This window comes from Lupinus angustifolius, chromosome LG11 (assembly GCF_001865875.1).
Source record: "Lupinus angustifolius cultivar Tanjil chromosome LG11, LupAngTanjil_v1.0, whole genome shotgun sequence".
In the NCBI taxonomy this organism is placed as follows: domain Eukaryota; kingdom Viridiplantae; phylum Streptophyta; class Magnoliopsida; order Fabales; family Fabaceae; genus Lupinus; species Lupinus angustifolius.
In genome coordinates, this window is record NC_032019.1 from 21,021,685 (window position 1) to 21,093,773 (window position 72,089).

Here is a 72,089-nt window from a genome sequence, read left to right on the forward strand (position 1 = left end):
TGGTCTCCCCTTCTATCTATAGTGTGATTATATCACCTAAATATACATTATACTCAATTTTTATCATTTGATTGTATAAGGTCTCACCTAATTTTCATTTTTTTGCATGTCTCATAGACGTATACATACAGTTAGATACACATATGAAAATTGTATGTTCTGATTATACCATGGTTTATAACTTCATTTTCTGTACAAGTCCACTCTTTTTATGACTTATGTCATACTAGAAAAGTAGACATGTGCTATACATATCTGTCATTAATAGATGTATGGTGGCATTTTTAGTTTATACGTAGGTTTCATCTTAATTATTATTGTTTACATTTTTACCAGAATGTCATATATTTTATATCTATAGGATCAATGATGCTTCTCAAGACCAATGTAATTGACAAATCACCACCTATAGAATCAATAGTTAGAACCCTATCATGGAATGATTCATGTTCAGAACTAGCAAGTCCATATTCATTCAAACCCTTGATGGTTTCTTCCTTAGACTCCAAGTTTGAGGGACAAGAGTTGCATCTCTTAGTGGAAAAGCTACTATCAACCGCTGGACTCGATGATCAAGTACAATTCAATTCATTTTACCCTATATGGCATTCACTTGAAAGCCCACTTGACCCATCATTAAGGGACAAATATGCCTATAATCTGAATATTAAGGACCCTCCTCATTATCAACCTCTCTATGAGGCCAAGAGAAGGAAAATGAGATCAAATCAGAAACTTGTGTTTGATTGTGTGAATGCTGCACTATTGGAAATGACTAGTAGTCATTATGGATCAGAGAAGTACTTCTTGAAGAGCAGAATGTGTAGTGGGACCCACACAGTCCAAGAGGGTGAATTATGTCCATATTTGATGGACCACATTGTGGCCCAAATGAAGGATTTAATAGGTAGTGAGGTAAGGTTTGTTTGGAGGGATAGTGGGGACAGTAACAGGCTGGTGGTAGAAAATGTTGTAAGGAAAGAGGTTGTGGGGATAAGGTGGGTTGAGCTTATGGAATTGGAGATTGATATTTTGGAGAGGGAAATAGAGAGAAAGTTGATACAAGAGCTCGTGGAGAATGTTGTAGCTGATTTCACTTCTGGCATGGCTTGAATCCCCAGAGACAACATGACATGTTTGATATCTTTTGTGATTAGGTACCTGCTATTGGTTTTACATAAAATAATAAAGACTGTAACTCTATTATTGTTGCACTCCATTATAAACACAAGGCAGTCCATCATATAACATTGTTAGATTATATTAATGAATATGTAATTTATAGGCACTCCATTATGTATTTTCTTGGGGAATTTAAATAGGTCAAGACTAAGTTTGTAATTGGATCCGTGATGGATAGAAAATTGTAGTTGAGTTTTTCATGCACTTTGAGTTCTATTCAAAAGTTCATGATGTTGTTATTTGGGTACTTCAAATTTCTGTAAAGTTTAAATTATTCTATGTATTTTGTTTTTAGAAAATCAAATAAGTCATTATGATTTTAGGAATCCTTGTAAAACGAATTATCAAGTATTATAAAATTCGGCTCCAATCAGTCAGTCTCACCAGTTCAACCGTGAATCGGGCATTTAACCTCCGAACCTCTCATCTAACCGGTTTTGTATCAAATCAGGTTGGCTTGGTCAGTTTAAGCCTAAAACTAGTGACTCAGGTGGTCATACCGGTTGAACCGGCCGAGTTAATACTTTTAAGTTATTTGTAGTTATGTTTGTCATTTGTTAATTTACATTATAACAAAATTTTCATTGTTTAATTAGATTTTAAATTTATTGTATGTTTTTGTTGTAGTTAAAATATAGTTCATATGTTATTTGATGATGTTATCAACTTACTTGTGTCATTTTATAGTAGTAAAATGTTATTTTTGTTGTTGTTTAATTAGACATGATAATGTTTTTTAAATTTTGAGTATACCATTATTAAATATTGTTACGTAATATTATGAATTTTTTAGAATTTTTAATACAAACTGAGTTAACCGGTCCAACCATTAACCTACTGGTTGAACTAGTAACTCGTTGACCCAATACTCTAATCGAGTCATTGACCAATTCTAGTTTAACAAGACTGCCATTTATAACTTTTTTTTTATGCATTCCGGATCTATTGACAGTTTTTATAGTTTAGGGTAGATGGTTGATTTTTCTTATAATGTACATACAAATAACGAGTAATTTAATCTAACTTTTAGTCTTTTATATATAACAATTACCTCTGATAAATGGGGAGAGAGGCCTCCTTAAGGAAAGCTATTCAAATAGAACGCAAATAATTAGAAGCAGAAAGAGACAAAAGACAAAACCATAAAGAATGATAGACTAGGAAAAAAAATAGCATGGAACAACTTGTTGGAAGGGATATACAAGATTAAATGTTATTGTGCAACACATGGTGCTATAATAATATTTAGTAAGAAACATTGTCACAAATCACGATGTGTCTTTGTTGGTACAAATTTAGCCATAACTGTGGTACCACCATCGGTGGAATTGGTTAGTAGAATGCATGATGCACAATCTGTCCTCCTTACAGTATGTTCTTGGCTCTCATTAAATCATGGTTTAATACTTCAATTCATGATGAATGCGTGGATTATTTGGAATCACAATTCACAAACAAAGGGTTCTAGATATAGACTCATCATAAGAAAGTCATATCACCTCGGTTATGTAGATCATTACTCTATTTCATCTTTACAATAATTTTGATATCATACATTAGATAGTACACAATGAATGATATATAAGGAGATTTTTTTCCTCTTCAAAAGCATCTTATTAAATGTTTGGTTTATTATATTTTTTGGGTATAAACATTGATATATTTCATGTAAGGAAGTAATTTATTTTGAGTGTGTTTTTCTCTCCCAATGAGTGTTAGTTCTCGGGAATTGAATGACGTTTGGTCTAATATGACACTTGGGATCCAATTGGTTATTAAATAACTAGACCAATGTTTTATTGATGTTTGATTTATTATATGTGATAAAATAAATGCAAACTTTTCCCTTAAAAAGGTTCAAAAATTATCATTGCATTAATTAATTAATTAAAGTACTTTAGTATTAAAAATAATGGAGGTATCAAAATGGGAAAGTTGTTCTATTTGTCTACACAACTCGTGGAACACACTGAAAGAGAAATAAAGAAAAAGATTCTTGGCACACATGACGCGAACTAAGAGAAGTACTATACTACTAGTCTTGGAAGCTGAGTGGCTTGAAGCAAAAAGGTATCTTACTTTTTTCAATTGGATAAAAAAATATGAGAATATTCTCGAATGGAAGACTGTGTTATTTCCGTTTGGGCTAATGGAGATTCATTTCTGACTAGACTAGAACTGTAATAAAAAATTTGGATCTACAATTTTAGTTTGACTATATTCCACTATTCTACAAGATGTATTTTCCGAATATTTAAGTCCAGTGGCTTCAGTCCATCCTTGAGATAACTCACCAGATAAGATTCGTTGAAGATATGGATCTTTTTAAAGGTTTTGAATATGAGTGTAATATATATGCATTGTCGATATAAAGATTTCTACATAATTATTACATTATTCATTATTTTTTTGTATTATTTTTTGAAGAATCAATAAAAAAAAATATGAATGATAGATAATGTAGTGATTGTTGAAGAATATGGTACCCCATTGCAAAAGTTACTTGAATAGCCTCTTGAAATCTTTATTTTCTATTAAACTTGATTGATTACAAAGGGAAGAAGAAGAAGAAGCTATATATAGAAACAAGGGAAGTTGGCTTAACTAACTTTAACCAACTAAAAAGATAAAAACAGAAAGTTGGGCCTAAAGAATAAAAAAGCTCAAACCGAAAAATAGGGGTGTGAATGTTAATGAGCCTTTTAACTAACTTTCTTCTTCATTAATGAGTCTTTTAACTAACTTCCTTCTTCATCTTCTATGATTGCATCCTCCTTCTTCTTTATCATATTATAAGGATCATTTATTAACTCCAACAGCCCCCTATAAGCGAGAATGTGTATGTTTAACATTCCAAGCTTGGAGCGAAGTTTGTGAAAGAGAGATGGAGATAGTGCCTTGGTGAAAATGTCAACTGTTTGAGAGAGACTTGGAAAGGAAAGTAGGTGAATGAGGCCTGATTGTATCTTCTCCCTTACTGAGTGGCAGTCCACTTCGATGTGCTTGGTTCTTTCATGAAAGATGAGATTTGCAGCTATGTGAATGACAGATTCATTGTCACAAAACAATACTATGGGTTCTGGATGAGCAATCTTCAAATCCTTCATGAGATAGGCAAGCCACTGAGCTTCAGAAGTAGCCAATGCTATGGCCTTGTATTCTGCTTCAGTAGAGGATCTGGTCACAACTTGTTGCTTCTTGCTTTTCCATGATATAAGTGCATTTCCAAGGTAAAAGCAATATCCTGAAACATATTTTCTAGAGTCAGGGCATCCTGCCCAATCTGAATTAGTGCATCCTCTTACCTTGAAGTCACAACCTGCAGAAAAGAAAATTTCAGTACTAATTGAACCCTTGAGGTACCTTAGTACTCTCTTAGCTGCTTCATAATGGAGGTTAGTGGGTTTAGATACAAACTGGCTCAAATGGCCAACACAAACTAATATCAGACCTTGAATGTGTTAAATACAACATTTTACCTATGAGTCTTCTGTATGTAGTTGGATCATCCAAAGGAACTCCACTTTATGTGCTGATTAATTTTCTGGCATATTCCATTGGTGTAGAGCAGGGTTTACAAGCAAGCATACTAGTCTCCTCAAGGAGATCAATGGTGTATTTTCTTTGATATAGAGAAATCCCTTTGTTGGACCTGGCTATCTCCATTCCTAAGAAGAATTTTAATTGTCCAATTTCTTTTATGCTAAACTCTTTATTGACAAGATGTTTGATGTTATCAATTTCAGTGATGCTATTACCGGCTAGAATAAGATCATCGGCATATACTAGTATAGATGTAAAACTAAATTCAGTAGACTTAATGAATAAAGATCGATCAGCAAAAGTCTTCTCATAACCTGTGTTTGTAAGAGAAAACCTATTAACTTGGCATGCCATTGCCTACTGGCTTGCTTGAGCCCATATGAAGACTTCTCAAATTTGCATACAAGGTTGGGATTGCCAACTGTTAAACCTTGAGGAATCTTCATGTAAACCTCCTCCTTTAAGTCATCATGGAGGAATGTTGTGTTGACATCTAACTGATACAGGTGCCATTTGTTGGCTGAGGCTAAAGCAAGGATGACCCTAATGGTGGTCATCTTGACTACAGGACTAAAGGTTTCCATGTAGTCCACTCCCTCGGTTTGGATAAAGCCCTTGGCAACAAGTCTTGTCTTGTGCCTTTCAATAGACCCATCTGCCTTATATTTTAGTTTGAAAACTCATTTGCATCCTATTGCTCTTTTGTTTTTAGGTAAAGTAGTCAATATCCAAGTATTGTTATGATCAAGGGCTCTCAATTCTTGTTGAATTGCATCTTTCCAGCATATATGTTTGACAGTGTCATTATAAGTTCTAGGTTCTATATTGGAAGATATGCTAAGAGAAAAATGTTTGTGAGCTAAAGACAGATGTTCATAAGAGATATTATCGCATAGGGGATGACTTTCCTTTGAATATTTTGATGAGTTTGAAAGAGAAGTGGAAGCAATTAGTCTGCAATGGTAATCTTGCAAGTAATGAGGTTTGGTCCTATTTTTAATAGACTTCCTAGGATTATGAATGTCATTAGAAGTAGTGTTCTCCTCATTGGTGATGATAGTAGGTTGAGTATCATTGTTATGCTCATCCATTGTATTATCACATGTCTCAGTAGGATGAGTATAATTCTGAGAATAGTGTATAGCAGGTTCCTCAATGATGTACTCAAGACATTTTGATTCAGGGTTAAGGTTGTTTCTCAGGGTTAGTTTGGGATCTTGATCTGTCTTAACAGTTTCTTCAAAAGGAAAAATGTGTTCATAAAATGAGACATTTCTAGATATGAAAATCTCATGAGTCTTGGTGTCTAAAATTAAGTGGCATTTTACTCCTTCCTTTATCCCTAAGTAAACACTTATTCTTGATCTAGGGTCTAACTTCTTTCTGTGATAAGTGATGGTAGTAGCATAGCATAGGCATCCAAACACCCTTAGGTTGGAGATGCTAGGTAGTTTCCCATATAAAACACAAAGGGGACTTTTATTTGATAGGTATCTACTTGGTTGCCTATTGATTAGGTAAATAGCATGTGCCATCACATAGTTCTAGAAATAGTGTGGAATTCTAGATTGGAAAATCAGGGACCTTGCAACATCAAGTATGTGTTGATGTTTTCTTTCAACCACCCCATTTTATTGGGGTGTTTCAACACAACTTGTTTGGTGTTCTATTCCCTTACTAGCATAAAAGTCAGGAAGGGAAAACTCCCTTCCATTATCACTTCTCACACACTTTACTAATATATCAAATTGAGTTTGAATGAGACAGACAAAGTTCTTGTTAAGTCCAGGCACCTCAGATTTGAGTTTTAAGAAATGAAGCCATGTGAATCTAGACTTATCATCAACTATTGTTAAGAAATACCTATGGCCAAAAGTGCTTGGAGTGGCAAGAGGCTCCCATATATCCATGGGTAGTAAATCAAAGATGCAAGCAGATTTAGAGATCCTATTGTCATAAGGTAGGTTTCTTTGTTTAGCTAAATGGCAAATGTGACAAGGATCCATAATCTTAGTACAAATAATGGAAGGGAAAATTTTCTTCATTGCTAACATCTTATTATGGGAAAGATGACCTAACCTACTATGTCAAACACTTGTGAGATTGTATTGTTGGATTAGTTCTAACTCTAGTGATTAGCTTCTAAGAACAAAAGAGTTAGTTGGGGTTAGTTAGTTTTTGTTAGAGTAATTAGTTTTTCCATCCTTTATATAAAGGACTCAGTGTAATTTTGTATTTTATCAATTCAAAATTCACATAACTATATTATAATAACATCTCTATGTTGTTTTAATTTACAGTGAAGTGTCTAGTTAGAATGTCGTGTTATTCCATGTTAAACTAATTCAATTAGGACTAAGAATGCAAATCAGGCTTTGCAAGTTCAGTCATTTGTCAAAAACAGTCCCACCCTCATATCATTCATTAAAATAATAATTATGACTTATCATATGAGAAGTCGAGCATTTTGAACTTTCGAGTTACTTCTAGCAAGTGAATGTTGAAATTTGTTACTAGCACATTACACTCAGGGTCATTGTGCTACATTTTAATTTCTCCCCATCCCTCGGGATGTCAAATCATTGTAGTGAATCATTTGTTATACACAACACTAGAGGGCCATAGTACATATTTATTATTCTGCTTAAAGAAATTACAAGTCAATTCAAGGTTATAACTTAAAGTTGTGATAACGACTTTCAAAATCATTATTTTGTGGGCTACAGTAAAATACTTCAGTTGTGGTCGCAATGCGATTTTAGAAATTCTAAAATAATTAATGATGAATGTTGCATCCTCTATTATGTTCGTTGACCTATATTCAAATAGAAAAAACATGACAATATATCAATTAATACACTATCACTATCACTGTTGGAGTTAAGAAATGATCCTCATAATATGATAAAGAAAAAGGAAAATGGAATCATAGAAGATGAAGAAGGAAGTTAGTTAAAAGGCTCATTAATGAAGAAGAAAGTTAATTAAAAGACTCATTAACATTCATACCCATGTTCACCCCTGTTTTTCGGTTTGGACTTTTTTATTCTTTAGGCCCAACTTTCTGTTTTTATCTTTTCAGTTGGTTAAAGTTAGTTAAAAGGCTCATTAATGAAGAAGAAAGTTAATTAAATGGCTCATTAACATTCATACCCCTGTTCACCCTTGTTTTTCGGTTTTGACTTTTTTATTCTTTAGGCCCAACTTTCTATTTTTATCTTTTCAGTTGGTTAAAGTTAGTTAAGCCAACTTCCATCGTTTCTATATATAGCTTCTTCTTCCCTTTGTAATCAATCAAGTTTAATAGAAAATAAAGATTTTAAGAGGCTATTTAAGTAATTCTTGCAATGGGGTACCATGTTCTTCAACATGGTATCAGAGCTTAGGCTCTGATACACCATTCTTTCGCTATCAATATTATCAAAAGATTCATCAAGAATCACATTCTTGATCTTCACTCTCCCATTTCTTCTTCTCTGATCTTTCATCTGCAACAATATGGAGAATAGAGCCATTCAACCGCTAAATCCCCTGCAAGATCCCTGTTCTCCTTACTATATGAGCCCCAATGAGAACCCAGGTGCCGTCCTTGTCTCCAAACCTCTCAAAGGTAAAAATTACCACTCTTGGTCTCGTGCAATGTGGATGTCAATCAAAACGAAGAACAAGCTTCAGTTCATCGACGGATCTCTCTCAAAACCTTCAGTTGAGGATCCAAACTTCAATGCATGGGACAAATGTAACACTTTGGTGGTATCTTAGTTGACTCAATCAATTGATGCGTCCATTGTTCAGAGCATCCTTTGGATGGATACAACTCTGGAAATATGGCAAGATCTATGTGAAAGATATTACCAAGGAGACGTTTTTTCGAATTTCAGAATTACTAAGAGAAATCTATACCTATAAGCAAGATAATTTTAAACTCTCAGCTTGGAATTGATTTGAAGCAATAATAACGCTTAATCACTCATGACAGAAGCTATATCATCAAACGTTTAACCATCCATGACAGAAGTTATATTTTTGCTTAACCACCATAGACAGAAACTAACCATCTCATGCTTAACCATTCATGGTAGAAGTTATATCTAAGCTTAACCACCATGAACAGAGGCAAACCAATCATTAATGAAGAAAGAAAGAAAAATGGATCAGAATCTCGATCCTAATGTGCAGCTCCATTGATATGAAAACATACTATAATGATGTTGCGTGTCTTAGAGGAGTAAGGAATAGAGTATGAAATGTAGATAAAGAAAATATATTGTAAATATAAGAGAGATAAAGAAAATAGAGTAGTAAAGAAATGAGATAATAGGAGGTAATGGATAAAAAAGAATGTATAATTTGTGTGATATATTTGCTCTTGGCATCTTGTACATACACCCTATGGTAGCAACTACATCAAAGCACTTTCCAGCAAAGGCAAGTAATTCCACCTTCAAAAAGTTTATTCACTTCCTGAAAGCTATCAAACTCAAGACATAAGATATTTCCACCAAATGCATCTCAAGGTTTGGATCTTTCTTAGTTGCTTTTCTTCATGTTCTTCCCCTTAGAGTGTAAGGCAAGGTAGACCCTCCAAGGATGGAATCTGAATTTGGCAATTATGGAAGGTTTAATAGTTTCTTGCTACTTGATTCCATATTCAAATCATTGTGCTAACTATTGTGTCAGGCACGTAATGTTGACAACTATTTTGCTGGTTTGTGGTGCAATGACTATTACATGGATAATGATACTATAACATAATCTGGATTTTGGCCTAGCATATCCAAGGGATCTATCTCCCTTGAAGCAAGAAATTGGTGAAAGAAACTCTCTTTAGTGACTGTAATATTGTCTGATTTGACAGAGAACCTTTCTTGCTCAAATCCACTAAACATTCTTTGGCATGTATAAGACTCAAATGCATATTTCTTATGAGCTCTCCTTGCATAAACAACTTCAGCCTCGAATGAGTTGGCAGCAAAATCAAGTAACAAGCTATCAAAGAAGAAGGAGATTGAAAACAAGATCAATCACATAAACTTGGAATGATGGGCAATAAGCGGAAGCTATCGAAAGAATAATTATGCTCTGATATCATATTAAGAATCAGAAATGGAAATAGGATGAGAATTTCATTCATTGAATTGATAAAATACAAAATTGCATTGAGTCATTTATATAAAGAATGAAAAAACTAACTACCCTAACAAAAACTGATTAACCTCAACTAACTCTTTTGCTCTTAGAAGCTAATCACTAGGTTAGAACTAACCCAAACAATACAATCTCACATATTCATATACACTATTATATATATATGATACTATATATTTCAACAGTTTATAAGTGAAAAATACTCCTAAATCATTACCTTAAGATTTTGATTCGAGACATAATATATTACTTGTAGTTCTTCACTATTTTTATGTATTGGTAACTAGTTAAACCTTATATAGAAATGTTCTGCTTTAGTTAATGTGGAATGGAATAGTATTCCATTGTTTGAAAATATTTTCAGCAAAAATCAGAGTGAATTCCATTGCATTCCACCCAAAACCCTAAAGTGGGATGTAATCATTGTAATGAAAACACCTAAATAAGGTGACAAATGGATAAATTTGGATATGGATGTTAATGGATGGATGAAAAGTCATTTATCAATCTATATAAATTCATTTAAACTATATTTAAATTATCTAATCTATGAATATTCAATGAATTGCAATCCATCAAATTCATCCATAACTCCATTTTAATGAATTTGGATGCATAGATATCTAATTCATTTGTTTTTCTTATTGGAACTGAAAACATTAGGGAAGAAAACCATTATTTTAAAAATTACTATCTCAATAAAACAATTTTTAAAATCACTTTTTTAAAAAAAGTACCTTTAAAAATCAATTTTTAATATACTGATTTTTTTAGAAAGTGATTATTTAAAAAATCAAATTTTTTTGAACTTTTAAAACAATCATTTTTTACAATATTTACAATATTCTAAGGCATGTAACGTTTAAGGTTCAACATATAAAAATTAACTAATATTATAGAGTGTAATATATATACATTATGGATGTAAATATTTATATATAATCATTACAACATTTACCACTCATTTGGATTATTTTTTTGAAGAGTCAATTGTGATTGATTAAATATAAATGAGGATGATACAATGACAGTGTATAAAACTCATACACTATCGGTATATATTATATGTTATGTACTTTACAATAAACTTTTAATATGAACTACATACACATGTCTTATAATTGGTAAATATTAAAAATGAGGATGAGAATTATAGATGAATTTGGTTGAATTTAATTTTCTTAAATATTTAATGAAATCGAAAAGCAAAAAACATCATTTTTTAAATTTTTATTTTTTGGATGGAGTGGGTACCCATCCAAATGAATATATCCATTAGATATAATGAATGGATTCAAATTAATCCATTATCCATTGAATTATATCTATTTCAATCCATTATGGATGGTGGATAATTTTATCACCAAATCCAAATATATGGGAAAGTTACTCCTATTCCACTCCATGTCTTCCCTCTCCATTCCATTATACCACATTCCATTATCCCACATTCCATTATCCCACATTCCATTGTCCATCTTCTAAACATGAAAAAGAATTATGATCTACTAAAAACACTGCATGCAAGTAATGATAAAAATGTGTCGTCCAACCCGCAAATCAAAATAGACTACAGACATGCTTGTTTGTGATCTTTGAACAAATTCTTATGTCATTTCTATTTTAAAATGGGCATATTCAATCCACAAGCATTGATAAACAATAAAAAGGATGAAAATTTCATAAAACTAAATAAAATGAAATTAAACATTGAGGTTGAAGAGAGAAAACAAAAAACCATGTTATATGAATATAAATCAATCACATTATATCACAAATTTTTGAGACAATAACGTCACAATTTATTTGAATTTAAATATTAAGATCACATGTTACCCATATTGCCAGATAGGAATGGCTGCAGATTTAATAGACAAATGGGTTGGACAAACAGACTAAAATTATATGTTGTGCCCGCAATCACTACACTCCACGGGTTTCCTAAAATTTATACAGTCTATCTAGTAGCAAAAAGATTATATTTGTTTTGAGAAGGATTAATGCTTAAAATGTGAGAACCTATTTTTATATGTTCGGCTTTAATTACAAGCAAACTGAATTTCAATATCGGAAGAACTATAGCTCTACATCCTTCAAGGAAAGAAACTCCCCAATGAAACCGATTTCATCCAAAGATTCAATTAAATATAATATAATATTGAACCTCTTAGGTTTATCTTTCCAAGTGTGCTCACTATCAATCAATGCAACTAACTAATCTAAATCAGACTAATTACAACTCCCATTCCCATATACACCACCAATGAGTCATATGTTGACCCAATTGGAATTTTGGAGCACATAATTCAATGCCTCTTAGTAACAAAAAAATCATAAACCTTCTAGTATTGTACAGATCTTCACTCAATTCCTTCTTCATCAAAGTTTTAACCTTTTTGCAGCCTCCTTCAAATTGAGTAATTTCACATATGAAAGAACTAAAACATTCAAAGCTCCATAATAAGGCATATTCGCCTAATGACAGAATTCTCTAATGACTTACTTTGCCCTCTAAGGCTTATCTATACAAATGCAAATCAGTTGTCCCCAAACTTTTCCCCAACCATATCTCAATCCAATGAAATTGTGACACCTACTAAAAAATTGAATAGTGGGAAACATACATGTTTATTTTGATTAGGTGTCAAAATTTTATTGAAATGAGATAGGGTTAGGGTTATGCTTTTGGGACAGGTGATCTTCCTTCTATCTATACACTATGCTCACCAACAATATAACTAACTGATCTGAAGTGCAATGACTACCCTTAAGATCATATCAAAACCTACAAGGAGGTGCATTTTTCATGTGTTGACTAATCCTATCTATGCAGCTCTATGTGGAGCCATTGAACACTATACCAATGTCAATGATGGGTCTTCCACCACAGTGAACTATTTCTATCATGGAGACTGCACTGTTCAGTACAGCATTGATGAAAATGCTGGCATTGGGTCCTTTGTTGTTTCTACAAATTTAGTTTAAAATACATACCATAACTGCATAGCACACATCACAATTTTTCAGAAAAATAAATGAAGCAAAACAAAATGTAAAAACATAAGATATACACATATGTACTCAGATGTCAACATAACATTGAATTGCATGATGGCTAGTAGCACTCGTTGCCCGGATTTCATGCTTGGTAGCTGTGTGTATCACCATTGTTCAATCCATACTGCAAAGAAGAAATAATGATACCTACATTACTAATGTGAAATGACACAAATATATCCAGCAGGTAAAATAGTAATTTGTTTACATGTATTGAATATATTAAATATGTATAGCTACATATCACTCATATCAGATAATAAATACATTGAGGACTAAGTTATCCGCTTGGGGGCATAGAAGGAAATAAAAGACACTACAGTCCCTAGACGATTGACAAACAAGCACTCCTAAAAGTCTGAAAAGAAAGCTGGAAAAGCAAATCTATCTGTTAGAATATATGGGAAATGCCTCAATATATATTGATTGTATCTTAAAAAAGGATTATAGAATATTTCTAAGGATTTATTTCTTATCTATATTTCCTTCTGTGTTTCCTTATTTAAGTCTGACTAAGAATCTACCATTAGTATAAATAGGACTCTTATATTTGTCTTTTGTATATCACATCACCTCATTCGTCATATAATTATTATTCTGATTTTACGGTCTTCTTTCCTTTTCTTTGTTCCCTAACCCTATACCTAATTTCTTCAACACTAGAATGTTATTCTTAACCCAAAAGGCTTAAAATGCAGAAGTTCTTCGATCTTACAGACTGTGTGATAATCGCATCGGCTTAAATGTCTAAAAGCACATTCAAAATAACAAGGATAGACACTCAATTGATCTATCTGCGCAAAACATTTGTGTATCCACTGTGCTTTTAATAATACAAAGTGTTACCAAGAATAGTTTAAACATTAAAGCAATAGCACTAGATGACAGTCAACCTGATTTTGAGTGCGCATGTTTGTGCGTGAATTCATGCCAAACAATGACACTTTGGAGTACTCACCAAACTTTTTCATCCAAGTAAAATAGACAATCACAAGTTCATTAAAAAAATTGACAATCACATTTCAATATGCTAACAGTAAAATTAATTAACATGCAAGGATACAATAGGCAATGATGGAAAAAAACAGCTTCGAAGTTTACACTTTTGACAAAATCACAAATTATTTCATTATCGTTTCAAAGATGTACATTCCATCAAAGAAACTACAGTTTAGACTTTAGACTAGCATACCTTCTCTCTCATCCGTGAGCTCCAAATGTCAGAGTGATTGGCTCTGCTATCAACCTTGCTTGACCCAGCTGGTTGGCCAGATTGAGGATTTATTAGGGGCTCCCAACTTCTACCCCTAGCATCATACTCATCTTCGTAATCAAAATCTGATCTCCGAGTAGAAACTGTGGCTCGCAAAATTAACGCCAGTAGTAGAGATAACGCCTGAAGTTGACAGCAATATAAATGAGCAATAACAATGAGGGAGGAAAGCCCATCAAGTATTACAATAATAACAAACCACATAAATTCTCTTCATCAGGGATTACATCAAAGTAATTGACTTCTACATACAAAACAAATTACAATGGATCCCAATAGTTAACAAGTATTTAAGGAAAAACCGTACTTCAAAAAACTATAGATACCATATGCTGCATATCAGTATCTCTGAACTAACATAGATGATATGACTTTTCATTAACTAATTGAAAGGACAAGAAAAAATTGCAAGATACCAAACAGAATTGAACATGCCTGAATCACAAGCACGACAATGCCAACCCATTTACATATATCCATGTTTTCTTCAATGAAAGATCGAAGGCTCTCAAGTTGACCAGTTGGATCGATTGGAATATCCTGCAAAGGAAAAAATTAACATATGATAGGTATTATTAGAAAGAGACATAAAGGTTAATCAATGCAACCATATCTACAGAGGTGGTGGAGAAGAAAGTAAGAACCTCTTGCCAGTGCCGATCAATTGTAATGAATCCCACCAGAGCAGCTTCTACTAGAAGGAGTATCGAGATGAGCAGAGTGTACTAACATTTTTTAAAAGGTCACGGAACACGAAGGAAAAAATAATAATTGAAAATCGAAGGTAAAGAAAGAGTATAGTTATTTCCAAGGATTCAACACAAGTTTTCTATCAGAACAAAAGATAAATATATTTACATCCAAACTAACTAAGACATGAAAAATAATATATCTCCAGTCTAAGTAGGATACAAAACACAAGCAGCAACCATTAATCATTTCAGCTGCAATGCAACCAAAGAAAGTAACGCAGCAAACCACTATCCCCACTCCCATGAAAGCATGAATGAACCTGACAAAAATAACAAAGAACTTAAACATCAAATGAATAATAAACAACCACAAAAATTCAAAACCCTAAAGCATTATCACAATTAAATTGCAACACATAATATTCAGAACCCTAAAGCATTCCAGATTAATTATTATTGACACCATCCCCATCTCACTCGATAAACCCAATTCACCTAAGATTTTGAAAACCTTATTACAATTAAATTGGGACACATAATAATCGGCCAAAAGGGTTGAAGAATAATAGTTTTGTTCTAATTTCAGTATCTTACCAATTGACAAATTAAGTAAGTAATAATTAACAACAATAAAGTTTGCAGCATTTAACTAATTAAACAATTTGCTATTGCATGCAGCATTTTATTCAGTCAATAACAGTACCCAAATACCCAAATCATAACAGAAATACAGAATAACTCCCTTCACTACAATTTGAAGTAAAAAAATGTTTTTTTTATAAAAAGAAAAGAGGAAATGAATTTTATAAATCAAATGAAATTAGTGAAAGAATTAAAATAATTATTACCAAGGAGCGGGTAGGTTAATAGAATCGACATCGAAACCAAATGCATCACGGAGAGAAGGGTGAGAATGAAAGGAAAAGGTGATGGAATTGGGAAGAGGGGGTTTTGGAATGTGATGATTCCATTGATTGAACATCCATGTTGAGTAGAGAATAATTGAAACACCGATGAAGGCTTGAAGAAAATTGAGGAATTTAAGAAGGAACGCAAGCGAATTGTGGCAACAATTGGGGCGCATGTTTAGTTAGGGTTCATGTGAGGGATGGAGATGTATGAGATCTGTGACTATTCAGCAGCAACCTTAATGTCGCATCATCATTTCCTTATTTAAGTAAGATGTAATGATTGTCTTAATTTAAATCTCATGATGTAATGGTTGTCTTAATTTAGATGGTAGATATTGTATTTCTTCTGGTATATTTCTTTTTTTATAATCATTTTTTCTTATTATTTAAGTGAATGAAGAAAATATTTTTGGTACTACCAAGTGTATTATTTATTACCTTTTAGATAAGGATCTCTTTTAGTGTATGTAATTATTCCTCTCATTAAATATTATTATCAAGAATCAAATTATTTATCTTTTAGTCATCCTAAAGATCTAACGAATCTTACAATATTAAAAAATATTAGATTAAGTTCAACTAGACAAATACATCAGAGTAATAAAAATCTACAAAGTAAACAAGGCTAGAAATAATATTAATTATGTTATCGTAAAGTAACACTTATCAAATTGACATGAGTACACCAACCAGTTAGTTCAAGTTTTACATGTATGATTCCTTTTTAAGTAAGTATTGGGTTCGAATCTTGTGGATAAAAAAATACCTACTGAGAGAGTTAGCCTCACATACTTGTAAATATTTTCAGCTTAGATAATATTGTCTCCAGTGCGATTATAAATGTGGAAACCAAAAAAAATTGATAGTACTAATATATTTGTATAATGATTCAACTAATAGTTTTTTACTATGAAGAGTATTCTCTCCCCTTTTTGGTAAAGAAATATTCTTTTTCGGTATTTGTGGTTGTCTCTCTCAATAAGTATTACTTTCAGGAATCGTATCCTCAATTTTGGAGATCCAGTAATGTTTTACACTACTAGATCAACGCCTTCTTGGTATTCAACTAATAGTTTATTAAGAAATATATATTATTTTCCATATTTTAATTTAAACTTTATGATTCAATGGTTCTCTTATTTAGATGGTATTTATTGAATTTTTTTTATTATTTAAGTGAATCAAGAAAATATTAGATAAAGATAAACATAAAAATATTCTTCAACTATTAAAATTAGTGTTGTGATAATTGGACCGGACAGTCCGACTGATTTAACCACAGGCCGGACTTGAAAATGACTCTAGTTTGTAATCTTAATCGAGTGACAGATTGGACCATTTTGAACCGGAGAAATTCCAGCTCAACCATGTTAAATCCGGTTGAATCGCAATAACCCGGGAAGTGAAACAGATGGTTCACTTAAAATTTAAGAAAAAACATACACTACTCTAATATTTTGTTTTACTCTAGTCCAAAAAAAGACAAAAATATATTATTTTAATATAATTATTAATTATATAAAATTTTGTATTTATATATAACTATATATTTATAGTTAAAAATGATATGTGATAAATTATATATGAAATAATCTGGTCCGACCGAGCGGCTTAACCATTTAAACCGGTTAAACTTAATACGAGATTTCTTTCGGTTCGATGTTTGGCTCAGGTTTCACAATATTGATTAAAAGAAACAAACAAATAGGAGTAATAAAAAATCTACATAGTAAAGAAATAAGTAAGGATAGAAGAAACAATATTTAATTATGTTATTGTACGGTAGAAGTTATTAAATCGACAGAGTGCAAATATATTTATATAGTAGCTTAATCGACAGTTTCATACTAGTTAAGTTATAATTTCTATGAAGCACGGATTCGCCAAATACCCTTGCGTGTCGGTGACCGACACGTATCCGACGGATACGCTCAGATTCGCGAATGATATGTGTCCATAGAGTATCCAAAAATAATAAAAAATAAAAAATAAATATCAAGACACGTATCGGATTCGTTTTCAATAAAATATAGGATATATAGATTCGTTTTCAATAAAATATAAGATATATAGATTCATTTTTATGATAAGATAGATTTGTTTTCAATAAACACTCACTTTCACATCATACCAACTTACCATCACACCACATTGACCCTTGAATAGTTGGTATTTTCCGATCCATAACGTCGTCGGCATGTGCTTAGTGTTATTGTCTCTACCGCCATAGGTATGTTGTGAAGAGCAAACAGAAAAAGGGGATACTAAGATGTGGGACATTGCTGGAGATGTGTGGGAAGACTTTGATAGTGCTGGAACTCTTCAAGTGGCCACACTATCTCTAGATGAACCAGAAATAGAAGTTGTCCTCTTTACAGATGATGGTCACGGAGGAGATGAAATTGATACTATTTCTGTTTCTAGGGCTAGACAATAAGCAATTTTATGAATTATTTTACTATATTTTCTAGTTTTGATACTTTGAATTTTGGAGGACAATGATTTTCAATTTCCATTATATTTTTTACTTTGAATATTTTGATTTACACTTATAATTTTATCATATTTTATGTATTTTTTATTAATTTATATACATATCCCTGAACGTATCGTATCCTACATTTTAGAAAAAATGCGTGTCGACGTATCGGATACGTATCGTATCCAATACACGTATCTGTATCTGATTTCATCATGTAGAGTTATATTACAATAAATATAATAAATTTAGAAAATGAATATTATTTGCAATATATATTTCAATTATTATGATGGTTTAGTGACCAATAGAAGGCAAAATAGGTTGTCTTCTCCATTTTGTTCATGCCCATACATACCAATGTACTCATTGTCTTAAACGATAGATAAATAATATAAAAATAAAAAACAATACAGTAAATTAATTAATGTAGTTGAGGAGAAAAATCTTTAAAAAAATGTGATATTTTATACGGAGCTTAACAAATCATATTACATTATAATTTTTTAGTCATTAAATCACATTATATCATAATTTATTTAATTTTTTCATTTTTTTTTCTTATATCATGCCTGCATTGCCCAATATAAATTCTCATGAGCTTGATGCGGGCAAACAGGTAGGGCTAAACAACTAAATGAGCAAAACTTATATGTAGCGTCCGCAAAAAATTGAGGGTTATATGAACGGGTCTATGGGAATTGTCCAATTTGCCATCTATAGGGAGGACACATGTTATAACATAAATACAAGATTAATGTCCGCAAAAAAATGAAATCTTCCTTGCACAAATTAGTATCGACTAGTGTTTAATGCTCATAATGAACCTAATCAACTCGACTTTGTTCGAAATTGGACTCGTTATTTACCTTGTTAAATTTTGGTTCATCAACTAAACTGTGAAATTGAACTAAAAATTGAATTCGTTAAATAAACTAGTAAAACTTGAGTCAAATAGCTCGACTTGTTAGATTCATGAGTTGACTCGATTATAATATATATACATGAGAGTGACTCAAGTGAGAGAAAAATATCATATAAAAATTATGATAACACTTTATTAGTGTCATGTAATCATACATGAATGATTATGATTAAAAGTTAGTTATTAATCATAAGATTGCATAAAAAGTCATGTGCACTTATCTTTTAATTTCAACGGTTTCAATTAAAATCTAATGATATATAATAACTATTCTCATTTTTCACAGTAACAAGTTCTCACTTGAGCCACTTTATATACATATAGATAATCTTTATTACATGAACTTTAATTAACAATTATATTTATTATCAAAATTCACAAATTTTCTCAACAAGTATATGTATAATCCACTAAAACCTTCAAGCCTTTAAATTTATGCTCATTAGAGACAAAAAATTGAACTTGTTAACTTGTTCGGAAGTTTATGAACTTTAATTGAGTTGAGCTTAAGCAAAAATAATAATTTAACATTGAACTCGGTTCAAAACTGGACTCAAGCTAATCCTTACTAATTGAGGTAAACTGAGTCAAGTTTGACTCAACTCATTTACACCCTTACTAGCATTATATTTTACAATTTGACTGTTTTGACTAATATTTTTTTATTTTAACTCATTTAATTACATATTCAATATAATTGTTATATCGTACCATTAAGAGTGAATTTTTTAATTAAACCGGTACTTGCCATACAGTATTGACAATTATAATACTTAACACAATACTATTTCGCAACAATATTGTTTTTATTTTTCTGGTACATTTGGCAAAGAGACCAAAAGAATATCATTTAACATGAACAATAACATTTAACATAAACAATATTATTTATTTAAAGCAAATTATATCATTTCAAATTATTCTTTCTCATTTATTATATGTCTTTGCACTATTACTTTTTAAATTCCTATTACCAAAAAAAATGTAACAACTCATGCGAATCCAGGAGTATCAATTGATGGTTTGGGCTCAATGAAGAAGAGAATATCTTATATTTTTCGTGTTTCTTGTAGTATATAGAATTTATTGCAAGGTTTTAGGTTTTTCTGGGTGATATTAACCTTATTGTTATTAATGTGATACGCTGATATACGTTTGAGCTCATATACTTGAAATATTTGAGCCATAACTAAGGAGACTCTAAATGGTTTCCAAGATTTCCCCAACTTAGATGATAATCTAAACATATCATAAATGTGCTTAGCACTTATAAGAAGACCACATTTGGTTTGGACCACATATAGTAAATGTAGCTTCCATGCAAAGAACAGAAATTACATGATATTAGTTTAAAAAAATTGGATGGTTCATCAGTTTCACTTGGCATATTCTTCATTCACTCAATGGTTGAAATTAAAGCCCTAGGCAAAATCATGGGTCTCGGTGTCAAAGTTAGATAAGTGGGAAAGATATTCATCATTGCGTATCTATAATAAGTTAATAACTTGCAACATAAGTGTCAAATGGATTGGATTGGCTAGATTTTTTAGAATCCCTTCAAGCTTTATATCAAATATTTGCATCATGTCTTTTATTATGTTCAACTCACCAGTCTCACTGATTCATAATGTCTCCGTATATCTTATATGATTAGAAATGACAAACTTGTTGAAGAGTAAACCCAACCTACCTAATTACTTCAAATTTAACAAGAATGTCCCAAATTTTACATAACCCTATATCTGAGAATTTGTTTCCTAGTATTTTCGTATTTCATCACCTCAATCAAGAAGAGAATATCTCGTCCTCACACATGCGTACGCGTACCACCATTACCACTTTCTCTGATGCCGTTGTGAGCTGTCCATCCAGCCGACTCAAATCGGGTTCGGGCTAGGGTCTAACAAATTTTTTAAATGAAATTCTATTTTTTTTGGACGTGTGGTTGACCAAGTCAACACACACTTGACATGCATGTTACTGAGTCAGCACACGGTTGGAGAGTGATGGAAGAGGGAGGAGAATTTGGTCACGTGAAGGAAGATCTAGTCGTGTGATCATGGGACTCCTTCATGGTCGTCAGATCCATTAGTCGCGGGGGTCTCAGGCTATAAATAGAGGTCTCCCTCATTCAGAAAAACTTGTCCCAATTAAGAGTATTTCCTCAACTTTTCTTCTCTACCTCATAATCTTTCCTGAAAAAATTTCGACCAACGTATGCGTCTTTCTTTCTGTGGTACTAGAATTAGCACAAGCAACCAACTTGTAAGAATTTCGAGAATTTTCACAGGTTGCCAGATTGTGGGAGCACGGGTAGTCATACTATGAGTATATCAAAAATTGACATTAGTAACCATATTGTGGGTGTACTCAAGATCGATTCTTACAGTGCACTAAGAATTCGAAAATAGAGAACTGGATTGTTTTATCTTAGGGATTGCGTGGTTGATAGTTTACTTGCACATTTTGGACAGTACCATGAAAGTCTTAAAGAAAGCGACCTAGTCGTGACTCAACCAGCAATATTTATTTGCTACCATTTATAATTGTTGTAAGTTGCATGAATAACAATTTTAAGACGTTTCATCCTGCAATGACATTCGTAGAGAATATAACTTGGTCGAATAGCTTTGACCTTAACAAACCATTTCAGATTGATGGGAAAAATTTCAAACGGTGGCAACATAAGATGGAATTCTTTCTCACCATGAGAAAAGTTGCCCATATTTTGAAAATCGATGTCACAATGATGCCTGGAAAAGGTGAAAAGGGTGAGAAGGATAAACTAACTATTAAGATAGCTCTCTAGAATAAAAATGATTACCGATGTAAGAATTTCATTATGAATGTGTTGTCTGATAATCTCTATGATTACTACAGCACGTACAAGTCTGCCAAATTAATTTGGTATCCACCTGAGGAAAAATATGATATTGAGGAAGCTGAGACTACAAAGTATGTTGTTAGCCGTTACCTCAAGTATCAGATGACTAATGATAAATCAGTAGAGTCTTAATACGATGAGATACAGAAAATTGCTCATAAAATCATCTCTGTTGTACACCCCTGAATGAACAATTTCAAGTGGTTGTCATTATTGACAAACTGCCTTTTGGTTGGAAGGACTTCAAAATCCTTCTCAGACACGAGACCAAATAATTCTCTTTGAAATCTCTATCACTCGTGTGCGCATTGAGGAAGAGGCTCGTAGACAAGATCGAAGAGGTGAAGTGTTGATTGTCTCAATAACAACACTAAGAAAAAATTCTCAGGTGTGGTTCTGAAGCCTTCTGGCAATAATTTCAAGAATAAGAACTGCAATGGGAATAAGATCAAGAACACCAAATGTTACAAGAATTTAAACCCAAAAGGTCCGATATGTTAAAACACTCGCTAAGAATGACTCTAACAATGTATTTATTTGCTTCAAATGTGAGAAAATGGGTCATATGGTATACAAGTGCAGGAATAAACCAATGGGTGGTCTTCCACAAGCCAACATAATCGATGAGCCACATGTGGCGGTGTTATCCGAGGTTAATATGGTGGGAGGATCTGATAGATGATGGGTAGATATTGGTGCATTTCGCCATGTCTACTATGATCGTGCTATGTTCAAAACATACACGGGTGTTTATGATAAGAAAGTGGAGCCTATGAGTAAGGTGTGATTGTCATTCTCAACAAATGTTACTCACATGAATCAAAATATTGACCTTTTAGCATATCTAGGACTCTAGTGAAGTCTTACACCATTAGACTAATTCTTTGTTGATCTCTCTCATTTACATTATCTACAAAATGTTTTAGAGAGAAGAGTATTGGTTTTGACCTTGATGGTTGTTTTGGGTAAAAAACTAGGTGCTTTGGTGTTTTCTGATGTCTTTTCAATGTGTATCCCACCCTTATTTATATGTCAAACATATTATGTCTACCAAAAAAACATTTGATTTTATTTTTAAAAAATCATTAATTTTAGGATGCCATTGCAAAACCATGCCATATTTATTTTTCTTTGTTGTTATTTTGATTTGGTTCCAAATCATACAAAATAATTTTATTTTATTTTAAAACGATATGCTATTAATAAATAACAATGCATCTAATCTTAAATATAATAACTATTTGTATTGTCATATTTCTTCATATAAATTTAATCTTTCTCACAAATCAAAATTAGTAATCAATATGGTTCTCTTTTTAATTAATTTATTTACTTTTGTATATGGTCTAGACAAAATTAGTATAAAATTAAACTTACAATAGAGAATAATTGTGTCAAATTCCAACTCATAATTTTAAAAGTATTATTTGCTTTAGCTTTTATTTGCGTACAGCTGTGGCTTTTTATTTGCTTTATCTTCTCCTGAATCTAGTTAGGCATTCACATCAACTTATGATGCAAAGCATGGAGCCAATATTATTTCAGACTTTTTTTAAGAAAAAATTGGGTTGCAGTGTTTGCCACATGTCAGATATAGATATAGCTAAAGCTAATTGTGTTTTCACCAATCACACTTATTACCATGGAGAATCCTCTAAATTGTTTTTGTTTTTACTTTTAATGATAGAAAATATATTATATTTAAGTTATAGAAATATCACATCAATATATTATATTTAAGTCTTGGAAATGTCATATCATATTATTTTTTTCTTTTGTCTGTAATATACTTCTCTCTCCGGTACTAAAGATTATCCTCACTATGAATTGAGTTTGATCTATGTTGCAAGTTGTAAGAGAAAGATCCATCTCCATTAGTTGAGAGGGAAGTAGGAATCAAGATTACATGTTCTCAACTCTATCCTAATTCTCTGTCTCAGACCAATCAGATTTTAGAAATTAATATAAAAATGTTATTTTAAAAAAATCTTTTTATTTATATGACAGTTTTTAATTAACCAGAACATATAATTGAGACATAATTAGAGACATGTAATCTCTATTCAGAGAAGTAGTTCTTGATAAATGGAGAAACATGAGAATGGAGAAGAATAGTTTGTGAAATATACATTTGTATTGCCTTATTGATAAATAAGAAAGGGAACTACCCTTTATACATAACCAGTTGCTAAAAATAGAAAGCCATAACCGAAAATAACAACCAGAACTAAACTAACTACTACTTTAGGTAACTGGGCCTAACTGATAACAATAACTGGGCCCAAACAGAAATAAAAGAGAAAAGACTAAAACTAAGTACAAGGCAAACTGCAACAGAATAAAAGAAGAATAATTAAAGGCACCAAGACTTCTAACACCCCCCTCAAGTTGGGCGGTGGACATATAAAAGACCCAACTTGGAGAGGAATTTGATGAAAGATGTTGAATGCAGAGGTTTAGTGAATACATCAACAAGTTACTGAGAAGAAGATATAGGCAGTAGGTGAATGAGCCTTTTTTTTTTATTTTCTCATGAACCACATGACAATCTATCTCTATATGTTTGGTTCGTTCATGAAAAATAGGATTGTGAGCCAAGTAGATAGCAGATCGATTATCACAGTAAACTAAACTTGGAGAAAGAATAGAAATCTGCAAATCATCAAATAGGTACTGCGAACACTAAATTTCACAAGCTAAGCTGCCCAAAGCTCTATACTCAGCCTCAGAGGATAAACGACTGACTGTATTTTGCTTCTTTGTCTTCCATGAGATAAGCGAGTCTCCAAGGAAAACACAGAAACCAGTTAGGGATTTTCTGGTATCAAGACAACATGCCCAATCTGAGTCTGCAAAGCTAGTGAGTTTAAGAGAAGACTAAGAGGAGAAGAAAATTCCTTGAGAAGGAGAGGACTTGAGATAATGAAACACTCGTAGAGCAGCTTTGTAGTGAGTGTCCATTTGTTGTGCCATGAAGAGGCTTAACTGTTGGACATCATAAGAAACATATGGCCTTGTGATAGTGAGATATAACAATCTTCCTACAAGTCTTCTATAACAAGAAGGGTCGGAGAAGGGTGATCCTTGATGAAGTTGAAGCTTAACTGAAGGATCAAAAGGAGTATTGGTTGGTTTAGATCCAAGGCAGCCTGATTCTTCCAAGAGAGATATAGTATATTTCCTTTGATTTAGATACAAGCCTTGTTTAGATCTTGCAATTTTGAGGCCTAATAAATACCTCAATATCCCCAAATATTTAATCTGGAAGGATTGATGAAGAACATTCTTAACATATTGTATCTCTTTAATGTTTATGCCTGCTAATACTAAGTCATCTACATATACTAGTATGACAGTGAAGGATTGGAGAGTTCCTTTTGTGAACAATGCCTGATCAGCCACTGAATGTAAGAATCCTATCAGACATAAGCTTAGTAGAAAGGGTAGTGTGCCACTCCCTACTAGCTTGTTTGAGCCCATACAAGGATATGTGTAGCTTGCATACCATGTTGGAGTAAGGCAAGGTCAGTCCAAGAGGAGGAACCATGTAGACTTCCTCATGCAAATCACCATGGAGAAAAGCATTGTTGATATCCAACTGTTCTAAGTACCGAGATTTGGCAGTGGCAATGGCTAAAACCACTCTGACTGTGGTAATTTTGACCAAATGGGAGAAGGTGTCAAAGTAATCAATTCCATCCATTTGTGTATAACTCTTTGCCACAAGTCTGGCCTTATACATCTTCAAGGATCCATCAACATGAAATTTGGTTTTGTACACCCATTTACAACCAATAGTGTGTTTGTCAGGGGGTAGAGGAACTAGGGACCAAGTGTCATTAAAAGCAAGGACTTGAAGCTCTTTGTTCATTGCTTCTTGCCAACAAGGTAACTTAGAGGCTTGTTTTTAAGATGAAGGTTCTTTGTGAGAGGTAATGGAAAGGCAAAAGCTCTTGTAAGAGGCATAGCAATTAGTGTAAGAAAGAAAAGAAGACATAGGATGAGAGATAACTGAAGATGAATTGGTTAGTGTTGGTGAAGATGCAGCAAGGTTTAGATGATAATCTTGAAGGTGAGATGGTAATCTTTTAGGCCTAAGAGATTGTCTAATAGGGATAAGGTTTTGTTCTCCATCAGTGATTATGATAGGGTTGGAATCTGTAGTGTGTGGAATGTGTGTATGTAGGTCATTATCTAGTGTATAGGTGTCTAGAAGAGAGGAATTGTTACCAGCTGAGGGGATAGGTGTAATGGTAGAGGTAATGTGGTCATTTTAGTCAGGAATGGGGAAAATTAGTTTCATAAAATAGGACATCTCTAGAGAGAAAAATGGCATGAGATTTGAGATCATATAGAATATATCATTTGTACCATCTTTGTATACAAGAAAAACACTCTTTTTAGCTCTTGGATTAGACTTAGTTCTATAGGATGTAATGGTATTTGCATAAGCTAGACAACCAAATACTTTAAAGTGTAATATAAGGGGTAATGTAGAGAATATAAATTCAAAGGGGGTTTTATTTTTGAGTAAAGGGGTGGGCAATCTGTTTATGAGAAAACCACAAGGGCAGATTACTTCACACTTACAACCTTTGATAGGTCTGAAATTCTCAATTTCTTCCCATAAAGTCTTTAATTGGGTAAAGAATTAAGATATGCTACAGTTGCCTTGATTAAGATGGTAAAACTCTTCTTGCAATTATGCAATTATGCAATTCTAAACATATATGCTTGTGCGAATCTTTCTTTTAGATCCTTCCATACACTAGCAGCATTATCCATCCATAATATTGACTTGACAATCGATTCATCAATAGAGTGTTGAATCCATGATGTTACATCTTTTCCAAGGGCCATATGTTGGATCTTCAAGAGATGGTCGATGAGTGCTCCCATCGATGAACTGGAGTTTATTCTTCGAGTACAAAGCAAGTGTCATTTCCATCACCCATGAATGGTGAGTCTTTCCATTAAGCAGAGGGGTAACAAGAATTAGAGCAGGATTTTCGCTTGGATGCATAAAGTAAGGGTTGTTGTGCAGATCTGTTTGGTTGTTCTGATTCGTCATGGTTTAGGGAGAGTGGAGAGAATTGTTATTTGTGAGTAAGGGATAAAGATTCAAGGAAGAGGATTTAAAGAAGGAGGAGATTTGAGAAGAGGAGAGACGAATCAGAGCCGAAGCTCCGATACCATCTTGATAAATGGAGAAACACGAGAATGGAGAAGAAGAGTTTATGAAATATACATTTGTATTGCCTTATTGAGAAAGAAGAAAGGGAACTACCCTTTATATATAATCAGTTGCTAAAAACAGAAAGCCATAACCGAAAATAACGACCAGAATCAAACTAACTACTACTTTAGGTAATTGGGCCTAACTGATAACAATAACTGGGCCCAAGAAGAAATAAAAGAGAAAAGACTAAAACTAAGTAGTTATTTGTTGTTCCGATAAAAATGTCATTATATTATATTAAATGATAAAAATATAATACTATATTATTTTTGTCATTTATTTTTTTATGCACTTTTTTCGGAGTGGATAAAATCTCATCCTAGGTTAGACTGATATTATGATTACCTAGACAGGCTAGACTCAGATAATCTACATCTAATTGGGTACGCTTTGTCATGACACGGATGAAGAAAGAAAACAATAAAACTAATAAGATTCATGATTAGGACTGAGGTAACAAATTTTGATGATAATCTACTTTTCATTTGTGATGGTGACAAAACAATGATTGTGTCAATTGTTGGTCAACAATATCACAGGAAAGACTTTTTAATTTTTTTTACTATGAGTCAAATGTTATTTTAAAATATTCTAGTGAATTCAATTCAGACGAAACGTGGAAATAAATTATATTTGATGAGGCTATATCAAAATTCAGCAATAAAAAATATTTTTGAATCTTCATCTTATTTTTATATTTCAATTTCTAATAAAAATGTTCCGATTAAATCTTCTATTTTGTAATGTTTATTAATTGTACCCTTTAGTCATAGTAGTGTTAGATTTTCATAGGAATATACCCACTTATTGTTGGAAATCCCTTCTTACTCCTGTCAATCTTATTGAATTTTTGGTATAAATCTTCATCTCCAATATCCTAATGAAAATCAAACATTATTATGAAAGAAATGTAAAATTAAAAAATAAAGGACTGAATTGATATTTTTTTGTTAGAGGATCAAATTGAAACATAAAATTAAGATAAATGACTAAAAAGTATTTTAGCCAAAATTGATACCATTTAACTAATATAGATAAATTTTTTGAAATGTGAATAGAACCACCCTTATATATGTATGTGTGTGGAGCTATTCATGTAAGGCCATTAATTTATGATAAGAAATGAGATTACTTAATAATTTTTGTGGCATAAAAACTACTGGACATGATTAGTTCTTAATAAAAATGTCACTTAGAGCCAAAACCCTAAATAATCTATGTCTTATGTTATAGTACATAGTCACTTGTACCATTTTTCTCCAGTTAGTTATAATAATTATTCAAATCGATCCAAAAGAATTGGAGACTAATCTAAAAAACAAAAAAAATTATCTAAATTGCAATGGAATACTTTTGTAAAGAATCAATCACATCCAATTAAATTTTATATTCATTTATAGAATGGACCAATCCAAACCTATCTACATAGGTTCACTTTCCATATTTATTGTATACTAAAATTAATTTTTACATTATATTTGTGAGTTTTTTTATATATGATTGATTATTTTTTGCATTTTTTCATCATACATTTTTTCATATGTAAAAGTAAATTTAATACATCAAATACTACTAAAAATTTATTTTGAATATTTTTTTTAATAATAATCAATTTATATTTTAATTCAATCAGATCGCAAGTAATTTTCATACTTGGGTCAGATCAAATTTTATAATAGGTCCATAGTCATGGTAGAAACCACACCCATTTTGTAGATCTCTATAATTTTGTGTCTCCCAAAGCATATAGAACATGTCCACATATCCTCATAAGGCAAGGGTATGGTCATCTTCCTTGCTCACGAGTCATACACAACAATCTTTATTTGTGAATATCAATTGTCTCCACCTATTATGGTTGATTTTGGGTTGCTTTGAAGTCTAGTATCGATGAATGTTTAGAAAGTGAAAGAAATGTGTGAACTTGTCTATGAGAACTGGTTTGGTTAATATATCAATTGAATTTTCTGAAGTGTGAATCTTCTACATTAATATTTATACATAAACTACAAGTTCTCTGATCTTGTGAAATCTAAAATCAATATGTTTTATCCTAACATGATACATGTGATTCTTTGCCAAGTAGATAACATTATGACTATCACAATGTAGTGAAGCTTCACATTGCTAAATTCTTAACTCCTTTACGAGCCCATAAGCCATATAGCTTCGTTTGAAGCCTCAACATATGCCATGTATTCAACTTAAATTATAGATATATCAACAACAAAAAACGCTCCAATGCATGAGACTCTTACTTTGTGGGTCTTAGGAAGGTATATGTATCTATCTTTACCCCTAGTTGAGAGGCTATTTCCAAAATTTAAAACTTTGAGTTCATGGTCACCAAGCAACAACATTATTGTTGTGTCAAACTCACATTCTAGATATATAAATAATAGACTAAATTAACGATCGATCTCCACATAATTGGCATGCCTTCAAGAGTGAAAATTAACCATAGTATATACCTTTTATCACCAAAGCCACATGCATAGCCCAAATCATATAACCCAACAATTAAAGGTTTGTTATATTGGTCATCAAACATGATACCAAAACTTGTAGTCTCTTTTAAATAAATGAAAATCCACTTGGTTGTCTCTGAAATAATCAAAAGTAACACAAGTAGGATAGTTGAATTATGTTTCTCACCTTTTAATTAAACAATAATATCCTTTTGGTAGGGACACCAATTTTAATCATAAATAAAGTTCATATAATTGAATGGTCTATTTTTCAAAAGGTTTTTAGATAATTATCTTGTTTGAGAAGTTCAAAGATAGAAGATTGAAACAATTATCTATATTGGTTTACCCAAAATCATAAGCTACATCTACTTTTTGGTTGCACAGAATCAAAACTACTCAGATTAAAAAACAATTACATAAGCTTAAATAAAAGGAGTTCAAAGATAGAAGATTGAAACAAGTGTTTATATTAGTTCACCCAAAATCGTAGGCTACGTCTACTTTCTTGGAAGAACCAAAGCTTTACTATAATCCTACATTGATTACAACAATATATATTCTTTGCTCACATAGTCTCTTCAAACTTAACATCTCGAGTATTAATTGTGCACCCTGCCTCTCCATCCTCAACATCATAAATGGTTTGTGTTAAGAGTTTTACAAACTTTGCAAGTCTTTCATCTACACTCAAAGAGTGAAATAAATATGAAGGAGAAAGATTGTGTATTTAATTGTCAATGATTAAACACAAATATTCAATTTATATTACTGATATTAAATACAAGATGAATAAAATGTTAGTAATAAATGAAAACTTTAAAGGTTATTTGATAGTTTGCGTATTCTATGATATCGTCTTCTGTTCTTCAATGTTGATGTTATTTACAATTGACACGTTTAATAATGTAATCATTGAAGTTGTAAAATGAATTAATTATTCGTTTAGACTTGCATTATCTTCACCTTGATTTTTTCTTGTACTTTTGCAGCATTACTAGTGATTCACTATCGTTTTGAAATGAGCATTTAGTATTTCATGGTTGTTGAAACTTTCTAATGAAAGATAGAATGTGATAATATCAAAAGGTGATGATCGACAAGCTTCATTTATATTTTACACTAAAAAAACTTTATTTTGGAGTGATAAAATACATTTTGTTTTCTACAAAAACATATAGACAAAATGAGTTTGTTTATTGTATTTTTTTTCTTCTTTTTTTATTCAAATCGTGTCTCTAGATATGTTCTTTTATTTATTCTAAATTCAACTATTTTTATCCTTCATTCTTCTCTCATCAAGGACTTAATTTCTTCATATTAAGTGTGTATCTTTTTTAGAGGAGCATTCTTGTTTAGATATGGTGATTGAACTTCAAAATATCTTGAATGGAAAAGGGTATTGAACACATACAAGTTTTGAATACATATGAGTCTTGAACATATAAGTGTCTTGAACACAGTCGATTATGAGCACAGTCGGATCTTGAACACAAACGAGTCTTGAACATAGACAACTTTTGATATCTATATTTTATTAGTTCGAATATGTTGTAGTATTTTTCTGATTATCTACATACCTAAAGTAGAAGATTAGAACATTCATACACTTTAATATAATCTCACTTAATCTATTTGGAATTATCAAAACTTAAAGGTTTAATGCTCACACTTTGTTTTAGACACTTGATGAGGTCTTTAGGACCGATGATGTTGCTTCCTTGATTTTGATTTGTACCTATAAATTTGACTTACTGCTTATGCTAAATGTGCTCTAGTACGAACCATATCATAATTCATAAATCAAGCAACCAAATGCATTAGCATGAGGAACTTTTAACATGTATTCATTTTTTACATTTGTCTTTGGATATTGATTAAGGGGGAGTTTGGGGTGATTTTTCAACAGAGTACTCACCAAATTACCATTGCTCATGTCAAATCTATTTAAGATCATCTCAATATACCTTTGTAGGGAGAGCCATAACTTCCAACTCATATATCCTTGTGAATTTTATTCTTATAATCTTTTTAGCATCACTGAAATCATTCATGTCAAACCCCTTGTCTAATATGATTTTAAGCTTATTGACATCACTCAAATAATCAGTAACAACCAACATATTATCAACATAAGTATAAGAAAAATAAAAGAGTCATCATCAAGATTTTTAACATACACTTGTAACCAATGCTTGTAAAAGAGTCAATGTTTTTAAAAGTGCCATCATACTCACGTTGCTTGTAAATAATCTTCAACATATAAGAATCATAATGGTTGTATCAATGTCTTGGATAGTGGTTCAACTCATATAAAGACTTCTTCGTCTTCCAAAAATGTAACTTTGACTAACTTCATTAAGCCCTTTTGATTGTTTCATGTAGATTTTATCCTCTAGACTACCATGGAGGAAAGCAGTTTTCACATCCACTTATTCTAAATGCATATCCTGACTAGTTTCCAGGACTAGCATTGCCTTGGTAGAAGTGTGTTGACGACCCTGGAGAAATTTTTATTGTAGTTAATCTCTTGTTAATATGAATATTCTTTTGCAACACAATGAGCCTTGATATTTTTCCTTCATCCGATACTACTAGTTTTCACGTTTTCACTTAAACACCCACTTGGACCTAATATCAGTTTTATCTAGTGCAATGAGACAAACTCTCAAGTCTGATTCTTGTACGTAGACTCCATATCCTCTGTCGTTGCATTCATCCATCTTTCTTCCTCTAGACTGTTTATAGCATATTGAAAACCAGACAACCCTCCTAAACTAATATGGAGAGCAACATAAATCATATCCTCAAAGTCATATATCCTAAATGTTTGATAGGACGTCGATCCATGTCTTTGCCAAGAATTGAAGATATAGTTGCTCATCTAAATTCTCAGCTTGATAATTGTCACATCGTGGGCTACTGCTAATGCATAGTTTCTTGTCTTTCTACACTTGAACTGCTTCTTTTCCAATTAAATTACGTTGAATACCAAATTTATCTTCGTCCAGCTTGGTCACCTATATTAAAATCGTTTCAATATGAATAATTCATCAAAAAACGTATCTCTATTTAGCACCACCTTTACAGAAACTGAATCTCATAACTTGAACCATACTATATTTCTTTCTTATCTAACCAAACCATGACAGAAAAATGGTGAAAACTATTTTCTTTTTTCCCCTAATATACCAAATACAAAAAACCCACTCATCAGGTAGTGTATTTTTTCTCTATCTTCTTTTCACCAACTAAACCGAATGATGGGGAAGAAATTTGTGAAATGTATTGCTTAATAGAAAAGATGTATATATTGGTTGTGTATGAGTTTGATATATTTTTATTGTATTATCTACTATTCATATTTAATTACCATTGAATCTTCAAAAAGTATACAACTGAACAGTAATGATGTATTAAATGCATAAATTTTTACACTCACAATGCATATATATTACACTCATTGTTTAAACTATGAAAAAAAAATGTATATACTAATAATGTGCAAGTTTGATATGTTGTCAATACATTATCTATTAAACATATTTAATCATCATTTACTATTTGAAAACATAATTCAAAATCTATGATAATTATATAATAACTATGTATAAAATGGATGAATATTATGTTCTTAAAGTATATATGTATCATCAGGTTAACCCATCACAAGGAAGGTGTCCATTTAATATGTTTGCCACTAGTTTGAAAACGTCAAGAGCTTTCCACTTTTGTCGGTCACTAATCTCATGATTACCTCAAGAATTGAAAAAGCAAACCCGGGCTCAGGCAGTTTTAAACTTTTAAACATACACTACATGATACGAGGAAACCGTTTTTAATTAAGAAATAAATAAATTATCGGTGTTATAAAAAAAACTAAGAACTCTAATAACATGATATGAATTAGTTGCATGGGACACTTAAAGTTTATTATGTAGGTTTGTTTTTAAAAAACAATAAAATTAAGACGTATTTGATTTAATAAAATGCATCCTAATTGAAATTACAAAATATTCTAGAAATAAGCATACTTTTTCATTTTTAATGTTTTTGTAAGTCCCTACGAGATGCACTCCAGAAGCAATTATCATATTCCGGAGAGTTTGTGTATTAAATTAAGAACATAGGATTAGATGTTTAGATTAATAATTAGGATTGATTATTACTAGATGCTATGGTTCATCTTTTTAGCAGCAGGCTTTATTGACAGTGGTTATCTGTCAAACCCAAATCGGACGTCAAATCAAAATAAATCTCGCGTGATTTTATACATAATTAATAATCTTTATCTATAGATATGTAATTATATATAAATGTAAAATTTTATATAATTAATAATCATATATAATTATATTGAAGTAATATCTCTTTATCTTTTTTTTGGACTCAAGTGAAACAAAAGATTAGAGTAGGGTTCTAGTTTTTTAATTTTTAAGTGAACCGTCCAATTTACTTCTCAGGTTAATCCGGTTTAACCGGGTTTAGCATGGTCGGACCGGAATTTCTCAAATTCAAAACGGCCCAACACTCACTCGATTAAGACTGTAAACCAAAACAATTTTCAAGTCTGGTCAGCAGTCAAACCGGTCGGACCGTCCAGCACGGTCCGGTTCTCTAGGATATTCTATTGCATTTGGTTTATTTTAAGTATTAGCAAAACATTTGGGTCAATCAATGAAAAAGCAAATCCGAATTCCTCTACAAATGATTACTTTTGGCTTATACTTGATAAGGAGAATTATGTTAGAAAGAAGAGAATAAAAATGATTACTTTTGGCACACTATCTATCCTTTTAGGGGAATAGTATTTATGTGAGAATTCAAATGAATTGTCAAGTACTTTATTATTTTAAAACATTTACTCGAAGTTATTAGATTAAGTGGTAAAGTGACTTTAACTGTCATAACTTAAATTAATGTGGTCCTACTAAAACCATTATTACAAAGTTCTTTATTTTTAAAGTGTAACTCATTTTGTCAATCAAGATTGCTCTAGTTAAGATTTCATTAATAAAGGTTTAAATATATCTTATTTTCTTAAGAACATGTTGAACATTCATTTTTAATTCTTATAATTTAGTTTTTGAGTTTTGGTCCCTGTATATGATAAATTTTGGTTGAAATCCCTAATGATAATGTGGCTAATAGGGGTGAGCAGGACCCGGCCATACCCGCTTATCCGGTACGGCCCGATCATGATCAAGTCCGAATAGGGTCAGGTCTGATCGGGTATAGGGCCGGGTTCGTGTTCAAAAAATAGACTCGGTCAATATTTAGGGTCGGGTAGGGATCAAACATGACCCGACCAGTCTCGTCTCATGGTCACTCGCTCATCATGTTTATATGTGTTAGTACTCACATGTGTATAGAGTAATGATATCCTTTTGATCGAAAATGTCATTTATTCTTAATTTTTACATAATATATACGTGATTAATAATATATATATACATGTAACATTTTATATATCAAACCACATAGTCATAATAATAAATAATATTGAGAAGTCTTTATCTAAAATGAGTATGCATTATATTTAATCGGTTCTAGGGTCGGGTCGGGTTTAAAGGCTGACCCATTCGTTATTTAGGGTCGGGTTAACTCCGAGTCTAGGGTCGGGTTCGGGTTCAAAAAAGTGACCCAACTAATATTTAGGGTCGGGTAAGGACAAGCCTTAACCTATCCCAACCCGGCCCATGTTCACCCATACTGGTTAAGACCATGAGACACATGCTTAGTACTTTGTGATGTGATAGATTTTTGTCTTTTAGCACTTTGGTGCTAAAAGTACATTTACATTGTGTTAGTAATCAAATTATTGACTAGTATTTTTAGAGATCTAATAAAATATTACATCACTAAATATCACATTATTGATTATTAATAATGATATTGATATGCATGTGTTGGTTTGTTTTCTTTGGAATTTTAAGAATTAATGACATTTATAAGTGTAACTAACAAGAAATATAATTTTTTTTTAATGTATAGAGAATTAAGAAAGAAAAAATGTGTGACTTATTTTCTCTACTTGAGTTTTCATCCCAATATTGAAGATAAAATATAAAGGCACCCATGAGCCCATAGTTTTTCTTTCCTTCATTTTTTCAATGCAACTAAACAATGAATTTTTTTTTCCTTCTCTCTCACTTTCTTTCATTCAATAGTTTCAGTGTGTCACAATATTACTTCTTATTTTATGATAAGAAATACTTCCTTCTGCTCGAGTTCGATAAGGATTAGCTCAGCTCGAAACTTGACTCGAGTTCGATACAAGTTATTTTTTTAGTTCGAGTTTAGCTCGGTTAAATTTCGCGAACGGTTTGGTTCAGTTTAAATGGTTCATTTGGACAACTCAAATATATATAAGAAGGGATGTTTTTGCACTCAATTTAAGTTACACTAGTTACACTCAATCTCAACCATTCATTTTTATAAATCTAACAGATCAAATTGGTGAGTGCAATAAGTGATGAGAGAAAAAGAGAATGACTGAGATTGAGATTAACTAGTTTAACTTGACTTGGGTGTAAACGAATCCCTCATGTTCGGCTCGTTTATTTAACGAGTTCAATTTCCAACTCAAATTCAGCTCATTTAGTTCATAAATCAAGTTTATCAAACTAAATAACGAATCGAGTTTCAAATAAACACCAAATTAATTCGATTCGTTCACAATCATAACACTATATAGTGTATGTTTCAACTTTCAACTTACCATAAAATTATCATTAAGTGGTGCACTAGTCAACATAATAAGTATAACACTCAAAGACTAATTATTGACTGTTTTATACGGAAACATTAAGGATTCACAAAGTTGATGACGATTGACGAGTTAAAAAGAACTCCCTCTGTATTATAAAAGATAAAATAAAAAGTAAACCTAAAGAATAAAATTAAATAATTAATGGCAACCGTCAAAAATACATGTCGTCCTTTACCTTCCCATTATTCCGAGATAGACAAAGACACCTTATCTTTCCTCTCCCCATTCATTAAACACAACCATTACACCTCATGCTCTTCCCCTTCAACAAACTCAAACATAATAACAATAATTTCATAACAATTCTCTTTTCACATAGCTTAGGATAATTTCAAAGAGAAATTCAAGCACAGAAAAAAGAAGAGTCAGAGTTTAGAAAGAAAATTTCACTCATTATTCTGCTCTAACAGCTCCCAACCAATAACTGTAAGTGCTCATATCATATCAATCTGCTATATTTATTCTTATTTTATTTAATTAAGAAATTGAATTATATTCTCCTTTGAGCTCGATCAGAAGCACTATGAATCACTGTGTTCCAGATTTCGATATTCAAATGGATGATGAAGAAGACTACCAAATATCTCACCCAAACAAACCTTCTATGTAAATTAAATATTCCTTTCTTCTCTACTTCTTTTCACTATTTTCAATTTTCATATTATTATTTTTAGCTTTTTTGTATTCCTTTTGTATTAACTAAAAGTGATGAGAATTGAAACAGGCAAAACGACGAGATCATGGAACTGTTATGGCAAAACGGCCAGGTCGTGATGCAAAGACAAAACCAACGACAGATCAGAAAACTTACGCCGGCGGCGGCGGCGGAAAGCACCGGTGACGTGATCGCGGAGGGTTCTTCATCGGCGAGGGAGATTCGATCTTCAGACGGTGAAGAGAATTTCCACAGCCAAAACTTGTTCATGCAAGAAGATGAAATGGCTTCGTGGCTTCACTATTCGATCCACGATGAAGATCCGGCTCCGTTGGATCATCACAATTTCTGCACGGGTATACTCTACGCTTCGCCGAATCAGAACGGTGCAGTGGATACCGTTGTAAATATGGCGGAGATCCAACAACCGCCTGTAACGGTAGCTTCACGGCCACCGATCCCGCCGCCAAGGATACAGAACTTCTCGCACTTTTCTAAGCACAACATGACGAGGGTGGAGCCGGCGTTGATTTCTAAGGCCGCGGATGCAAGGGAATCGACGGTTGTAGATTCGTGTGATACGGTGGCAGCGGGTTCTAGGATGTCGGAGAATGTGAGGAGCTCAGCGGAGCACGCGGAAACTGGGCGTGGGAGCATGATCGCCGCCGGGAAAGCGCCCGCAACTTCCGGCGGAGGGGAGACGGGGACGTGCGATATGACAGTGACGTCATCTCAGGGCGGTTCGAGCGGAAGTGCTGAACCGGGACAGAGGGAACCAGCGTTGGACCGGAAGCGGAAGGGCCGGGAACTAGAGGAATCGGACTTTCAGAGCGAGGTGAGTGATCAGTGATTTTCTTTTTGGATAAGGCAACAAGTAAAAGTACTTAGTCTTAAATTATTAAATACTCAATTTAAGATAATAATATAGTTAAAGATTTACTTTCTTTGCTATAACATGACAAACTAATTTCAGAACTTCAGGGAAGTGTATTTCTCTATCAACAAATTTTATATTAGAAATGGAAACTTTTACTTTTTGATCTATTTAATCAAATACATCTTAGTGAAAAATATACTAATTCACTTTGATCAATTTTAATAACTTTTTTTTGCTTTATTTGTGTCACTCACACATTTCTTATGGGATGGATATCGTGCGCTGGGGGAGTGACGTGGGTTTTACTGAGCACCCTCCCTTCCCTGCATTCAATTCAACCTCTAACTAATTTTCGGTGTGTCCATATGTATTTAGTATCGTTGTCTCTTTGATGAAGACTACTGTTACATGCAGCTACGCCACGTGTATGGTAGATGATGATGATAGGAATGCCTTATGTGCTGGGGAGAGAAGGCAAAGTGAAAGAATATATTCTTACTATCCTTTATTGTTTAGGAGATAGTATGAGAAGAGAGAGGAAAATGGGAGATAGTGGGGAGAGAAGAATCATATTTTTCGTTTTCTGTATAACTAATAACACAAAAATTACCATACGTCTTAATATCTCATATTTTTGCCTCTTTTATTACTTTCTTTCTCACATGATTCTATCATCTGACTTTCTTCTATTCAACTAAAGGGAACATAATAAATAAATCAATGAAGGTTGAAATCGAAAAGAATAACGCTAAGGAGGAATATGAAAAAGATAAAAAACAGTGAACTTAGCATTCTGGTTGGTGTTATAGGTGGTAAGGGTGAGGTAATGGTGTTTGAGTAAAGGTTATGGGTGTAATGTTTGTAAACTATATAGAATATGTTAAATTCTCTGTTACCCATTGTGATTGGAGTTCGTTTTAGCTTAACAATAGTACCAAGTTTTGATGAACCTTGAATTTGTTGGCTGGAGAAGGGTTAATTAGTGGAGTCAACACAGTTGTGAACAGCTCCCACAGACATGAGGTTTACTACCAATCCCGTTATTCCAACCCAGACATGACACTCACTTCACATCTCTCTCGTATCATGACATAAGATACATTCATTCCACTTTACAATGTTGTAGTGCTTCTGCTTATTATAAACTATAATGTAAATTTAAAAGATTTTGATGATAAAGTAATTTACATTTTTTATCAATATTTATTGCTTTTTTTTGTCCTTCTTAAATGTTTTAATTCTCTATTTTGTCTATGATGAATCAATAGTCGATAGACAATATGATTAAATTAAGAGATTAATATTTATGTATTATTAATGTAATAATTTATATAGAATCAATATATTATTCATTTGTATTACTTACACTTTAAAGTTAATAATGAATGATAAGTTCCTACTATTAGAAACTCTTAAGATATTGTTGCATTTATAATAATGAGAATTGTAAAATCGTAGTATTTTCTTAAAATATAAGAAAGTTAACAAAATACTTCTCCTAATCTTTGTAGTGTTATTGAAAGTGCTTGTAGTAAGAGTAGATTTATTAGGTATTCACTCTCTCTTAAGAGGAAGCAATTAAGCTACGAGGATGCTGAATGTAATCAAGTGCTTACCAGTTACCAGCTGTGATATTTTTTAGTTTTTTTAAATTAAAGTACGTTATTAGTTTGAGTGTGGTTCTTACCATGTGGATTGTTTCAATTGCACTGTCAATTTTTTGTAATTAAAAATTGAAATTGGTGTGGACCGAAACAACTCAAATGCAGTCCGGTGCAGTTAAATTGTGTATTAATATAATCACATTATTGTAATTTTTGGAGTCATAGCATAATTACTGTGACATTGTTACCACAATCACTAAAACATTGTGGTTATATCAAGTGAGGTAGTGTATTTTGTGAAACAATAGAATGTTCTCTATTCACATAATATGGGATGTTCTAACATGTCTCTAGGAACCATATATACTTAGCCCAATGTCACGGAATTCGTCCACCCCATACGAACCATACGAACCACGAAGTGATTTGCATGTATTGATTGATTGGCGACACATTTGTGAATTGGGTCGCTATGATTCCCGACTTAGTTGGTGAAGAGAGAGAAAAAAAAGGTCAAGTAGTATAGAAGAAGTGCATGATGAGGCTGGATGAACCATAAGGAAGAGATGAATCTAAACCTAAGAGAAGAAACGTAGGAGCAATGAAGAATAAGAACATAGGGTGGCATCACGACAACCATAAGTTTGATATAATGAAATTAGGTTTTTGATAGGATTGGAAGTTGGGTGTTGATGGGTTTAGTTGGACAGTCCAAGACATTTTTAACTCTTTCGGAATCAATCTAAATAGAAGGTTTTAGTTATTCAAAGAATTGAATTGATCAAGTTTTTCTCAAAATTTAAATTGATTATTTATTAAGTTTTTTCTTAACCAAAGTGAAATATAATTAATTATTAAATCATATTAGATACTTAATTTAAATATGTAATTAGATTAAAAAGTTAAGATTAAATATTAAAAAAATATTATTAATTATTTATAATTAATAGTTACCGAGAATCATATAAGTACCAAGAGTATATTAAATCTATCTACTATGTACACCCTAACCTTACTGTTACTGGTATTAATATGAACACGAGTTTTTCCCTCCTGTTAATATTTGGATTGTACGACCAATGGAAGTAATCCTGAGAATATCCTGGTGCCCTAGCTAGCAGATATCTTCTCCATTAATAGAGAAATAAGTATTACTTTTATATTTAGTTTAAGAATAAAAGTATTATCGTAAATATAAATAGAAGGATATAAGTGTAATTTGATTTTGGTTTTTGATTTGCCCTATCATGATAGTATGTGTATTATACTGGGCCATAGTAAGGTCTCCATTGTCTTATAAAGGAGAAAAATCTTCAAACGTGGGGTTTGTTTGTTGTAATTGTGGGACTTGAATGTAAATGATTTATCCTTAAATATGATTTATGATAAGATATTATGAGATATTTGATCCATGTATCCGACCCATCTATTATGAAACGTTTGGTTGTTGTGTCTGAATTTCTACAATATGGATAACAGGATATCTTTATGGTATATGTTCTGGTTGTGTATTCTTATCTCTATTTATCTCCTTGCAAAAGGATGTTGATTTTGAATCTCCAGAAGCAAAAAAACAAGTCCGTGGTTCTACATCTACAAAGAAATCCCGTGCAGCTGAGGTCCATAATCTTTCAGAGAGGGTCTGTACTCTGTACATAAATTTGACAAGTCCACAAATTTGGCACTATTTTTCTCATAATCTGAATGTCTTTATGTTGTATTTGGCATGCAGAGGCGTCGAGATAGAATTAATGAAAAGATGAGAGCTTTGCAAGAACTTATACCTCGATGCAACAAGGTCAACGAGCTTATAAATTTATCAGTAAAATTTTGGATTTTATTTCCTTCCTCAGAGCTATTTGTAATTTTTGATTATTTTTCTGAATTTATAGTCTGACAAAGCTTCAATGCTGGACGAAGCAATCGAATACTTGAAGTCACTGCAGCTTCAAGTACAGGTAAATAGTTCATATCTTCTTACCTCTAGTATTTGTTAAAAATGCATTCCATACAATATCGAATTGGACATGTATAAGTTTAGGAAGACTGACTTATCATCACTACCCAAATAATGTCGTATTTTATATAAAGATGATTTGTTAACAAATAGCTTCATCTCCAATGGTAGAAGTTGGAACATTGAACAAACAATCTAGTTTACTATTGTTAATTTACCTGGATCCAACATTGAAGATATGTCTTTGAGCTTTTAAAAAGTTTTAGGAGCAAAGGCACCAACTATGGAGAAAACTAAGGTAGCAGGAAATTGTAAGGAGTACTTGAGTTGTTATTGTAAATTTTAAATTGCGGTTTCCGTTACTACAATTGCGATTATTGCAATGCTGATTAGGATCGTTGCGGTGTGACTGCTATTGTGATTAAAACAATATTTTTAAATTCTATGGGGCCCAAATGTGATTTAATATAACTTTATCATTGTGATTCGGTGTCACACCGTAATTATGGTGTCATATGGTGCCGTCACCACTACCACAATATTGTGGCCCCATGCTAGGCAATTTTAAACAATATTACCACATCCTTTAAATACGTAGACAAAGGATTTTAATATTATTCATAGAAGTGAATGCGTATATTACTCTCTCTGTTTCACATCACATCATTTCTGATGATAATAGAGTGCAATTTTTTGGTGCAGATGATGTCCATGGGATGTGGTATGGTACCTATGATGTTTCCGGGAATCCAGCAGTATATGCCCCCAATGGGAATGGGGATTGGAATGGGTATGGGCATGGAAATGGGAATGAACAGACCCGTAATGCCATTTCCTAATATGTTAGTTAATTCAGCTTTGCCATCAGCGAATGCAGCTGCACATTTGGGACCAAGGTTCCCTATGCCTCCTTTCCATATGCCCCATGTTCCTGCGCCTGAATCATCCAGAATGCAAGCACCAAATCAGTCAGATAATATGCTTCCCTCAGTTGGTAGTGCACCAGACTCAGATCAATCACGTATCCCGAACTTCGGTGATCCTTATCAGCAATATCTGCAGTTACAATTAATGCAGGTAATTTTGTCTGTAATCTTATTTCTCATTTTTATATTTGGGACAATTGCTGAAACAATTTGCTACACCTGAGAACATATCATCTTGCTTTGGTGTATCATGGTAAATAGTATACCTTCTTGGATATGCAACAGGAATACTCTGCTGGCTTCCAAGGCACATCAAAAAAGCTGAATAGTTTACTGCATATACTGTAAAAATTGGTCTACTCTTAAATATTTATGATATCTCATATTGAATATCAGTTTTACTCAAGTCTTAACAACCTCCAACCAGAGTTAAAAAAAAGTTCTCTGAAACATCTGCAAGGAAAACGTCCAGTTTAGGCTGTTTTCTGGGTAGTCTTAGTTCTCTTTTATTTCAGCACAAAGATGTGAACATTTATGAGGTCCATTTACATGTGCAGAATCAGGCAATGAACCAACAAAATGTCAGCAAGCCAAGTACCAGTAGGGACCAAGAGAATCCAGAAAAGCATCACTCAGGTCTTCTGATTTTATTTGTTTTTACTGTGTTCTTGAGTCACACATTTCCAGAGCAGCATTTCCATTTACTTAATGAAAGAAACATACTGCACTTGTGATAGTAAGATTTTAACTTGGTATGAAAAAGCATGTTGCACTTCAATTTTTTAACCACATCAAGTTTTGTTGATATTCAGAAGAAAGATGATCACCGATATTACAATCAAGCGCTGACTATCCAAATGGTGATGCTCACTATTGTATCCCCGGTGCCAGTAACTCTCATTAGTGCATTTCAAGTCTTTGAAGTGATACTGAACAAAACAAGGATGACTATCCTTAACAGTGGACTTGTGTGCATTGCAGGTAAGATTTTCCACATTAATTACTAAATCTGCCTAGTTTTTTAGTGAGAACTTATTTTTATCAGTTCTCAGTAGCAAGTTAATGTGTAAATAAACAACTAACATGTAAATTATGGCCACCCTCAGAGTTTTACTCCGTCTCGTTTTTACCTTGCCCTTTATTCCCTTCTTAAGTTTTTATACTATATGAGAGGCTCTATATGGAAAGAGAATAGCTGTTTATACTTTATACCGTAGAAGCTCCTTTTTTGGCAGCTTGATGAATTTCTTTTTACTTGATTTTTTTGCTTCTGATACATCTTCTGATCTACTTCATTTACCATCAATATTTTACTGCTAGACATTGCAGCAGCCAAGAATCCAAATATCCAATGGTGCTTATTTATAAAGAGAAATTGAAGCAGTTCATATAAAAGGGTGGTGTGATGTGAAATAAACCCACCCGAAAATCATTGGAACACATTTCTAAAAGATGAAAGACTTTCTAAATCCGTGAAAGATCATTTCTTTTGCCAATTTAGGTCTCAACCAGGGTATAATGTGACATGGTTTGCAGACCAAACTAATATATGAATTGATCTTTTAGGCACTGAGGAAATACCTTTTGCACTTAATTATGTTTTTGGTCTAGATAAAAGTAGGGATGTTCTGAAATCAGACCCTCTAACAAAACAAAGGTCATTCTTGCAAACTTGTTTATTTTGGGTTAAATCTATGTTGTTAAGCAAAGATAAATGAGTCATGTCAGTATCATATTTGCAGGTAGATACATGTCACATCCTATATGTGATACATAAATATGTTTTTAGTCCTTGTACAGTTGACACCATTTAGTTTTAGTCCCCTGGAAAAAGTATTTTGCTCAAAGTCCTTGTAAGATAGTTTTACTTTTATTGCAGGATCTTTCTTAATCATGGTTTGTTAAATGTTGAGGTGAGATCATGTATCTCAAAATTATGTCACCAACCATGTCACATCCAATGAAATATTAATATTTATTATAAGAAATTAAGTAGTGACAAATAAAATCAAAGTTATATGTGAATTTTTTATTATGTATTATTTCATTTGATGAAACATGATTAAAGATATGATTTTGAGACATGTGATTTTCATTCCTTACAACTCTATTTTGTCCATGTATTGTGTCTAGATAGTTTAGGTTTGGTCCGTGGTTGAGATTTTGGATTTGTTCCTTGCCATGTCAACACTTAAACTCTTGTTCAGTTTCTTTTATACAAAAATGGAAAGAAGGAAATTTACCTGAAATTTTGAAATATGTGAGAGTTGAACCTCCAACCTATGTTTCAATTACAACTAAGCCATTTTGTCTATTTTTGATAGGGTTGCAAAATTTTAGTTACAATGTATCCAAAAAAACTTACATTACATGATGAAATCTAAAATATTTACACATTACAGGGAATAAAGTGGGAAAAAAAAATAATACCACGTCAACATTTACAAGACCTTGGCTATTGTAATAGACTATAATCCAACGAAACAATTTTAGGAAGATTGTGATAAAAAAAAGATATTAAGGCTTTGTTTGGAAGTGGAATTTTGGAGGGGAAGAGAAGGAAATGGATGACTTTGGAAAGCTTTCCCCTTGTTTTTGGAGAAAGTTTTTGGAGGGTTTCTCAATCCTCCAAAATCCTCCCTATGTCTATTTTTAAAGTTCTCACAATTTGAGGTTTTGGAGATAAAATATCAAAATAATTATATATGTTTAGTAATAATATATATTATATATTATTATTCATTTCTCATTGTTAATTACATTTTTAATCGAAAATAAGAAAATATTATTACATTATCATTGGTTTACCCTCCTTCGTCTAAATTTCATACTTCCAACCAATGGAGTATATTTCCTTCATTTTCTCTTCCCTTCCTCCCCCTTCTTAACTCTTTGATCCCTCTCCTTCCTTTTCCTTCCTAACTCCCAAATAAAACCTAAGGGTTTATTTACAATTTAGATTTTAGAAAGGAATGAAGAAAAATAAAAAATTTCAAAATAATTTTATAAATATATTTTATAGATTTCAAGCTCCTTCAAAATTCAAGTCATAAATAAATCCTAACGAGCTAAAAAGAACATGCTACAACCTAATGAGCTATTACAAACATTTATTTTTCACTTCTAAAAAGTGTCATGTTTCACATCGGGGGCTTGTCACGTGTTTGTACTGTCCACGTGCTGCTGGCATGGCAAAGCTAATTAAGGCATTCCATTTAACATCTTACCACTTAACTTAAGTTTATAATTGAGTTTTGGAAAAGAATAAAAAAAACCCTCAAAATTATCTTATAAGTATATTTAATGACTTATAATTCTTTCATTTCTTTTTACCTATTTCCAAAGCTCAATTCATAAATATTCATTTGTGTAATAATAGAAACTTAAACCAAAACAAAACATTTTTTAGGTATTATGCAAAATTTTATTTTATAAGGATAAATTCAGAATGCATACTCTACTGATTTAAAACATATTTGTAAACAACTAATTTTGTTGGTCCAAAAAATCCAAAATTGTTTTTTTAGCAAAAAATAAATTACAAAAAAATATTTATTAAATAATTTTGGAAAAAACAATAAATGAAATAGAAGCTTGTAGTTGGTTTTTGAAATTAAAAGTGAAAAATTATGCTTATCCCTTTATTTTTTAGAAAAAATAATTAGATAAACATGACATAAAAGTATGTAACAATTTGTTGCATCCTTTTATTATTTAATATTAATAATTTATTTGAAAATAAAAATAGAAGTTTCTAAATGGTTTTTGAAATTAAGGGGGAAATGTTGATATTTATCACCTTTATTGCACCTTTATTTTATTAATATAAATTAATTTTGAAAATTAATAAAATAATGAAGTTTCTAGAAGGCTGGTAGATAATTATACATGATTATCTCTAAAAACAATTAATTAAAATAATATTAAGAGGTTGGTAACAAATTTTTGAAATTGATAAGATAGAATGGTCGTCGAATTTATGGATGAATGCTTATCATTTAGGTTAACAGGTTCAACTATAAATAAATCTCTTGAATCCTTAGTTGAATACACTAGAAAAAGAGAGAAACATCATAAACACCAAAAATAGAGAGAAACACAATAATATTAGAGAGAATCCTAATGGAATTGCTAATGGAATTGCTCAAAATTTGTGCGGTTATTCTCCACCTTTGTTCATCATCTCTCATAGTGTCTATTTATATATAGTAAAAAAATATGATGTTATATGCATAGTTCTTATATTTCGTTGTTGTTGTATAATACTATCAACCATCAATTTGCATGCTACAACATGTATGTCATTTTCAAGTTTTATTTCTCACTTATTTTTTCTTGTTTTAATAATAACTATATGATATAATTAATTTTTTAATATCTAAATGTTATATATCATGATAACTATATGTTATATATTATAATAACTATATATTATAATTACTTCTTTTTTTAATAAAAGTAATTAACATAAATAACCAAATAATAATAATTAATATTAACATTTTTTTACTATGCTGCCCTTTATCTTTTTTAATAAAAATCGTAAATAAATTGGTCCTTTTTTTTATCACTTTAACTAAATAAAAAATCATTTACCACTACTTTAAGATTTATATGGTATGATACACAAGACATGCACTCCACCTTCTTCAAATTGTTGGATAATTAATAAATAATGATCAATTCACCCATTATAAAATAATTTAGAAAACCTTTTTGCAATAAAAAAAATGAGATTTTAATTAAGTTTTTCCCTCCATAATATGAGATGCAATAACATACATTAGAGCATTACTTCACTCATTTAAATAGAGATAATAGATAAAAAATAAATATCCCTTAGAATAAACTCAACAAACAAACATTTTTGTACTAAAGAATTATGTAGTCTTGATTATCTTTTACTCATGGTGATATGTATGACCAAAATCTTATCTTCTCATACAACAAAAAATAAAAATACTTTTCCCTTTTTTAATAAAAATAAAATAATCAAACAAATTTGGGTATGAAATTAGTCCATGCAATTAATGATGATACTGTCTAGTATAGATGGATATGGTGTTAATATCTTCCTGAACCCGTAGTCGACTCCTGAATCTGGATATCAAATTCGAAGACCAATGTGTCCTAAAAAGTAGGCTTAAAATGAGTTTTCTACAATTTAACAACAAAAATGTAGTGGCAACTCTAAGCCAGTTATACATGTGGTGTTCAACCAAAAGTCAAGGTGTGATAGTTGACGACTCCACTGAGGAGTCTCAAGCTATCGCCACAGATTTTCATTAGACATCGGTTACACAACGGTTTTGGATTCGCCACTGTATTTCTGTAGCCAAAACATAGAAAACTCTTTTTTAAACTCACCTCTAGGAATATGTTGGTCTCTGAATTTGTTATCTAGATTCGAGAATCGATTACGGATTAGAGAAGATATTAGCACCTCATTTTCCCGTTCTAGAAGGTACCACTAAATAGCATGCATTATTTTATACTTTAAAGTTTGTTTGTTTATTTATTTAATTATTGAGAGATGCCAAATTTATTTATTTTATTTTTGCGTCTCACAATATTCTTTATCTTGCTCTCATATATCCTTATGAATGATATGAAATCAAGACTACATAGTTCTTTAGTGAAAATTGACTTTTTATAACCATGGGGAATCAAATTAATTGTGATTATTAATATTAATTATAAATATAAATAAAAAACGTAAAAAAACCTGCCACACAGGAATGTTGTAAGGGTGAGTGTGAGACAGGTTAAACATATCTCTCACATATCCCTAAATATTGATCAAGTCAATTTTTGAACATGAACCTGTCTTTAATTAGGATGGGACGCGTGAGGGATGAGTCCAAAACAAGACGGGTCACGATAGGAACGAGTCCGGGTTAGAAAAGAACAAAATGACAAACGTAAATTTTTTCCCTCAAATCTTTAAGCATGCACAATCAAAATTATCACAATATGTATATAAACTCAACTAAAACCTGCATCCTACATACATCAGTATATAAACTACAAACCTTAAATTGCATCATTCAAATTAAAAACTATCACAATCACATGACTGAAAATTATAGAAGACATTGGAAATTTTAGAACAATTTAACTGTTAAGTGTCAACATAAGCTGAAGTGTTCTTGTAAATGATAAAAACACATGAGAACTGAAATGATAACAATATGTCAATACTCAAAAGTTCACATAAAAATGAATACACTAACTAACTATTAATTGAGAAATCAAACTTAAATTGGAGTTCACACAAAGTAACACAAAAACTAAAAATTAATTGGGTTCCTATCAATTAAGATTCATGGTTGCATGTTCCTCTTTAACTTCTTGTAACTCAGGAATCTTTGCCACCACCTCTACAAGAAAAATAGTCAAAGTTACATAATGCATATTTTTAATTGAATTAACGAAATAGTAAAAAAGAAGTTAACTCACCATCAACAACTTTCTCAATGATGTCAGATTAATCAAAATCCTTATCAACAAACTTAAGCTGACTAAGGATGGCAACGGGGCGGAATGGGCACGCGTAATGCCTTCCCATACCCATATCGGTACTATCTACGGGTACCCATACGGATAGCGGGTATTTGTGAGTACCCCATGGTTTTTAAATTTCGTGTAAGACTGAGATGACAACTAAGAAGGAGATGAATTAGTTATTTAAAACTATGACTGCTTTTTCTGCACAATTCAAGAGTTAATAGCAACGGAAAATGATATGTAGAAATAATCAAATAAATGTAAGGAGATAAAGGAGAGGAGAGTACACAAATGTTTCTATATTGGTTCACCTTCTTGTCCATTGAAAGCTATGTCTAGTACTCTTGCAGCACAAGAGATTTCTTCACTAAATATTAAGAGTAGTAATTACAATTTCTCACCCCGAGATTCCCTCGTACCTTACTCACTCTCTAACACCTATATCACTCTTTGGAAAACATCCTTTCCAAGTGAATCTATCTCATTTCTTATCACACTCTTGTGAAAGAAAGTAATTCAATACTTTGAATGAAGAAAACATTTAACAATGGCAATAGAATGCCTTCACAAGATTTTGAAGTTATAAACTCTTGCGATCCAATAACTCAATGTATACTTTAGTACTATTGCGCAGAAGGTTTGAATAACTTGCAATAACACTTAAGGCAACTTTTCAAAACAATTTCTAAAAGTTATGAACAAGTTGCACAAAGTGCAGAACAAGTATTTCAGAAAATTGTATATTTGAATGAATGAATTATATATGAGTTGTGTATTAATTGTATGTTATGGAATGAGTTTTAAAGCCTTTATATAGACTTTCCAATCAACCATAATACATTTACAAAAAGGTAGGATTTGTTTGGAATGAAACCATTTCGTTAGAGTTGAAAGTTGTGTGGTTTGAATATGAAAATTGGTGTAATAGTTCTTAGTAATTATTGTCCAATAAGTCTGTCCAACTGCGTAATTGATTTTCACAGGCAGTAATCGATTACTCAAAAGGTGTAATCGATTATCCAACAGCTCTGTCCAACTGAGTAATTATTTACCGTGTTGTGTAATTGGTTACCCATATGGTGTAATCGATTACTCTGATCAATTTTTGTTGGATAACTCGTTTGTCACTCATCTAATTTTTTATTTAGTTTTGGTAACATGTTACTTAGTCACAATAACCTGTTACTTAGATCTAGTAACCTATTACACAGTATTTTGAAAATTGTTTTCATTTATACTTGTGTTTATCAATTTTCTTTTAAAATACTTTTGAGCATTACTACTAAGTGTATAGCTTAGAGTATAATGGTAGAAGTACCTAAAGACTTTAGATTCTAATTTCTTCAAACTTTGTCTTCATAATTATTCTTCTTTTATGTGATGTTGGTGTCTTCATCAAAATCGTGCCAAAGTTAGGAGCTAGATCTTCTTCACAATCTCCTCCTTTTGATAATGACGAACCAATATCTTCTTGACAATGTAGTTTTCTGAGAGTAACATACTTTGTGATATTCTTGACTTGTCTTGAGTATGCCCCCTATTTTGTATGCTCCCCTTTGATTTGGAGTTATGTGCCTAAAATGTTTTAACCATAAAATACACTCTCCCAACTTTTCTCCCCCTTTTGACTTCATTAAAAGGAAGAAAAGCCAATAGTACATGACAATATATATATATATATATATATATATATATATATATACATATATAGCATACGATATGTATAAAAGTGATATCGCATAGAAAATATTTAAAAGATATTCGTACAAATTCAACTATAGTCAGAAAAACAGCAAACAAATAGCAAAATATTCACAATCATGCAACATTACAAACATAATTCCTAGACAAACAGAGATCTAAGGTTCAGGTTCAGTGTCATCGTCACCAAGGTCCATGCTATTGATCTTGTAAAAAAGACATTGAAGCTCGAATTGGACTTGTTGATTCTGAGCGTCAAGAGCATCCATCCGATTAGAGATGTAGTCTCGAAGAGAGAATAACTCAGTCATGATCATCTAGTTTGTAGGCATGGGAACAGATGAAGAAGACTCAACATGAAACTCAGAAGTTTGGTGTTCAGGAGGGTTAGCAGAGGTATTCACATTAGGATCAGTAGGTGCAACATGTCTATCACGTTGATGCTTACATAGTCTATCAATTGGATCTCGATATAAGCCCATTTTGTGGATCACTTCCACATTAATTTTACAATCGTGTGCATCAAGTGTGACTTTGAATTCACCAGCATTGGATACACCAAAATGCTAAAGTATGTTGGTTATGAAGATGGCATAAAGCAAAGGGTTGTGAGATTCTCGAACATACCATATATGTTCATTACTGTGTTAGCCCAATTGATAGAAAGGATATGCTTAAGAGCATACATCAATTGTAGTTCCATGTCATTGATTTGAGAATGATTTGAATATTTTGGAAGAATGACATAGCTCAAAAAGTAATGAAACAAGCGATCTTTGAGATTGAGATTTCCTACAGCAAGAATATATTTATTCTTTACAGTTTCACCTAAAGCCAGTTTCTTACACATTTCTATTTCTCTCTTAGAGAATCTACACATAGAGTAGTAGAACTCTTTTTTATCATAATTATCCCAATCGTATGTAAGACCGAAATCTTTGATGCTACCTTGAAAAGGTATATTACAACAAACTGAACTAAAGGTCTTAATATCCAAAATAATTTCTTTTCCTTTTACATAGGATGTTAGACAGTTTTTCCTAAAGTTCAAGTTATAGTAAAATACTTTAACAAGTTCAGGATAGTAGGCTTTTGATTCCTCACCGAAATCAAAAAGATATTGTTGCCTTAGAAGAGTAGGGAAATGAAAATCTTCAAACTCAAAGTTACTGACATTACCATATTGAGGAGCGAAAATGGAGCGTCCAAGAAAATGCTCTGAGAATGTTTTGCGTTGAACATCATTTGCAAGAACACGTGCCAAATCGAAAGGATTAGCCTTAGAAGATGAAGCTCCTTGCTTTATTTGAGACACACCGGTACATTGCTTCTTAGCTCTTGATGATGACGCCATGAATTGCGGTTTTTGAAAGGTTAGGTTTTGAGTTTTGAGAGATTTGGGGATTTTTTATTGAGGCTACTAAACCCGAAATCTATGGAATAGAATTGAAAATGTGATATAAAACGACTCAAAAATCACACAAATCAGATAAAAAATGAGGTTTTTAGGAAAAAACTCTAGGTTGAACACGAAAAAAAGAGTTTGAGAAGGAAGAAGAAGTGTTTGAAAAAAAGGAGGGAAACTTAAATAACGCTAAGAGTAATCAATTACACAAAGTGAGTAATCGGTTACTCATCACAAAATAATTCCAAAATTTCAAACATATGTCTTAGGTAATCGATTACGCAAGAGGGTAATCAGTTACTGAAGCTTCCTGCTCAATGATGTAATCAATTACTCTCTAGAGTAATTGGTTACTGAACCCATAATTTGAATTTTTAGGCATACCTGATGCCTGGTAATCGGTTACTCATCACATGTAATCAATTACATACCCAAGAATTTGAAATTTTTGAAAAGATTTAATCAATTTTAAATACAAGTAGGCATATTATAAGCACAATGAATCAAACATATAATCATGAATAAGCATTTAAGATAAGTAAGCTTCATCAAATATGCCTAATTCACATCTAAGTTTATTATAGAAAGGTTCTTTTGTCAAGGGTTTAGTGAATATATCTGCTAGTTGGTCATGAGTGTCAACAACTTCTACAGATACATCTTTCTTTTGGACATGGTCCCTAAGGAAATGATGTCTTATATCTATGTGTTTGGTTCTAGAATATATTACAGGATTCTTTGTGAGATTTATAGCACTAGTATTGTCACATTTTAGAGGTATGCAACCTAAGTCCAAGCCATAATCTCACAATTGTTGTTTAAGCCACAACACTTGGGCATAACAACTGCATGTCACTATGTATTCTGCCTCAGTAGTACTTAGAGTAACACATGCTTGTTTCTTGCATGACTATGAGACCAATGCATTACTTAATATATGACAAGTACCACTTGTACTTTTTCTCTTAGTTTTGTATCCAGCAAAATATAAATCTGAATATCCAACCAAATCACATATACTTCCTCTTGGATACCATAATCCAACGTTAGTTGTGCCTTTTAGATATTTAATGATTCTTTTGACATCAACTAAATGTGACTCTTTTGGTTTAGACTGATACCGAGCGCACAAGCAAACACTAAACAATATATCAGGTATACTGACAGTTAAATAAATTAGGAAACCGATCATACCTAGAAACATTGATATATCAATGCATTTTCCAGCTTCATCTGTATCAATGTGTGTGCTAGAACACATAGGAGTGGCAATTGGCTTGCAGTCATCCATTTCAAATCTTTTCAGCAAGTCTCTGCAGTATTGGATTGACTTACGAAAATACAATCCTTGAGTTGTTTGATTTGCAATCCAAGGAAGTAATTTAGATTCCTCATCATAGATATTTCAAACTCCCCTTGCATGATTTTGCCAAAATCACTACACAAGGTTTCATTAGTAGAATAAAAAATAATATCATCTACATATATTTGAACAAGAAGCGTATGATGATTTATTTTCTTAATAAATAGTATAGTGTCGACCTTTCCTTTTGTAAAACATTTTTCAATAAGAATGTTTGTTAGACGATCGTACCAAGCACACAAAGCTTGCTATAAGCTATAAATAGCTTTCTTTAGTTTATAGAGATGAAAATGATGTTTATAGTCTTCAAAACTCGAAGGTTGTCCTACAAACACTTCCTCTTGTATATAACGATTAAGAAATGCAATCTTTATGTCCATTTGATATAACTGAAAATGTAAAGAGCATGCATATGCAAGTAGCAATCAAATAGCCTCAAGTCTAGAAACATGAGCGAAAGTCTCATCAAAATCTATTCCTTCTTCCTGGTTATATCCATGTGCTACCAGTCTAGATTTATTTCTAACAATAATTCCATTTCCATATGATTTATTACGGAATACCCAACGAGTTCCTATACATGCCTATTATCTAGTCTAGGAACAAGTTCCCAAACTTCATTTCTCTCAAATTGGTTCAATTCTTCTTGCATAGCAAGAATCCAGTGTTCATCCTCGATTGCATCGTCGATCTTAGAAGGTTATATTTGAGAAATGAAAGCCATGTTTAAACAAGCATCATCTAGGTTTAGACAAGTAGTGACACCCTTACTTATGTCGCCAATGATGTTGTCAATAGGATGGTCTCGATGAGTTCTCGATTCTTTGGGCAAATTAGAATGAGTATTTTCTTCTTGAGAAGATAAAATATCATTCATTTTCAAGTGCTCAGTATTAGTTATTTTATTTGTAAAATAATCCTTCTTTAAAGGGGAACTTGGCAAATCCTCTTCATCAAGAGTTAGCCCATCCTTTATTATAGGATTGGTTTCATCAAAAGATACATGAACAAATTCTTTCATGGCTAAAGTTCTTTTATTGAAAATTCTATAAGCTTTACTCATAAGAGAGTAGTAGCCTAGGAAGAGTCCTTCATCAACTTTTGCATCAAACTTGCCTAAGTTATCTTCACCATTATTTAAAACAAAACATTTACAACCAAATATATGTAAATGAGAAATGTTTGGTTTTCTACCTTTAAAGAGTTCATATGGGGTTTTCTTGAGAATTCATCTTATAAGAACTCTGTTTGAAACATAGCAAGCTATCCCAAAAGTATTTTGGGAGGTTAGTTTCATTTAACATTGTTCGAGTCAGTTCTTCTAAGGACCGATTCTTTCTCTCTAAAACACCATTTTATTGTGGTGTTCTAGGAGCAGAAATTTTTTGATTGATACCTAGATCATCACATAATTCTTCAAAAGAAGCATTTTGAAATTCTCCCCATAATCACTTCTTATAGTAGTGATTTTTAGAGACTTTTTATTTTGAACTCTTTTAGCATATTTGCTAAAGGCATTGAATGCGTCATTCTTATGAACTAAGAATAGAGTCCAAGTATATCTTGAGAAACCATAACTCTTGGTCCTTGAGGGGCCAAATATAATTCCATGTGTAGTAACTGCAATGGTCTATCGGAAGAAACCATATGCTTAGGTTTGAAAGAAGTCTTTGTTTGTTTACCCATTTGACAAGCACTACATAGTTTGTCTTTAACAAACTTCATTTTGGGTAAACCAACAACTAAATCTTTCTTAATCAATTTATTCAAATGATCCATATGAATATGACAAATTCTCCTATGCCAAAGCCATGCATCATTGATAAGTGCCAAAAATGTCTAATTTTCGTACACTTTTCATGGCACTTATCTTATGCAAAAATGTGAAAACCAACTTAATTCAACACTTTTTAGATAAATTTTGTGTGTTTGAATAATATAATTTTTGATCACCTCTTGTCCAAGTTTTATTTGAGTGTCGTAGGAAATTGGACCAGAGAGAATGCTTAGGCTCGAAGAAAGAAAGCTTGCTTCACCTTGAAGAAATCAAGCCAAAGTACATGACACATATGTGCTTAAAACTAAGCATGGTAAGGTGTATGCTTAAACTTAAGCATGACTAAGCAACTTGGTGAGAAACGTTTTGGTTTTGCACAATTGATTTTGTTTGAACCTTTCTTTACTTGGTTGCACACAATTTAATAGGAAATGATCAAGGCAAGTTCTTTCAAATAGAATGAGCTACTTGACCAAAAATGACCAACCAAAAAATAGGAACATCCTTTGTTAACCCCTTTGAGCCTTTAAAAGAAAAAATGTTTTTCAAACACAACCCTTGAGCTTAATATGGTAAAACAAAAATGAAATTTCCTATACTTTTCTAAGTAAAAAGAGAGCATTTTTCAAAAAGAAGGTTGATGGAAAGAATTAAGTTGGGGGGAATGGTTGGTTATGTAAGAAAATGTTGAAAACAAAAATTCTCAATCTCTTTACAAATAAAAAAAGTAAAGAAATGCTCCAAAAATAAAAAGGAGTAAAAAGAGATTGAAAAAAAAAACAAGAAAAGTTACACAAAAAGGTTAAGAAAAAGAATGAGGAAAGGAAGAAAAATAAGAAAGGTGAAAAAGTTGAAAAAGAGTATGTATTTAAAAAGTCAAATCAATTTTTGCTCCCTTTTAACTATGGAAGTATTTTTGAATATCTTGAAAAACCAATTTTATTTTATAGTCAAGCCTCATTACAACCTAAGGAAGACTTTAGTTATCCTTGAAAAATTTGTGCAATCAAAGTAAGTGTTGAGAAGAAAAACAAAATTAAATTCTTGCAAACCAAACAAGTTGAGTTTTGAGTGAAACACTTACCCATTTTGTTCCATTCTTGAACTGTGTGATAATGCATCTATTTGATTGATAACATTTTCTATAAGTGAAGTGCTAAATGAATTTTTGAAAATATGTGTTCATTCTTAGTTTGAAGCATTATGAGTCAAAATCACATAACCATAAACACATCTCATGGAACCATAAAAGAATGATGCATAAGTTTTGATCTTGAAGAAAGAAAGCTTGTTTCACCTTGAAGAAATCAAGTCAAAGTACATGACACATGTGTACTTAAAACTAAGCATGGTAAGGTGCATGCTTAAACTTAAGCATGACTAAGAAACTTGGTCTTGGTTGGAAGAAATTAAAGACAAAAAAAGTTGCTCACAAAGTTGTTCAGGCAAGCACAAAGTTGTCCAGCCAAGCACCAAACACCAGGCTAGGTCAGCCAAGCTGCTCAAGCAGGCAACTGAGCATGCACCATATCAGACTAGGCTGCTCAAGCAGGCAGCTGAGCCTGGGACCAGGTCAGCTAAGCTAATGAAGCAAGTAACTAAGTGTGGGACCAGGTCAACCAAGTTGCTCTAGCAGGTAGCTAAGCATGGGACCAGGTGAGCTAAGCACCTGGCCCACCAGAAAAATGGTTGCTTGGCCTAGAACAATGGCTATGTCATGAATGATGTCACTAGCCAAGCAACCAACCAAAGCTAACTTCTGGACCAAGTCAACTTCTCATTTCGGTTCTCTATCTTTTTAGAGTGTTCTAAGGCTGTTCTTAGGCTTTTAGTTCATAGAAATTCAAAGTGAATAGAGTTGACAAATGAGGTGTAAAAACATGATTTTGTAACCTCATTTGGAATCAAAAGTATCTCATCTTTGCATAGATAGCTCATGCTCCTACATATTGATTTGGATTAAGGTGTAAGGTTATTTCTTCTCTTCATTTGTATCATATTTTGATTTCAATACATTCAAGCTATTACTTTTTGGTTAAGTTTTGATTCATTAAGAAGTTCTTAATATGGTTTTAGCTTGATCACCTAAAACTTGATTTAAAGATCCAAAAATGTTTCTTCTTAAAGTGTTGACAAGTGAACTAAAAAGTATAACCTACACCTTAGTTCAATTGCCACATCAAGCATTTATTTTAAGCAACTTATGTTCAAGGCTAAATGATGTTAATGGAGCCTAGAGTAGGGTGTGACAACCTACTCCGATGAGTGATACTTAACTATTGTTTAGTGTATTACATAAGGTTTGAAAATCATCTTATCATTCTAGGACACTAGATGAAGGATTTAGAAATGGGGTCTGGAATTAACCGAAAGTATAACACATAACTTGTAATGTTTTCAAAATCATTTGAGTCAAGAAATAATTTCATATTTCAAATCAATTTTCCCTTCTTGAATTTGTAAATAGTTAGTTCTTTACTTTTTCATGTTTCTTACTTCATAAAATCACAAAAACAACTTTAACTGTTACTTTATTACTTTTGATAAAAGATACAAAGTATGAGTACATTTATATTAGGCAATTCTTTGTGGTTCGACATAACCCTATATTAAACTACAGTTGGATCTTAAAAGAGATGCAAATGTAAAATAGTAAAGTGTTAACTTATAAATTTATATGTTGACAAGAAAAAAAACATTGAATCAAAGTGCAATTTAATTCATGAATTGTATCTTTGTGAAAAGGAAAAATACGCAGTTATAATGAGTGATCTAACTACTAACTTTTATTTTTGGTCATTTACATTTCCGCAACTAACATTTATTTTATGTCATTTAAATTCCACAACTAACATTTAATTATTGTTTTATTTATTTATTTATTTATTTATTTATTCTTTACCAACCTTCCATAAGGAAGTATTTCGGTTAATAAAGGAAAACGAAAATAAGTATCACTCATTATCATTTGTGTTAATTTGCTAAACTCATACCATTACACCAGCGTTGGAATTAATCCAAAGAAACTGAGATGGTGTGGAATTATTAATAATTCAATAAAGATAAGTTTTTTACTAAAGGAACATTCTTGAAACCATTATACCGGCGTTGAAATTTGTTCCAACAAAGCCGAGATGGCGAGCAAAGAATCGATATGTCATTAAATAAATCAATCAGAAACTTGCTGCATCAATAAAGCAAGCATAAATAACTCTTTCAACAATCATTATTATTATTAGGAACTAAACATTTTATTGGTAAAGAAGAATCTATGTCAACCATATAAATATTATTTATTCTCTTACCAATTAGTTTAGAGTTATTAGAATCTTTACTTTCGATGATGCATTTATCCGGGTAGAACGCCACATGAAATCCTTTGTCATATAGTTGACTTATGCTCAACAAGTTGTGCTTGAGTCATTCGACATATAATACTCCTTCTATAGTCATTGAATGCGGCTTACGATTCTACCAACTCCAAGTATTTTTCCTTTGTTGTTATCATCATATGTGACATAGTCTTTGTCCCTTAGAGTAAGGACGGATAACTTATCTTTATCGCTCATCATGTGCTTTGAGTAGCCACTGTCCAATTACCACAAGTTACAGGTGACTCTCAAATTTTCCTGCCAAACAGGTTAAGTAATATTAGGTATCCAATTTTCTTTGGGTTCTACATGGTTAGCATTTTTCTCATCCCATCTATAATGACCTAAGGGCACACCATGTTTTCTAATTATGCAAGTGTTTGGTGTATGCCCATGGTTTTTACAATAAGTGCATATGGAATGATGCTTATGTATCCTAGACTTATTATTATTAAAAGCATAGATACTTTGTTTTTAAAAGTTTATCTTTGTTGAGACATTCTAATTCTTAGAATTTTGGTTTTTAGAATAGTCAAGACCTCTTCGGTCTATAAAATGTCTCTGAACTTTGATAATCTTGTCCAGAGCTTTGCTACTCTTGTTTACCTTATTTAGTTCATGACTTAACGTTGGGCTTTTCTTTTCAAGAGTAATGCAGTTTTGGCATGAAGATGATGATGGTTTATTTCTTTCTAACTCAGTTTTTTGTTTTAAAAATAGTTTGGTGAGTTTGACTTATTCATCATGTAAATCATTAAATGCATGTTGCAATTTAGAAGAAGAAAATATGTTAGATTCATTTACCTCTTCATCATCAGAATGATGAGATGCCAGGAGAGAGAGATGTGTTTGTTCTTCATTTTCTGGTGCAGAGGCAGAACTGGTATCATTATCTTCCCAAGCTATGTAATCTCTTCGTCCAGTCTTCATTTTATTCTTACCCTTGAAGGCATCCCTCTTCAGATTTGGATAATCCATTTTCATATGAACATGCTTCCCACATTCAAAGCATGTGAAGTTTTGGTTTGAAGTGGAAGCATCATTATTCTTGGTAAATTTCTTCATTTGTCTAGTTTTAGTGCCTTTATTCCTTTTAAGGAACTTGCTGAACTTCTTTTCGAACAAACTCATATCTTCCATCTCTTCCTTTTCAGATTCATCTCCTGATGAATCATATCTATCCACTTTTTCCTTGAGAGAGATATTCTTCTTCTTCTTTTCTTGCTCTTCATATTGTTCAAGTTGACTGAGTTCCAATTCATGTTCCTACAATTTTCCAAATAAAGCAACAAAATACATTTTTGATAAACTTTTCTTTTCAGAAATGGTTGTAACTTTTGGTTTCCATGTTCTGGTAAGTGATCTTAAAACTTTTAAGTTCAATTCACCATTTGATAAAGTTTTTCCAGTGCAATGAGATGATTTGTAAGGTGAGTATCCCTATGAAAGAGTATTTAGTCTCGACCTTTATACCTCCCTGGGAAAGAGTATTTAGTCTCAACCTTTTTACCTCCTCAGTTCCTTCGTGTGTGGTCTTTAGAGTATCCCACATTTCTTTAGCAGATTTACAGTTTGATACTCTAAAAAATTCATCAATATCGAGTGCAGTAGTGAGGATATTTTTTGCTTTTAGATCATATTACACCTTCTTCTTGTCTTCATCATTCCATGATGATTTCGGCTTCACTTCCCTTACATTGTTGATAACTATGAAGGGTTCATAGGGTCCTTCCTCAATTGCATTCCAAATGTCTAGATCTTGGGACTCTATGAAGATTCTCATTCTGATCTTCCAGAAGTCATAGCATTCTCCAAGAAAGCATGGAGGGTGAGTGATGTTGGAACCTTCTCCTAGAAATGATCTTGCGGCCATCTTCGAAAAAGGATCAGTTTTGAGAATAAATTACACAAAAAAAGCTCTGGTGCCAATTGTAAGACTGAGATGGAAATTAAGAGGGGGTGAATTAGTTTTTAAAACTGTGCTTGATTTTTCAGCATAATTCAAGAGTTAATAGCAGCATAAAATGATATGCATAAATAATCAAGTAAATGTAAGGAGATAAAAGAGAGGAGAGTACACAAATATTTTTATATTGGTTCACCTTCTTGTCCATCGAATGCTATATTCGGTACTCTTGCAGCATAATAGATTTCTTCACTAGATATTAAGAGTAGTAATTACAATTTCTCACTCCGAGATTTCTTGTACCTTACTCACTCTCTAATACCTATATCACTCTTTAGAAAACACAATTTCCAAGTGACTCTATCCCCTTTCTTATCACACCCTTGTGAAAGAAAGTAATTTAATAATACTTTGAACGAAGAAAATGTTTAACAATGGCAATAGATTGCATTTACAAGATTTTGAAGTTATAAACTCTTGCAATTCAATAACTAAATGTATACTTTAATAGTAATGCTCAGAAGGTTTGAATAACTTGCAATAACACTTAAGGCAACTTTGCAAAACAAGTTTTGAAAGTTATGAACAAGTTGCACCAAGTGTAGAACAAGTATTTCAGAAAATTGTAGATTTGAATGGATGAATTATATCTGAGTTGTGTATTGATTGTATATGTATGAAATGAGTTTCAAAGCCTTTATATAGACTTTCCAATAAACCAGAATACCTTTATGAAAATGTAGGATTTGTTTGGAATGAAACCATTTCGTTTGGGTTAAAAGTTGTGTGGTTTGAATCTGAAAATTGGTGTACCAGCTCTCAGTAATCGATTACTTAATTGATGTAATCGATTACCCAACAAGTCTGTCCAACTGCGTAATTGATTTTCATAGGCACTAATTGATTACTCAAAAGGTTTAATCGATTACCCAATGGCTCTGTCCAACTGGGTAGTTATTTACCATATTTTGTAATCGGTTCCCCAAACGGTATAATCGATTACCCTGATCAATTTTTGTTGGATAACTCGTTTCTTACTCATGTAACTTGTTACTTAGTTCTCGTAATTTGTTACTTAGTCACAGTTACATATTACTTAGATCTAGTAACTTGTTACACAGTATTTTGAAAATTGTTTTCATTTATACTTGTGTTTATCAATTTTCTTTTAAAATACTTTTGAGCATTACTACTAAGTGTATAGTTTAGAGTATAGGGATAGAAGTACCTAAGACTTTATACTCTAATTTCTTGAAGGTTTGTCTTAATTGTCTTCATAAGTATTTCATTTTCTTCTTTTATGTGATATTGGTATCTTCATCAAAATCGTGTCAAGGTCAAGAGTCAGCTCTTCTTCACATTTCAATATATATTTATATATTTTTATAATAATCAATACATAGAAAATAATTATTACATGAATAATAAAATTTATATACATGTTAAATTTATCATTTATTTCAATAACTAAAATTCATTATAAAATAATACAAAAATAGATCATATATAATTATAAAATAATAATAAAAATGTAATATATATATAAATTATTTAATTAAAAATAAATTTATAAATATACAGGTACCCACGGGGCGGGTATCATGATACCCGCTCTCACTCATAAGCTATTTTTATGGGTATCAATTGTGGGTATTTTAGCTGGTATCCATGAAACGGGTATTTTTGTCATCCTTAAAGTTGACGGGGTTTAACCAGTTTTGAGAAAATATGAAAGTTTCAAACATTTTATGAGACAAAGAGCTACGAAAGATATCAAGCACATACCCCCCACCCACCACCAATCGCCTACCAACATATCTCACATATGTTACACCAACAATTCGGACCACCCAAATTATAGCTCCTTCGATTTGATGGCTTTGAAACAGTGGACTGGATTTTCTAGGCAGCACAATTCTTTCAAGTCTATCTAGTTTCGTGAGGCCAACGTATGTTTATGATCTCCTTTTATATGCATGAGACACTTAGTTAGTTTAAGTGGATGTTCCATAACTCTCAACTCTATGATTGGAACTCCTTTACCACAGATTTAGAGACCTATTTTGGTCCATCTTCTTATACTAATCACCAAGTTGAACAATTCAAGTTGAAACAATTGGGTTTAGGTTGATTAGCAAACATAGTTTAAGAAATTGTGTATTAGAATCTAGGGTTATCTCAGGAGGTAATTATTAATTGCTTTATTTTAGGGCTTTTACCTGACTTCGTCACGTCTATTCTGCAACAAACTTAGCTGCTCGTTTAAAAATATCGCCAATTCTCCCTCTCGTCTGCACCATCCAGCAAGCTGTCGTTCTGCCTAATGTCCCAACCTTAAGGACAAGGTTTTTTCTGAAGAGTTGGACAATGTTAAGGCCCAAGTTACCAATGGAAGGCACAAACATCCTCTAATTAATCCTATGTGGCTAAAGGACTATGTCATGAATTAATGTTGAGTAATTTCATTATCTATTTTATTAAATCTACCATTATATGTAAGATCTAACTAGATGTATGATATAGATCATTTTAAACTTTGCATTTTCCTCTTTATAAGTTGTATTGTGGTTATGAAAATGATATAAATAATAAATATCCAGTTAATATTCCAGAATTATTTTTGCTAATTCTTTATTGTCTTCCTAGTTCAAAATTCTTCTTAGAGCTTCAATCCAAAAAATGTTCTTATTGACTTTGTAAAACCCCTAAATCTTAGTGTTAAGTATAGTATGATAACCTTAGTAACTTATTTATAACCCTCAAATGAACTTTCACTCAAAAAATGAATTGTTTTTTTTTTTTTGAGTAAATTACACTGACACCCCCTGAGTTTTAGTAAAATTACACAAATCACCCCTCACTTTTTTACACCTACACAAACCCCCCTCATTTTTATACTTTCATTACACTACCACCCATGTATGAGAAATAAGTGTAATTTTGTGAACAAAAAATGTAATAAATGCAATTAAGTTAAACAAAACATGATATATTGTGGAGACAAGTCCAAATAATGAGTCGATACCTTTTTATTATTTTTGGTTCGTTACGATATAGTATAAGAGCGATTTAAACAATATTTTTTTAGAATTGTTGATACATTTTGTAACCAAAAATAATAAAGATACATTAATTTGTATATTATTTGAACTTTTCCTCACATTATATCATGTTTTGTTTAATTTAATTATATTTATCACATTTTTTGTTTAAAAGATTACACTTATTTCTCATGCAGGGGAGGTCAGTGTAATGAAAGTATAAAAACTATGGGAGGTTTGTGTAGGTGTAGAAAAGTGAGGGGTAACTTGTGTAATTTCACTAAAACTCAGGGAGTATTAATGTAATTAACTCTTGTTTTTTTCCCTACAAATGACGAGTCCAAGACCCAAACTCTAAAAGGGTCAAACAAAAATCAACAAGTTAGAGAGAGCACACAACTCAATAAACCTAGTAACATGCAAATATCAAAGATACAAAGGGTTAGTTTGGGAGTTGGATTTTGGAGGGGAATGATAGGAAAGGGAAGGCTTGATAACCCTGAAATACACTTGTGAGATGACTCACAGGCCTTTCATTTCCCTTCCTTCCCCTCCAAAATCCAACTCTCAAACTAACCCTTAGATCTATTTGCAAGTTGAGTTTGAGAGTGGAATAAGGGGAAAGAAAAAGCTTTAGTACAGTAAAATATCCTTGTAAGATAATGTCTTCCATTTTTTCCCTTACCCTTCACAACCTAAATCGCAAAGGACCCTTAAGTAGAACACCCCAAAAATAGTCTCACTAAATGGGAACTCTAACTTTTTTTGTAAATATCTTGATATCAAGTAGTAGTTAACTCAGATGGTAATATCAATTGGTGTAAATAAAGTGGTGTGTGAAACGCTTTTCTAATTGAATATCCAATTTGGTTAATGTATCATGTGTCATCATCAACACTATACCGTGACTTCACGTCCAATTGGTTAATGTATCATGTATCATCATCAACACTATACTTCGGTATAGCTATAACTCAACAGTGCAAAAGGCATTACTCAAGGTTTGGGGAGTATAGCTCTAAAAACTAAAGGGTAGCACCTACAGATTTGGGGGTATACCCACAAACTAAGTATAATTGATATCAAACTTTTTACCAATACACTTGCTCAATGAGGATATAAAATTTCTAATATACCAAAAGCTGAATCATGGGGTAAAGGGGTAGAGCTGTACAGATTAAACAAAAATGTCAATTAAACCAAAACTACAAATCTTGAGGCTTATCTGTTCTTCCTTTCATCTTTAGTTTTCCTCCGACTCTTCTTTCAGCAGCAAGTTATTGCAATTATGGTTTAGGGTTGATAGTTGATAAAACCTGGAAACAATGAAACAAGGAACTGAAAGGCATAAGGTACTTGACAACTTGAGTTTATCCGATGTGATTAACCTACAAAGGATTTGCAAAGCAGTGGGAGAGAAAGCACATCAGAACAGATAGCATTACCTTCTCTGTGAACAAGTGAAATGCCTCCTCTGCCATAGCTTTCTCAAGTTCCTGATTAAGGTAAAACAATTTTTAAAGAAATTTTCAATTAAAATTAGCAACAAGTGACGAATATCACATAGTTTTCTAGGCAAGTAGCTTGATAGCGAATATATACAAAAAGAATGAAAAATGTAGAAGACGAAGTGGGTGAGAAAAAAGAAAGCTTTATCTATCTTACATTCTCTGCATTTGGGGAAGAATCAATACGGCGGATTAGATCTTCAAGGGATTTATCATTCAAAGCATCACGTATTTCACTGGAAGAGGCTGTAGCAGAAATACAATCACTTAAATAAACCAAATATATGGTTTTACTCTGGAATTTTGATATTGTGGTCTGGCATGTAGGGCATTCTATATATTTATATACATACAAAATGTAGCAGCCCCTCCACCTTTCTCTTTTTCTTTAGAAAAATCTCTCATACAGAGATTTGATCATACCTATAGCCTCTAGTTGGGATTTTTGCAGCACCAGATTTGATTTGCCAACAGTTAATGGCTTTACTACCGGTGATTCTGATACGACAGCTGATGAAAAATAGAGAAACAAACATCAGATCACCAAAATTATTAAGAGCACTGATTATTCAATAGAATCTAGTTTCCCAAAAAGGAGACTTCAGCTAAAACTTGGACATTGTTGATTGCTGAAATTTGCCAGAAAAATAAAGTGTGCTTCCAAGAGCATATCAAATGTGTTTGGTTTTACCATCAAGTGACTTATAAGTCAGCCAGCTAGCTTATTTGAACAAAAATAAACTAGTTGGTTGTGATTAGCAAAGGGACTTATAAGTCCATGGGACGAGTTACCAGTCCATATTTAATAACTCACTTGGAGGTGAATTATGAATTATAAGCCAGAGACTTATTTTATTTTGCACTTATCAGCTACCTTATAGCTTATAAGCTAATCTTACCAAACAGTTTTGTTTCATCAGCTAGCTTATAAGATCCTAGTTTTCCGTTCCTAGCTTATAAGCTTACAACTACATTATAATCTTTCAACTGGCTTAAAGGTAGTTGTGCCAAACAGAGCCTATAAGTTTTAAAAATAGCTACCGAAACTACTAGGAAAGCGTGCAAAACTTCAAGTCACTCAAGTTTCATTAAAAATCAAAAGTTATTTACTTTTTGCAAAATGAGTGCAGATAAAAGGTAAGGTTTCCAGTTGTCATGAAACCAACCTCTTGCAAATGCAAGGTAAGGCTGCATAGCATAGACCCACACAGTGGATTCAACCATTCCCTAGACCCTATTTCATAGTATGAGGCTGCAATTTACTTCCAGCATCTAAAAATTGCAAAGGCAGAGAAGAAGACAGTGGAAAAGAAATATTGCAATTCCTGGAATACATCTTGATTTTCTCTTATTCATTTGTGGCAGAAGGGATGCCAAATTTATACAAAAGAGAAGGTTGCTTGGAATACAAGCAAACCAACTAAAAACAGAATTAGTTGAATAACAAACCTAACGGTCACAAAGACCAAGTCTAAAACAGGAAACTGAAAGCTAACTGAATCAAGGCACTAAAACAGAGAACTAAAACTAAACTAAACTAAGCTCCAAACTATCAATATTCTACTGCACTCTGCTTGCTTGATGTTGCTAAAACAGGGATCAGATAGAAGTAGTAATCACAATAAGAAAATCCCCATCTTAAATGACGAAATGAAATGACATGTATCAATCAATATACTTCAAATCCTACTATCACCTCCATAGAGGGTGACAAGGAAAAGCCATTGTTGACTATCTTACCAAACTAGTTATGCAAGTGAAAGCTCTTACCTGTTTTGGCCTCTGAAGTTGGCGGCTTGACACATGGAGATTCTGCACCATTGAATTAAGTATGATAAATCCAACTATTGAACAAAAATTATGATAAAAGTCAATTTTCATCATGGCTCCATGGTTCAAACTTCAATTGCCCCATGAGCAACCCAATTTAGCCAAATATGAAATATCTCTTGATTTTGATTTATCCCGCCAGGTAAAGACCATTATAAAAAAAATGCAAACACTTCAGGTTCAAACATCCAGCAAAAGAAGAATATATTTCAAACCCCATGTATTTAAAAATCCAGAGTGTATCATATCATGGGAAGGTACCCTTTCATATTATATACTCTTTTCACTAGGAATCGATTGTCTTGAATGCTTAAGTGATAATGTAAGCGAGAGAGATATGCACCACAATATGACCACTTTCCTATACTATCCTCTCAAGATTTGTGAAACTTCTTTTATAACCCGTGTCTACATCTACGTCCCTAACTCCCTATGACCACTTAAGAAGAAAAACCACTTGAGCATCCATTCCACAATTGACACTTATCTCTAGCTACTACCTTTACCCGCATTTCATCAAACATGTGACAGGCAAAAAAAATGTGGTGAAAAAATTCAAAATAGAGCATCATTAAATGTCATACCTTTGTGTTTCTTGAAACAGATCAGAGAACAACTACAAACACAAGGCAAAAAGTCAAACAGTGCACAATTACAAAGATTAATTAAAAAAGAAAATAAGAAAGTCGAGGGAAGATATATCTAGGATCATTTGCGAGTTGGTTCCTGGAAAGTAATTGAAAGACTCGGGAATCATGAAATATATTTGTGACTTCCCCTTCGGACTTATACTTACTAAGGTACGTAACAAGAAGGGCACTTGTATTTGGATTGTGCTAGGTTGCAGATTTGACATTGTCGAGGAGCCATTGAAGTTCAAAAACGGTCCCTCCCTGAAACAGAAGAAGTTTATGTTTAAAAGGATTCATTCAACAAAACGGAATCATATAGAATAAAGTACGAGTTATAAGATGATGTTATTACTATCAACAGAGAGGAAGAAATTCGATAATTGCCAGGAAATTCGGAAAGGCGCCGCAGTCAGCAGTAGAAGTACTAATGGAAACAAACACCTTCAACTAATTATTTGCCTCCAATGATAATGATGATGTAAAAATTTAAAAATAATAAATTTTTAATTCTTTTAATTGATTCGACATACTTTCATTATAACTAAGGGTGGAAACAGGTTAGACCGTCTATCAGGGGCCTATTACCTGGCCTATAACAGGCTAGGTCAGGCCAGGCTTTTTTCACGAACAGGTCAGGCCCAGGCTTTCTAAAAAGCCTATTTAGCTTAACAGGTCAGGCTTTAGGCCACCTATAAAGGCCTAAAAGGCCGGCCTATTTAGCTATATTATATAAGAATGTTAAAATTATACTATTTTAATATAAGCAATATTATTATATATGTGTAATATTAATATAAAAATGTATATAAAAATATAATTTAATTATTATAATTAGATGGGCCTAACTAAAAATAAGCCTATAAGCCCTTAAAATGCAGGCATGGTAGCCTATTTCATGAGCATATAGTATAATAGGCCTTTAAACAGGCTAACAGGCCAGGCCTAGGCTTTGAAATTTTTTTTAAACAGGCCAGGCCTAGGCTCCTATGTGCTATATAGGCTGGGCCTGTTTAAGGCAAAGCCTGGTCTGGCCTGGCCTGTTTCCACCCTTAACTACAACAACATAGATTTTGTTTTCATTAATTTTTAATTTTTTTTAAGTTGTAGTTATGATTATGTTGTGGTTACTGTGGTCGCTATAATGCGAATTTTGGTCGTTTCGGGTGAATTATTTTGTAAAAAAATCAATTCAATACATCTTGATGTGGCCTAAATACAATGTGATGTGGTTGCGATGTGCCACAATGTGGTTGCATCATTGTGATTCGATATCACACTGTAATTATAATGTGATGTAATTACAGTGGTCATCGCAATTACAATATTGCGACCACATTATGTGATGTGATCCACAATTTAAATCTATGGTATTCACTACTTCACTCATCTAGTCCTTCGGATGGAAATAGATGTGCATTGCTCCAATGTGTATTAAGGGTGATTGTGATTAGTTTGGATTGACTTTTAGACAAAAAATTATATGATCTAAACATGTAATTAATCTGCGGTCTGGTCGAGTCTAGTATATTTATATTAAGATGTTTCATTCATATATTATATGTGATTTCAGTTCGATTTAACATATATTTAAAACTCATAAAAATGACTAAATATTTAGAGTAAAAAAAAAAAAAAAGAATTCAGCAACAACAAAACAGAAGGAAAAAAGTGTCCAACAATAATAAAACAATAGCATAAAACAATGGCCAGCAAGACAACAATAACACCATAATTAACATAATTTTAACAATATGTGTAAAACGACAACAATAAGAGTTGGAACTTTGTCATATTACTTTGGTTCGGTTTGGATCTGTCTGGATTGTAGAGTTGGAACCAAAAACTAAACTTAGTTGATCGTTTTTTAAAGAATAAACCCAACACAATTCCAACACATTCGATTTTTGTAGTTTCAGTTTATTTTAGATCAATTTTCAGTTTTATTTTTTGACTGGTATGAATTTGAACATCCCAATATATCTCTTAGATGTTTCCATACTCAAAAAATATCTTCAAATTTCAAAAGAGTATTATAGTAGTTAAGATGCTAATAAGGATGGGTGAAATTAATAAACATTATGAAGGTAGATGATCAAATTGATATTTTATATTATTAGATAGTGAAATTGAAACGTAATAACAAGATAGAAGACTAATTGTCAATTTATTTTATTAGATAAACAAATTAAAACTTAAAAATAAGATAAAGTATCAAAACATTGTTTTAACCTAAAAAGTATATCAAATAAATAAAGGGTAACAAATCACTAGGTTACTCCAACTATTATATTTGTGCATAACAATATAGTACCTCGTCTATGGTTCTTTAGGAGTAAGATCGTAAGTTTACCTTTGATGACTTGTTTCTCGAGATTTTCTTTCCACATGGTGAAAATGATTTTGTGTATCCCACTTGACTTTTTTCCATCTTATTTTCTTTAGTAACCGAACAACATAACATATAAATTCATCCATTTTCTCATCTATCCATTTCTTCCCCTCATTTTCAATAAAAACCAAATAGATGATAAAAGTTGACATACACAAATCTTTCTACTTCAACCACTTTTACATTTCAATCAAAGACCAATAGTTGAACCAATATTACAATCCTGAATTTAATTATGCATCAATCTTTGCCATACAATCAGCCAAAGAGTTAACTTCCCTAGGGATAAAACTAACTTGGACCACCTAGCTTCAAGCAAGTAACTCACAAATATGTACAACCTCCGGATAATCACACTCTAGTGTATAATAACGGATCAGGGTTTAGTAACACTTAACTTAAACTGCAGGAAGAGAAGCAATTTGCAAATGCATTTCTTTACTCTATCCAATTGAACATGCATTATTAAAGGGTTTACTATCCTTACTTTAATTATTCCATTTTTCATGGTTCTGAACCAGAGTAAAAATAATTCAACCACAATGAGCAGATTAAGAGACAATGCTATTTGATGTTGAGGGTGTGTGCATACCCTGGAATTTTTTGAAAAAATATCTATATAAATATGGAGAGAAAATGTATATATTGAAAAGTATGAGTTCCATATATTATTATTGTGTTATCCATCATTCATATTTAATCATCATTCGCTATTAAAATAAAGTAATTTAGATGAATGGTAAATTATATAGTAACTATACATAAATATTTAAAATTTGCATGACATGTGAAAAACTATGTTATCTATCATCCATATGTAATTATACAAGCCCAATTTTTTTTTGTAAATGACATGACATTGTGAAAAACAAATAGTCATACTCTTTTATAATATTATCAATATGCAACTGAAGGAACTTCGTGATCTGATATCCGAGACAAATACTCAATTGTTTCTTTGTATATCTTGTTCGAGTCTAGCTAAATTTTTCTCTAATTTTGATATGGCTAAATTGATTGAATTTTTATAGTTTTATCCACGTGATTTTATTTTTCAACTAATTTGATGATGTTTGATAATCAACTTAAGACTTATATCATTGATATATATATAATTAGGTTGAAAGTGAAAGACACATTTACCCATTAGTTTATCTTTTTAGAAGTTGTAATAAGTTTTTTCAATTATGTAAAATAGGTTACATAATTGAATAAAAGATGCATGAATAAATGATTCTGTAGTGACTTATATTTAGTGAAAAATGTTAAACAATATTTATAACTATTGACAATTCAATGATTTCAAATCATGAAATCACACAAAGAAATATATTTTACTTAATTAAATATATTTTAATTTTGTAATTTGAACATTAATATTTTCATCATTTTATAATTAATGATATTTATTATTTTAATTTTTAAAATATATTGTACACCCTGACAGATTCTAATTTAAGATATTACTCCCTTATCCTATTTTAATTATCACCTTAGCATTTTTAAGTTTTTTTCATATTGCTTGACATTTTAGGAAATCAAGATGTATAAATTGTTTTTCCTTCCTTTTTCCGCTTATTGCATTAAATAAAGAGTAGTAATTGTGAGTATAATTTGTTGGGAATAATTTAGTCAAAATACATTATTTTACATCCCCAACTAACATATTCAATGATGGCCTTAATCTCTGTATTTGTTATGTTAAAATCACACTTAAAATAAGACATGATAGTATTAACATGAATGAAAGGATAATGGGAAGGACTCCTCCATAATATGATGGTAGAAAAAGTTCCCAAATATTTAAAATTGAAAGAACGGTACATACTGAGCTAAAACCAATTCTGGCTGAGATTCAAGTCCCATGATGCCATAACTGACTTTGAACAAGCAGTTGCAAATGAATCAAGCTCAACAATCAGTATCTTGATACAAATGAAATGACCTTTGTTCACATAACAATAACATAATAGGCCACAAGAAAAGGAAAAGGGCCAGGGGAATGGAGTGGATGAAGTTTTCACATATACAATCCTTCTGGCACCCCTTCTTTCTTTTTAAACATCA

General features: G+C 32.1%; 5 protein-coding genes and 2 long non-coding RNA genes across 10 annotated transcripts in view; 3 read left to right on the forward strand and 4 right to left on the reverse strand.

Moving 5' to 3' along the window:
* Positions 1 to 1,386, forward strand: part of LOC109359124 — a 4,385-nt gene extending 2,999 nt beyond the window's left edge. For both annotated transcript variants that reach the window (XM_019603668.1, XM_019603669.1), the window contains one exon: positions 362 to 1,386. In XM_019603668.1, the coding sequence (XP_019459213.1) occupies positions 362 to 1,113 (752 nt within the window). In that variant the 3' untranslated portion in view covers positions 1,114 to 1,386. The remainder of the gene's footprint in view (positions 1 to 361) is intronic.
* On the reverse strand, positions 12,762 to 16,054 carry LOC109359206 (tetraspanin-18-like). The gene is made up of 6 exons (XM_019603778.1): positions 15,744 to 16,054; positions 15,116 to 15,215; positions 14,848 to 14,928; positions 14,639 to 14,743; positions 14,123 to 14,326; positions 12,762 to 13,054 (listed from the first exon to the last, which is right to left on the reverse strand). The coding sequence occupies exons 1-6, from the start codon at positions 15,977 to 15,979 to the stop codon at positions 13,013 to 13,015; spliced, it is 768 nt and encodes a 255-aa protein (XP_019459323.1). The 5' UTR covers positions 15,980 to 16,054; the 3' UTR covers positions 12,762 to 13,012.
* Positions 20,863 to 44,417, forward strand: LOC109361003. Its single transcript, XR_002109244.1, has 3 exons — positions 20,863 to 20,877; positions 27,076 to 27,079; positions 44,312 to 44,417. It is a non-coding gene; the product is annotated as an uncharacterized LOC109361003 (long non-coding RNA).
* Positions 36,884 to 43,796, forward strand: LOC109361001 (transcription factor PIF1-like). Of its 3 annotated transcripts, XM_019606273.1 has the most exons (10): positions 36,885 to 36,999; positions 37,090 to 37,179; positions 37,298 to 38,063; positions 41,251 to 41,349; positions 41,442 to 41,507; positions 41,602 to 41,667; positions 42,369 to 42,743; positions 43,150 to 43,228; positions 43,405 to 43,433; positions 43,482 to 43,796. In XM_019606273.1, exons 2-9 carry the CDS (start codon positions 37,097 to 37,099, stop codon positions 43,413 to 43,415), a joined length of 1,545 nt encoding a protein of 514 aa, XP_019461818.1. In that variant the 5' UTR covers positions 36,885 to 36,999; positions 37,090 to 37,096; the 3' UTR covers positions 43,416 to 43,433; positions 43,482 to 43,796. The 3 variants fall into 3 exon arrangements, with proteins under 3 accessions (XP_019461819.1, XP_019461818.1, XP_019461817.1); XM_019606274.1 differs by having other exon boundaries at positions 36,884 to 36,999; positions 43,408 to 43,796; XM_019606272.1 differs by having other exon boundaries at positions 43,405 to 43,796.
* Positions 43,872 to 45,068, reverse strand: LOC109361004. Its single transcript, XR_002109245.1, has 2 exons — positions 44,699 to 45,068; positions 43,872 to 44,519 (listed from the first exon to the last, which is right to left on the reverse strand). It is a non-coding gene; the product is annotated as an uncharacterized LOC109361004 (long non-coding RNA).
* LOC109359398 (zinc finger HIT domain-containing protein 3) lies at positions 64,408 to 68,076 on the reverse strand. Its single transcript, XM_019604045.1, has 9 exons — positions 67,986 to 68,076; positions 67,798 to 67,894; positions 67,586 to 67,617; positions 66,942 to 66,983; positions 65,595 to 65,681; positions 65,329 to 65,417; positions 65,109 to 65,159; positions 64,614 to 64,979; positions 64,408 to 64,571 (listed from the first exon to the last, which is right to left on the reverse strand). Exons 2-8 carry the CDS (start codon positions 67,869 to 67,871, stop codon positions 64,950 to 64,952), a joined length of 405 nt encoding a protein of 134 aa, XP_019459590.1. The 5' UTR covers positions 67,872 to 67,894; positions 67,986 to 68,076; the 3' UTR covers positions 64,408 to 64,571; positions 64,614 to 64,949.
* LOC109360505 (26S proteasome regulatory subunit 4 homolog A-like) overlaps positions 71,767 to 72,089 on the reverse strand; it is a 4,775-nt gene continuing 4,452 nt past the window's right edge. Inside the window, exon 6 of the mRNA XM_019605453.1 lies at positions 71,767 to 72,089. This exon is cut by the window's right edge and continues 37 nt beyond it. Coding sequence (XP_019460998.1) covers positions 72,043 to 72,089 — 47 coding nt within the window. The 3' untranslated portion in view covers positions 71,767 to 72,042.

Coding starts and splice junctions, on each gene's coding strand:
- LOC109361001 (XM_019606272.1), top strand. CDS start 37,097: ATGAATCACTGTGTTCCAGATTTCGATATTCAAATGGATGATGAAGAA. Junction 41,508..41,601: donor TTATACCTCGATGCAACAAG/GTCAACGAGCTT, acceptor CTGAATTTATAG/TCTGACAAAGCTTCAATGCT. Junction 41,668..42,368: donor CACTGCAGCTTCAAGTACAG/GTAAATAGTTCA, acceptor TTTTTGGTGCAG/ATGATGTCCATGGGATGTGG.
- LOC109359398 (XM_019604045.1), bottom strand. CDS start 67,871: ATGGCTCCTCGACAATGTCAAATCTGCAACCTAGCACAATCCAAATAC. Junction 65,418..65,594: donor ATCCCAACTAGAGGCTATAG/GTATGATCAAAT, acceptor TTTCTGCTACAG/CCTCTTCCAGTGAAATACGT. Junction 64,980..65,108: donor TTCACTTGTTCACAGAGAAG/GTAATGCTATCT, acceptor CATTGTTTCCAG/GTTTTATCAACTATCAACCC.
- LOC109359206 (XM_019603778.1), bottom strand. CDS start 15,979: ATGCGCCCCAATTGTTGCCACAATTCGCTTGCGTTCCTTCTTAAATTC. Junction 14,744..14,847: donor TTGATCGGCACTGGCAAGAG/GTTCTTACTTTC, acceptor TTTCCTTTGCAG/GATATTCCAATCGATCCAAC. Junction 13,055..14,122: donor GCTCACGGATGAGAGAGAAG/GTATGCTAGTCT, acceptor TCTTCTTTGCAG/TATGGATTGAACAATGGTGA.